Consider the following 72,089-nt stretch of genomic DNA (forward strand, 5'->3'; position numbering starts at 1 on the left):
CTGTATCTTCAGAAAGGTAAATGAAGATTCTTAAAAAACATGTATTTTATCTGAATTACTCGACTTAAATCATTTTATCTTACTGGTGTATCTTGTATTGCTGGCCTGTGCAATTAATTGGATAACTTAATTCCTAATCTCAGTTACTTACTACTAAATCTAAAATATAGTTTTTAACATCTCCATTAAATTTCAAACAAAACTTTCTTGATAATTCCATTATGTTTAGGATCCCCTAAAATTTAGTATAGTTTACTACCCTAAATGTTCATAAACTAAGTCCCATGTTTTTCTGCCTTACTGAGAGCTGAAGATAGCTAGTACTTTCAGTTCATAGAGGATTAAAATGTTGTGTACACATCATGCTTCTATCTGAAGAATGCCAGATTAAATATTGTAAAACTGATCATAGTAACTGACATTTTGCTAATCTTCCTGTTTTAAAACACGTAGATGAAATTGAAGTAATTCTGTACATGCTCCATAATGTATGAATAAATTATAAAAATACATAACTAATTTTGACTGCCAAATTTGCACTGCTGCAGACAGCAGCAGCATGCTCCAATAACCCATCTTTCTGGTCAGGTCTATTGCAATATAAATTGGTTACTTTTGTATAGTTTTGGATCAATAAAGTGATTAAAGTCAGCTGGGTTCACTTTTAAACTTTTATTCAGCCAGTAACATCTAATCAACGGTGTTCTGGCTGACAAAATCACTAAAGCTTTTAATAGAGAGAAGTCCCAACTGTAGCATATTTAGCTCTGAATGCCACAATTGGATTCTACAGATGATCTTTTTCTTCATGTCTTGACACACGTAATGCTAATTCTCACTGCTGGAGCAGCATAAATATTTTTTAGCTGGAATGATAATCAAGTCCTTAGCAATTTCTGTATTTGCTATTTAAAATTACTTGAAATACGAAATCAAGTCTGCATTCTGAATGTTGTTTTATTTCCATACACATGCAAGAAGTGTTTTTGTATATGCTGCAAAAATCGTTATCTCAAAGCATTGGTGCAGCTAAAGTTCTATAGATACATTGTAAGGAAATAAATCTTTTTCATATTTTTTCAATAACAGATGAGAGAACATTCTGTCACCTACTGCTGGAATGAGTAATAAATATTTTCATTTACATTAAAAGTACCTCTGCTTAAAAAAAAATTGTCCTGTGTGTAATGTCAAGCAAGACTTGAAAAAAAATTGAAAATATTTCCATATTTTCCATGTATTCTCAATCTGTCATTCCCATTCTTTTGTGCAGTGCTGCTATAATAGAAAATATCCAAGAAGTATTGCATAGATACACTGGATCCATTTGTTTCAAGTACACAAGTAAATGCTGGTATTTCTTTCATTTCTTTGCTAAAAGTCGCATATCCATTGCCGCTTACATCAGAGCCAACATTCACTTAAGATACCAGAAGAGGAAGTGGAAATCCTCTACTGTGAACTAGCTATCCGTTCCAAACTTTTAAAATCATAAGCAGTGTCACTCTGAAAGAGTCCTTACTTATAGTTTAGAGCCTTATTTTTCTGTTTAAATACTTTGCAAACTGCAATTTTACCTGTGTGCCTATTCATCAAACGGAAATAGGGCTTGTGCCTGACCCCCACTAACACACATTAGAAGACTTCTTGACGTGCCAGAACATATGGAGGTCAAACAGTGGCTGCACAGTGCTCAATTTATGGTCTCCTCTTGCATACGTACCCATGTCCTAAAGGAGCTCACGAGTTACACGATGAGGTGAAATAAGCCTTGCTGCTTGCAATTCTGCAGTTATTAAATTATTAATGCTTGGGCTGTGGCTCAGAAGGTTCATTTTCACAGTTCATGAGATTGCTGCATTTGTGAAATTACTCTTTGGTGTGCTACAGTGGCCATAACGGGGTGAAGTTAAAAAGTCATACAAGGCTTCCCCTCGTAAACACTTGTGTGTGGGGATGGGTGTAAGTGTAGTGAAGGGAGGGAGGGAGAGCTGTTCTGTTTCTCCCATACTCACATCTGTCTGCAAGGTGTGTAATTCCTCAGGGCGGAAGACCTGAGCCTGGCGATTGGTAAAAACTAAAGAAGCCACCCTAAGAGCAAGGAAAAAAATAGCTAGCAAGAAAACAGATGGTTGTACATGTGGGGCTTCTCCCAGAAGTCCTACTTAAGTCTTCTTTGTTTTGTTTTCACAGCAAAATGGAAAAATGTGAATGCATACAGAAAAAGCCACGGATTTATTTTCTGATTTTGGTCACAGTATTCTTATATAAATGAAAAACTTACAGATCTGGAAACAATCTTACTGTCACATAGCTAATTTCAAAAAAAGGAATATAGACTGTAAAATGAGCATGCAATTTCCCACAAATGCTTCTGTGTGCTCCAATAGTAAGATCTTATGGGAACTCTATTTACATGTGAGAGATTCTGTGGTTATCTAGTGGTACAAATTTCTGGGGGTAAAATAAAAATCACAACTTCTGAGCATAGACAGCAGTCACAGGGTAATACTCCGTGTGGATCAAAGTGTGACATGGAGCTTATAAATCAGTTCAGGAATAAAAGTAATAGTAATAATAATTAGCACTGATTTGCGGGGGAAAAAAAACAGCCCAGTCTTCTTTCATTGGTATGTAACTGTTTGACTTACTAAGCACAAGCTACATAGTATGCATGGATTAGGACAACTACTTAAATAATGTATTAGTCCTATATTGGTTTGTCCATCTTCAGCCCAATATCCTTGCACTGACTGACATACAGCAAACACAGCATGCGACAACTGCACTGAGCTGGGGGAAGAGAGCAAGAAGTGAGTGTAAAGCTGACATGATTAATAGAGTTGCCACAATTTGTTTACCAGAATGACTTTGATGAACATGCACTTTTTCAAGACTGTTAGTTCACTGCCATTTCTCTTTTGATTCACAGTAAGGGTAAAATCAGGCCATCAAACTGTCTGGAAAAAATCCTGCCAGAAGCTGGCTGAAACAACTGAAGGTATCACAGGAATGTTCAGATTCTTAGTGGTGACTGCACATTGTCTTTGTGTAATCTTTGTATGCATGAATACAGGCTGATGTGGATGATGTGGGATGCCTTTCTCTATGATATTCCATGTACATTCACAAATAATGTTTCTATTTGATAAAAATTACATAGACACAAATCAGTTATTTGAAAAAATAGAAACTGCCATTTCCCAGTCATTAAAAATGTTAACGATCACATAAGTTTGAACAAGAGAAATCAGTCTCAGGAATCCTACATAGAGGCTGTACAATTCTAAACTAAGTTATATCCACTTATAGCTGTACTATTGCCTTTCTTGAAGTGAACGACTAGTTGAATTTAACATATTTACAGCTTTCAGCAATGGCAGAAAATTCTGCTTCTGTAGGGCGTTTCTCCTGTTTACTTACAGAGAACACCTCAAGTTCCCGAATAATTTGAAAAGGAGATGGTTGATTTCCCACAGAATCAAGCTTCTTTTTCAGACAAAAATTGAACCAAAAATTACATCTCAGCTTCTCTCAAGATCACACTGTTAGAGAACCTCTGTTCTTTGCTTGTGCGTAGCTGTCCTGTATCTACTGCTCTCTGCAACAAACTCTGATCTCACCATCACCTCTCCATTTGGACACAACTGATCTTACAGGAGATCTTTACATATAGTTCAGCTTACAAATGAAACCACACATACTAGATATACAGATAAAACAGCCAGCTCCATAGAGAGATTTGTTCTTTCTATCTGAATGAAAAACTATTGTTCCAAGAACACTTCTCCTGATCCTTTCATTACATTGTACTATATATGTTGTATTATTTTTATTTATTTATTTGTTTGTTCGTTTGTTTGTTTGTTTTAACTCCCATGTAACTATACAGTTGTATCAGATCCTCAGGTTTACAAAAGGGGGTAGGAGGGATTGTGTTAAGGGCTCTGTAAGCTGAATTTGTAACCGCATCCACTCCCATTTTCTCAACAGTGGCAGTTGCTTGGGTTTTTCAGTAAATCACTGACTAAGAGAAATGCATCTAAAGGACCAAGGTTTTTCAATTTTCTCGTGTTGGTTTTCCTTCAGTATCTCCCATCAAATCTGTGAAATTCATAGCGATCAAAGTGGCTCTTGTGTGGCCCACAGATGTTTATTGTCTCAGACTATGAATGTAAGAGCACAGAATAAAGCATCTCAACTGGGGAAGTTCTGGCTTCTGTTTCTCTTGATAACACAGTTGTGACTGTGTTCTCAACATTTGTAAATGCTCAAGTGAAGAAAAAATGAAGCAAAAGCCCCTAAACTGTTAAAATAGAAAATAGACAAAATCTGAATCAGTTGTGTTAAAGATCAAAGAGATTAGAAAAATTGTTAGAGACTGAAATTCGCTGTTTACAGCTTCAATCTTATGGCTCTCTGAGGTGTTACATGCACCTGGACCGGCGGAGGTGAACCTTTCTGTCCCTGGATCCTCCCATCCAGGCAAGATAGGCGTGCAACCGGTTCAATGGATTGATTCTTCATAAGAAGTGAGAGTGAAGCTTCATATTAGCTACTAAAAAATAACTCAGGAAATATTTTTAATTTAACACAGTCATTCAGTTGGATTCCAAATTCACATTTTATTTGGAAGATTTTTGATCAACGTGTTCGTCCATTTTGGGGAGACAATTCATTCAGAGATGCATATATTTCACTAAAAAATAAATTAAAACTTTAAGTAAAGGCAAAAACACAAATCACTGCCTAAATAACAGAAATAGCAATAAATAAGTAAATAAGCAATTGAACTAGATATGTTCATAACAAATTATTTTAACATATTAAATGAAGAGACCAGAATATAATACAGTGACAGAGATTATAGTCCATGATAACAAATTGCTCCTCTAATACAGTCTGACAGTCTGACTGATCCAGTAAAGACTGGATATTGTGTTGAGGGACATGGTTTAGTGGGAGCTATTGGTAATAGGTGAACGGTTGGACTGGATGATCTTTTAGGTCGTTTCCAACATTGGTGATTCTGTGATTCTGTGACTTAATTCCAAGTCAAGACATTGTCTCTCTAGCAGAATTACAGGATTCATTTTCTAATCATTAATTAGAATTAATCAATTCTAATTATTCACTTTTGGTAGCAAATTAGAAATCTGTTCATATATTATAAATGGATAATTATTTGAAGTTTGATTGGGGGAATACATTTGCTTTTCTTTTCAAAGAAAAGTAATTTTGATGTGATCTACTTGCCCTTTTTTTAGTGGTATCATCTTGGAGATCATACTGGAGATACACAAGTAGATTTGTGAATAGAAAAAAGGTATAAGCCTTTTCTCAAACTGTAGTTTAAGAGTGACAGATCATCCTATCAGACTAATATCTATAGTTAGCTAGCTGGTTTCATTTCTTCTGTGCAATGGTACATAAACCATTCTTCTACAGAGTCTTACAAAATGTGTATACAGATTTTTTTCCCATTTAGATGCCCAAAGGCTGCATGTTGCTCATTGAGATGTCAGAGCTTAATCTAGTAAGAAATATATGTTCTGTAAGCTATGAGAAAATACAATCACCACTGCATTTTAAAACCAGTTGTCCACATGTACCAACTATTTCTTCCCAGTTCAAGGTTAACAAACAGAAACTTTAGAGAGCACTTACATGAGATTTGTTGCTGTCTTCCAAATTCAAATACAGTGAATATTTGGGATAAAGGAACAATCTGATAGTAATGGAACTATCATACTACAATCACACTGAATATCTATGCACAAAATATCATCTATTAAAAAAATATATGGAAGGCCTTGGAGAACACTGTACTTTGAGGAATAACTAAACCCTTAAATGAAATAAGCGGAACTTTTTCCAGTATGAATTATGAGAGAAAAAATAATGAGTTGCTAGTCTTTATTCATGCAAATCTTCTTGCCTATTTCATGAAAAATAATCCCTACAAATAACCAGAGTATTTCATATGCACAGAAGCACTGTGAAAATGCAGCAGAACAATATATATAATCCAATGAATTTTTAAAAAATAAAGCTAAAAAATAAGAAAAAACATCAAACCATAATTTAAGTAAATATAAAATAAAAAAAAAATTCTTCAGGTATGAAGAATTTACAAAGTACTGTCTAAAACAAATATATATTACCAGGTTGTGTTATTAATTTTATTTTTAAAATTTTAATTTTTTTTCTCTGCTTTTTAAAGTAAATCATAAATGAGCTCTAAAGATAAGTCAAAAAGCCATATGTAATGAGTCTACAGATACACCAGGAGGAAGCCACTTACCAATACGTGTAATCTCTTCTTCTCAGCGCCTGTATGAAATGCAGTACCTTCCATCATTTAAGTGGATAATCACGTATTTTCTTGTAATAAATGCTGCATTGATATAACATATATCATCTGCAGATGATATAATTCTCATTATTTTGTACTCATTTGTTCTAATAACTTTTACTGTGATATCTAGCTTAAGTTCAGATATTTTCTGTCAGAGATTATACAAGTATTGTCATGAATGTTATGTCATTTGAAACTGTTATACTGAGACTATTCCTATGTTATTTAGTTGGCAGGATAGGGGTTAAGATATGCTTTGTGGTACTGGATGTCGATCCTGCCTGGATTAAAGGTCTGTTACTAGAGAGGCATGAATAAATCATTAGGCATTTTATTCAGCTTTGCAAAAAACTGTTTCTAGTTTTCAGGAATAGTAAATAACTGGATGATATAAAACTGCAAAATAGAAATCTCATTGCTGTAGCTAGTGATCTAATTGTTCTAATATCCCATGTCTTTCAAAAACTTTAGTAACCAATGGTAGAGAAGCCCAAATGAAACACATCTGCAGAACAGAGACAGTGTTACCCACATCCTTCTTCTCTATGAAGCAGAACTATAGTAGCTTTATTGCTTACTAAGTCTTCAAGAAACAGTAAGTCTGAATAACTTCTCCATTTTAATATATCTTTTTTAGAGCAGAGGTCTGAGGTTCAAATCAGGAACCATTTTCAAGCCATAATATTTAAAATTGTAGAGGTGGCTGAGGAACAAAAAAAAAAAAACTTAGAAAATTTTGTTCAGATTGATCAATCCAATTTTGTTTTAATTTTCATGTCTCCACTGGCAGATTTCTCAAGAAAAAATATATATTTTTTGTGTGAATATAAAAATATTCAAAAAATATTTCAGGAAAGAGAAAAAAATTGTCCATTAGTCTTTGGACTTTCTCTGTGACAAAAAGGAATACAGAAATGGTATTATAATAAGAGAACTGAGCGTACAAACCAAGTAGTGTAACTAACAACTCTATCAAATAACTAAGGTAAAGCTCAGTTTTTACATAAGCGTTAGAATGAAATGTATGCTAAGAAATTAATATTCCAACAAATTCAGATTAAACTATTTGCATTTTTTTCCAGTATTGGAGAGAACTTCACCTAGAAATAGCCAAAGTTAATCAAGAAAAACTGTTCCCATAGAAAAGATTAATTGCCTCAGACAGTATTAATAAGCAAAGAAGTGTCTTTGAAGTGGCATCCCTGCACCTGAAACGAAACATTAAGAACAAAGACTTTCTCTCAAAAAGTCATTTAAAAAATGTGTAAGAATCAAAACTTAGATTTGTGTTAGAAGACTGTATGCATTTGTCTTTGTAAGGTCAGTTTTATATGTACAACAGTATTGCAGAAATTATAAATATTTTATTCTGAACTTTCCTAGAAAGTAGCTGCAGTTATCATATACTCTAGTTCAGAGCATATGAGATTATCACCACAGGAACATCATTTTTTCCCTTTCAGTAATTACTGCAATGTATTTGTTATTATGAGTTATAAAAAGAAAAAATAAAATTGTTAATTATGAATGATTAAATTGACCAAAAGCACAACACTCTTTTCTCAAATCTGCCAATAACTCAATTCAGCTAGAGATTCAGTCACTCATAGGAGGACATACTTTGTTTAAAAGAAAGAAAGAAAAAGAATACAGGTGTGACTATTGATTAGACGTAAGTAGGACTGCAGCAGATTCCTTGAAACTCTCCTCATCACCAATTTTTCTCAAACTTATTTTTCTCTCTGTGATCAGCAACCTATATAAATTATCCTCAGAGCTTTCTTCCATCTCTGTGTCCAGTTTGAGTTCATTGGTTGGTGAAAGACTCCACTTTTCTTCAGTAATATTGCAAAAAACAGTTTTTATTTTATGCTATTATTCATCAGGAGATAGGAAAAAATGCTTCTGCAACATTGCATCCTAAGAATTGCAATTCTCATTTGTTTGTGTCACTGATTTCACAAATTCACATCCATCCAGTTTTACTGTGAATAAATGACAAGTCTTTAAAATTCAGAACCAAGGAAATTTGTGAATCTGTGGGAAATTAAATAGAAAATGATATTTCCCTTATTTGTTGACTTTCATATTTGTATAGTACATTTTTTTCAAGTTACAAATATTGTGCAAGGTATGATGTAGATCAGAGTGTCTCAGCTTTTTTCTTATTTCCATTTTTTAAATTTTAACTAAATTTCAAGACAGCAAAAGTCTTGTATTCATCTTCACAGCAGTGCTGTTGTATCTAAATTGTAAGTCGTCTTAGTTTTAAGAATTCTAGTAGCATGATGCATACTTCATACATTACTTCTATTTTCCTCTTGGCCTTTCCACCTTGTTTATAGTTTTGCATAATTTATAAACTGCCCAGGAGGGTGAGATAATTGCCTGGTTAAAGTGGAGAATATTGAGGCAGGGCTTGAGTCTGAAAATCCTTTCTTGGGTAAGCAGTCCTTACTCAAATAGGTATTAGCTAAAGGATTCAATAGGAGAGTTTACATAAATGCTGTTTGTAAGTGTCTGGTCTGGGAGGATACTGAATACCATGTTTGCAGTTTGCCAGTAGAAATAGGTATTGGCTATGTTCTCATTTTCCACTGTTTAAAATAACTGGAAAAAGACTAGTTCATTAGACTATCATGGATTTCTGGCACACACTTAACTTTTTAAGTTACTACAAATTTTAAGATGAGATAAACCCAGTGCTTCCCCAGAGACTTCAGTAGAATTCTACTGTTATTCATGAACAAACTCTCACTCCCATTTTATTAAAAATCTTATTATAATTTACAAGTAATATGTTTTTGTTTTGTTTTGGTTTGGTTTTTTTCAGAAAAGATGGGAACAGAAAGATGCATAACAGAGTTTTACAAATCACTGCAAAGACCCAGGTGTTCAAAATGAAAGAACAGACTGACAAACTACAATAATACCTAGTAATTTTGACGTCTTACATAAATTGGGAAAATATAAATATATATAGAACAGATATTTCTTAAGTTTTCTTAACTCTTACAGGCTTTCATACAATCTTAGAAAAAGACAAGGAAATGTCTAGCAAATTGCAATGTGAATAGGCTAAATTAGCTACATGCCACTTTTTTTTTTTTTTGAGTCAATGGAAAATGTTTCTATTTCATTTCCAAAGGGAAAGGATTAAAGAGGCTTTAATTAGTATTCCATAAACAACTCCAATACTTTCATTAGAGAACAATAAAGAAATGACAAAGAATGTCTATCTTCAGAAGTGACAAAATATTTGGAGAAAATCTGTGGAAGCAGTGGGAACAAAAATAAAAAAGAGCCTAATAGATGAGATATAATCTCTGCAAGAAGGACAAGATGCTCAGAGGACAGGCAAGAGCATAGGTTAGTTGGGGTTGCTGGGACTGACACATCTAATCCAAAAAGTAAACTAACACAGAACCTTTGTATTTCAAAACCATCTTAGGTATCAGACTTTTGTGTGCCTTCTACCTTTTTAGCTTAGAAAAGAAAGTTAAAAAAACCCACAAACCTTTTCATGGAGAGTAAATGGCATACTTTAGACTCTCACTAAATCACAATTCCTTTGCTGTTTGATTAGGAATGCATTTGAGAGTCTGGACATTTTCTTTCAAACTTGTTTGCTTTTTCCCCCTCCTCTTCTCTTTACTCAACATTGTCTGTCTGTGGTGCCTAGATTTCAAAACTCTCTTTACCCTTTAAACTGTTGCTGTCAAAGACTACAATAAAAAGGAGAATCGTTAGAAGAGCATTCTGCCAAGATGCTTCTTCAATATATATAGCCATTATGTATCTTGGCAGATCTATGTGATTAATATCATCATTCTAAGCCAATGAAATTGATCCTGTCATCACCTTTAGAAGAAAAGGCATCCAAAAGAAAAAGTTCATTTCAGGGTCTTACATGGGAGATGAAATAAACTTTTAAATAATCATCATGCAAGCGGCAAATTCTTTTCATGTATATGCTCATCCTAGACGGTTGCCAGCCATATCTTCTACTAGAGGACTTTATCCCTATCTGAATCTAGTATCCCTGGTGCACTTTCATTAGCTGCATTCTCCAGCAGCACAGAGTATTTTCACACAACTGCACACAGCCATATGTTGTTTGTCATTTATCATCCTTGTCTTAAATTCTTCTGCTTCTATAGATACAGTAAAATTCTCAGGCCAAATAAAAACTGTCAGGGAACACCACAAATCAATCTTAAGAGCAGGTAATGAACTAATTTAATTGATCAAAAAACATTTTAAACAACAAAAGCAATAAAGAAATAAACACTGCAGCTTTATCAAACTCCTTTTTGGTTTCTCTATCTCACTTTTTTTTTTTTTTTTTTTTCCTTCTTTCTGCTGACAGTACATAAATGTCCACAGAAACTATATCTTCTTTGGACAAGGGTGATCTTTTTGATAATAACTGGCTGCTTCCTTCCTCTTTCCTTTTTGCTACATGAATGAAAAATTCCTCTGCAAAACTGCATTTTTGACTGAATTGATTGCCTGAACCTTTAATTCTAATGTTTCAATAGATTGGCTCCTGGGGATTATGTATGTGTCTTGTATTTCATAGACTTTTAGTTGTGATAATTTAGGCTTAGATTGCTGATAATGTTAGACCATTAGAGAATATATAGTATGACAGCAGTCATAAAACAGGCATTTGTTACTGCATTGTGTTTTATGTTGGTTAATGTTGTGTCCACAAATGTTTGCAAAACATAAAAGATACCAATATTTTAATGATGCAATAAGACTGAATCAAATAAAATGCCATATCTTTGTGACAAGAAAATTTATTCCAAAACAATGGCACCAGAATTTAAATGAAAAGTTTTATAGAAAAGAGTAGCGTGCTTGTCAGAGTTTTATATACGTGTGTATTTATTGGTGCGCTAAATTGATTATATACAGTAAATGGCATTGCTGCTATCACACCATATTCTGATCATTTCCATATGCTCTCAGCTTTTATTTTGACTTGGCAATTATGAATGTATAATCACAGTTATATGAGTAGGTTACGTTCTGATGGGCGAAAAAGTGATTGAGTAACAAAATAACACAGGAACAGAGGAAAGTTTAGGCACCATTCTGGTCAGTCAGAAAACCAAATTCCTGAATACTTGCAGGATTGAGAATATATGCTGTTTTTCACACACAAAAAAAGGTTCCTGACCTGAATTTTATCCAGAGTCACAGCCAGATATGGAGAATATGGTAACAAATGTGAAGCTGCTCAGATTTGAAATTAGCACAGTGATATTTTGGCAGTGATGTTTTTTGGTTACATCAGCATTTCAAAGATAAAATAAATGAGACAGGTGAGAGATTAAGCTACTTGTGCAGACCAAAGAATTTCACACTTAAATTCTGTCAGATTACTATTAGCAGACTACTAATGGTCTTTACAATGAGTAACACAGCTCTTCTTTTCTAAAATAGATGGATGTAGAAGAATAAACAAAGAACATCTGAATTCCACCATAGAAGAAATTGTGAATCTGTGCTGGATAAAATCATACTCTTAATCTCTTTCTGGCTTTTCCCCTTGTGTTAGCCCTGGGGATGTAGGCCTTCAGCGGGGAGCTCGTTACCTCACCAGGGGGTACCCCACCACAGAGCAGTTCTGAGAGACACTCTGAGCCCCAGCAGGCGCTCTTGCAAACTCAGACATGAAACAGGAGGCAGCAGTACAGAGAGGAGTGCTGGTGAAGAGAAATACATAAAAATTGTTCCCATTTCACAGAAGTTATCCTCAATATTACTCATCCTACAATGCCCTTTACTTCCTCTCTTGCAAGAAGAAATGCTGCAATGAAGTTACATAATTTGAGCCCATGAGGACTCACATGCAGCATTCCATGGGGTGAGTAGGAACCTTCTGCAAGCATAGAAGAGGTTTGAGACACAGTTGTACCAGTGCTGTACCACAGGATCTAAGAAGAAGGGTTGAGAAAGGTGCAGAGAGCAAAATATAAAATGAAGTTAGAAATTCTATGGTTCAATGATTCTAGGAAGTATGAAATGGGGCTGCTTACTTTCTACCTAAATCACTTTTTCCAGATATTTTTTCCTAAGTCAACCTACTTTTGCCTGTTCAAAATATCAGCATTCACCACTTATGCCAGAACTTTAGCCTGTGGTAAAATTGGCTTAGCTGGTTATAAAATAATTGCAAGAATTTTAGAACAATAACTCCTTCAGTATTTGCCATATCTATATATGAAATCACTGTGTTGTATTATCAGCTACAACTCCTCGGAGAATCTTAATTGGATACAGTTTATTGAGGATTTTGCCCAAGGTGATACACCGCCACGTTTTGATCTTCACATGAAAGAATGAATAGCATATTAATGTATACTGTTTATAAAGTGGAACTATTTCTGGTGAGCCCTTTAAAAAAAAAGTTTTATGGACAATTGTCTTTTTTTTTATATTCAGATTGTTTTAAGTGGCAAAAGTGACTGTGATTTCTTTATTTTGCAACATATTTTTCCCAAAACGTTATTGATTGCTATGCACATTGTATTGTGGTTGTAGAAGGTCAACAAGATCACAAGGAAGAGTTTGCTTGGTGCAGTAAGTTTTCAGGCAGCATAGATCACCTGCAAAGGTGTGAACAAACTCCAGAGATTTTGGTGGCTGGTATTTCCTTAAGTCAAAAGTATGCAACAGTGAGAGGGATGTACATGATACATGGAAATCAGATGCTTTAAAGTATTATGAGAATATTATGTCCAATCTGTGGAAGAGTTCAAGGCCAGTTTGAATGGGGCAGCCTCATCTAGCAGGTGGCCTGCCTGTGGCAAGGGGTTGGAACTGGGTGATTTTTAAGGTCTCTTCCAACCTAAGCCATTCTACGACTTTTTGATTCTATGACGTTAAAAACATAGGCAACCAACTTCATACTCAGGTCGCATATGCATAAAGCTGGAAAACAGCACTGTATTTCTAACTAGCATTATCTGAAGAGCAACAGGATTTGGCATAATAAAAAGCAAAAATACCTAAGAAATTCAAATTTTAATTATCACAAAAAAAAAATCTTTTTGTACCAGAATGCATTGTTAACCCATTTTAAATAAAGGGAAGTGAAAATAGAAATTTCTATAAATACAACAAAGGTTTTTGTCTGACCTGGGGATGGGAAGGCACATCCTTGGCTCATGGATTAGTAATAGTAAGTTACTGAAAGAAGAGAGAAAACAAGGTCTTAGACTCTATTTTATGCCTCTGTGCCTCATAAGTGATGGAAATAAGACAAAGCCATGCAAATGATTTTGTATTATAAGCCTCTTATGATTTTAGAAGAAACAGGAATGTTGATAGAATAGAGCCTTGACAGAAGGTTGGTGAGTTCAGCAGTTGGCATGGCTTATATCACATCCTTGAGAAGGATTTTGAGAAGAGAATTCTGCTTTGTCTACTTCAGAGATCCAGAAGTTAACAGAAAATTGCTTTTGCTTTTAATACTACTGTCCATCACAATATAGCAACGAGTATGGAATAAATAGTTCAAGATGAAAAGGTTGCAGATTAAAAATGATTTAAATAGAGCAGATACCACAAAACTATACTGCAGAGCAAGCCAGATCTGACCACAGCCAAATTAAAAAGAAAATTTCATGTTTTTGTTTTTTATTCAAGAGCCTACAGTCTTCACTCACGTAGGTTTGTAACAGCTATTTGCAGGTTGTTTTCCAGTCTGTGGCAGTCTCAAGTGAAAGCTGGTAAACATCTTTTTAAAGCATGTTAAAGGGGGTATATTTTTTCCACTTGCACTAAATTTAACCTCACATAGGGAAATTGTGCAGTATGTAGTAGGGCCCTCAGGTACAGTAAAGTGGTTGGGTAACTGCTAAACCAGCAGCCATCAGGCACCTCCTCCCTTTCTAAGACAACTACAAGGGTAGTTGGCTGGGCTGTCAAACAGCAACAACCCACAAAGGCACAGATACGGCCCCACATATACTTCAAAAAATGTACAGTTTAATTTTAACATCATCCTTTCTTTTCAGCAGCAGTTCTCCTCTTTCCTTGCTTGAAAATGCAGCTGTGGTGTCAACAGGCACTTTATGTAAAAATAAACCATTTGATAAGTGGATGAAGAGGGACACTCTTTGATCAGCAGAATATACAGACGTTCGCTAGTGCAATGGGGCACCAGAGGAATTCCTAAGAAGTAAGTTCCAGCAAGAGTGAATTTGTTGGAAGGCTAATTGTGTGAGAATCTGCCAGGCAGCTAGAAAGAGCTGTAAGATCCCAAACCATATGATCCAAACCAAAGGGGAAAAAAAGAAAAAAAAAGACTTTTGCTTTCAAAAGTATTCCAAAGGCCTAAAAATAGATCGTAGGGAGATGAATCAAATAATAATTTATTCAGAAAACTAACTTGCAGACAGAATACACAATCCTTTGATGTTTGAAAACTATTGAAGAAAGTCAATATATTTCAAAATATTGCTGTTTGAATTTTCTTCCTTCCTTTTCATTTCATTGAAGATTACTGTGCGAGTATACTTTGCTGCTGCTACTATGTTTTCAGACATCAATAAAAGCAGAAGACAAGTCCACAGAATGTAGATAATTTCTGTGTGCTTGAAAAAGTAACAATAAATACTGCTCCAGCAGAATACACACATGGTTGAACAATCATGTTTAGGACTCTGGGATAAGATTATATTATGTTCAATATCTGGGCAACATTTAGTTCTTTTAAGTCACTATTTTTCCTTTTTTTATTGTCTCCAATTAATAAGTTACTTAGTGCAATTCTGGAGAAAAACAGCACACAATATTTTATTCTGTTCATCCTACTTGTGATGAAATATGAAAACGTTAAAAGGTATTCCTTTGTATCAGCTCCTCCTATTTGTGGAGGCAAACTCTACTTAGCAGATTTAAATAGTATGATCTATATTTTCTATAATAATTTGAAAATAGACTCTTGGACAGACCAGTTGTACTTACTGACACAAACCTGGTAACTGACAGAATGCTTCAGTCCCACGTTGTTATAATTCCTGATAATTTCCTTTTGCATTTTAGGACTTGAATTGTCAAGTTGATTTAGCCAACCAAGCAGAAAAATAATTTAGTGAGCTGTTTTCCCCTCTTAAATTTTTGAATATATTTTCTGCCTGTAATAAGAATACAAACAGTTTATCAATAGGTAACTTTCTGGGGAAATTCCCAGTTGCTGGTTTTGGAGATTAACAACAATTACTGAGGATTCCAGAGTTCATGAGATGGCAAATCCAACACCTGCAGAACGATAACAGAGGAACCCAGCACTGTTTCAGAAACACCAGTGGTATCTCAGTCACAGCTAGATAAATATCACGTGACAAGAAGTGATAACAAACATACTACCATAACTGGGAAGATCTCCATTTGCAAAGATTAAGGAGGAAAACACAAGGAAATGCAGTTAAACAAAGAGCCTAAATGATACTTCTACTTTACACAGGTTGTAGAAAAATCAATAGAAAAATACAAAGAATGAACTCAGTGTGTTGGGATCCTTACAAAGATAACTCAGGGCAAATGCAAGCAAGCTGTTAAATCAGAGCTATGCTGGTGGTTGCTGAAGTGCTATCAGGAGGATTTAAGCTCTGCTTTGAGTTGGCTTTCAAAAGCATGCAGTTTAGTTTATAGAAATTGTGTGTGTTGCAGTGGAACATACCAGCTTCTATTAGCTGGTGATAAAATGCAAGGCACACATGGAGCTGTTCAGGTAGAACTGGTGGATTCATACAACTGAAAATGACATCACACCCTGCCCCTAATTCCATAACCAAATACTGAAATAAAATGCTTCCACTGATGAATTGAGCTGCCTTAGCTCTTCAGAAACCAGTCTCTACATTAACACTATCATTTCTTTTTCATTGATTTGTCCCACATTTTATGTTATTGATATATTAAATTCAAATTATTCTTCTGGTGCTTATTTGAAAACAATACTATCATAATATATAATGAAAATTATATATTATCATAACATATAATGAAAAACAAAAATATCTTTCTTAATTTGTTGGGTTACACGACTAGAAAAATTAATGACTGCCAAAATTTTAAAGTCCTTGAAGTATAACTTCATGGACTTCATGAGTATAACTTCATTTTTTTTTTTACCGAGTTCTCGTCTGTGTTTGGCTTTTACATTATTTTAAGGCTTAATTATATGTCTTACCCAAAAATAGTTCCAGCTTAGGGGTCATAGTTCTTTCTAACATTACTGGATGAAATGTTATGGTTCATTCGTTACACATAATGAAAATATCTAGAGATGGGACATCCTTCTTAAAATAATGGAATTTTATTTTAGACTGTATACAACTAAAATAGGAAAAAAAAGCAACAGCTGCTGTTTTATTTTGCTTAACAAATATAAACCTCTAAATCTATTGACCGCATAAAACTACATTCATTTATTTGAGACAACACAATGTTTTATGAATTATTACACTTGTTAACACATGAGAAACCTGGAAGGTCTTTGAGACATTTCCTGTTTTGTTCCAAACATCAGGTTTTTGAATGAAGACTCTTCCACAGCTACAGCCTCTGGCATATCACACAGTAGACTGACAGGAGAATGCTTCCTTCTCACCTATGTTCAACTGAACAAACATGGAATTTTCTACCTGTCTCTAACATGAATAAAGTGTTCTCTCCTCATAGTGCTACTGCCTGCCTGGGCTTCATCCTTTGCACAGAACTGAATACATGTTTTCAGCATTTCCTATTGTCCCTTTACAGACAAAGGATGCACAATACAGGCCAAGTAAAGACTGCTGTATACTTGTTCTAGCAGATGAGACATCAGGAAGTTTTTGTTTTTGATTTTTTTTTTAAGTGTTTTATTAACACTTTTCAAACTACTTAGAGCTGCTTGATATCAACCGTAACACTTGGGACTGTTTACTGACAGAGAGGATTCATTAAAAAGCTTTAGATCACAGAATGGCCAGGACTGGACTGGACCCCAAGGATTCTGAATCTCCAAACCCCCTGCCACAGGCAGGGCCACTAACCTCCACATTTAATACTAGACCAGGCTACCCAGGGCCCCATCCATTCTGGCCTTGAACACCTTTAGGGATGGGGCATCCACAACCTCTCTGGGCAGATCATTTTCTTATAAAAGTTCTCAGTTGTGTGAGTTAACTAAGTACTAAATGCCTACTCACTAATTAGGTCAAGGCAGGGAAAATATTGTGTACTGTTCCACTAGCCTGATGTTTGCTTTATAAACTTTCTGAAGCTTATCATTAAAAAAGGCTTCGGTGTCACTGAGATGCTAACAGTTAACAGTGCCAAGAGATGATGGGATAAACAACATATTGAAGCATTTTTATTGTCTTATTGATGAAGCTGTTTTGTTCTATTTTCTTATGTGTTCACACATACTGTGTCCTAATCCTCTGATGCCCATTGCCCCCTAAATCGTTGAAGTACTCAGAAATTTTATGACCGGTCTTCCGGCAGGAAGTTGTACACGAACTGAACTTCAGGCATGTGAACCATCCCATTGAAGTTTCGCATTTCAAGTTCATACCCATGTGTCTGTAGGATGATAGTATCTCAGCATCTTCATGCTTCTCAATTAAAGGCTGGTAATTGGAGCCAGCTTCCAGTAGTATGGGCAACATTTCCTTCTGCAGCACTGAGGTCTCAGGATAGGAGCTCCTGTAATAAAAAGAGATAAAAAGGATAGCCCAGGGGAAGTCAGATTTACTGTTTCTGGATGGGCCTATCTCACGTAGCTCAAATCCCAGTGGCCTTACCAGGACTATAGCTTGTGCAAAGTGACGGCAGTGGGCTCTTCTTCTCAGCTTATCTTACTGCAGCAGTAACTACTAATTGTTCCTGTACCCGGAGCTGGCTACAGTCACCATCATTCTTGGCACTGCCATAGTCCAGAAACATAAGTAAGGAGACCAGAGATAAACTGACACCAATGCACAACAAAAAGATCCCGGGTATACCAAACCTCTCAGTGAAGAAACTCATTTCTCCCTTTTGTTCTGGAGCCAAAGAGTACTTGACATCTTTGAGGCCTTTTGAGAGTCTAGTCTTCATGGCCTTTTTCACATATCTGAAGTATAACCACTGGCTTATTTTCATCTCAAAGCAAAACTGAAAATCTATCAGAAGGGAAAACCAATGAAGAAAAAGTAGATGAAAACTCCTGACTACTTGGAAGACGAAATCAGAAAAGTTCCAGGTATTTATGATAAATGAGCTGTTCAAACTATAAGCTATCTCTATGAAGGGAAATGTCTTTGCTCCATTCTCTGTAGTGAGGACATTTGGACTGCATTAAACCACAGAGTGGGAGGGGATTTCAGAAAATTTTCCCTGCCAAAATTGCATGTAAGGCAGTTTAAAAAAAAAAAAAAAAAAAAAAGTCTGATTGTTATAAAGCTTAATGTTATGATGTTTTCAATTAGTTTAAAAGCTTTTTTTATTGATCATTTTTATTATGGTTGTTCAGTAATTTTGTAACTCTTATTTGGAATAAGTCACAGTTTATTTAAAGCATCTTGAACTACATTGCTTTTTTAAGTGTTATCAAGCACAAGTACTGTGCTGGGTCAGTCTATACACTTTTAAGTTCTAGCATTTTTAAATTACTATTTCAGTGTAAATTTTATGTTTGGTTTTTTTTTCATCCATTGGCCATATTTTGTGAGATCTTGTGTAAGGCTTAGCTTCAGTTTATTTGAGGGTGCTATCCTTGTTCATTTGCATTTAAATATTTCACTTCTGGTTAAACATTTTTTGTACTGCCTTGAGCCTAGTTTCTGCATGTTTTCTTTATTTTTCCTATTAAAGATTTTAAAATTCTGAAAACCAGCTGGTGTGCCAAGAAGTTTAGTGCTGTTTGAATGATATCCATGCCACATAAACTTTTAATACACAAGCACAACAGATGAGTTGCAATGGAATACCTATGCTGAAGATCAGCCACAGCTGAAGATTTATATTAATTGAATATAAAATGCTATAACATAATTACCCTAAGTACTTTAAGCTATTAAATATAAGTAACTTGATCTATTTCTAAACTAATTATAAGCTGCAGGGAATGTGAAGGGGAGGGAGGAGGATGTGAAGGAAAACTGGAGAAAGAGAAAGGAAATGGAGAAAAGAATAAATTAAAGATCAAGTGATTTGTATGAAGGGAAACATAACTAGAAAATTACCTGTGAGAACATGAGAGATTGTCTGCTAATTTTCAAATAATAATGGATGTAAATACAATTGTAAATTTTTCTATGTGATACATTTAAGAAAATGAAAGAAACACTTAAAGAATTACCGTAGTGATTAGGGATATCTGTGCTTCACAAAGAAATAGGAAGAGGTAATAAATAGAAGAATGGAATATTTCATTCCTAAAGCTAACACCATATTCTTTTTTCCCTTCTGTCACAAAAATCCTCTCTCTTCTTAACCAGTCCCGAACTCTGACTGACATGTTCCACAGCTATAAAAAAGGACCACACTGTAAGAGAACTGCATCACTAAACAACCTCAGCGTGCATCTGATGTTGTTATGTTGTCCTTAATCAATCCAGAAGAGAGACAACACCAGGAGCCTGAGATCAGTTTACAGTGGTGTCCAATAATTTAGTAGTTATTCAGGTGCATGTCTTTTCCTCTATAAAATCCTTCTTTTCCTTTCTCTCTCTCCTTTTTTTTTTTTTTTTTTTTTTTTTTCTCCTTCCCTTTTTCCCCTTTTCCATAAACCTATCTGATGTTGGCTTCTTGATGCTATTTGTGTTTACAATGTTTTGACAGATGGTGGGCTCAGGGCATATTGCCCTTTCCACACAGAATGCAGGGGGAAAAAAAAAAAAAAAAGAAAAAAAGAAAAAAGCTTTGGATAGCCTTTCTGAACAAACAGGCTTAGCTCAAGTCATTAGAAGTGTAACAACAACAACAACAACAAAAAAAAAAAAAAAAAAAAAAAAAAGGAGAAATAGGACTGTGACTGGAAATGAGGGCCAACCATAAGTTTGTTTTACACTTTAAACTTTTTTAAACTTTAAAAAAGGCAGTTTTACTATGAATCTGTTTCTGAAATTCAGCATAGGAGCAGAAAGGAGACAAAACTGAAGTGAGAACGGATGAACTGCTTAATGCACATTATCTGGCATCATTCCAATAATGTGAAAATCTTGCAATAAAACAAGATATTTGATAACGTAAAAACTCAAATAAGGGACTTAAAACATTTGTGCAGTCCTTGCCACAACTCAGTAATTCTTTGTGTGTGGCATAAGTAGAATAATAATAACAGCAATTTAAAAACGTGGAAATGTAATTCCACAAGAATTGGCTTAAAAATACAAGTTTCCAAAATTGGAAGATAAAGGTTTAAGCAGCACTCAGCTTGGAGAAAGAAAGCTAAGCTTTTAAATTCAGACACTCCTCATTTCTGATTAAATTCTTTAGCACTCTGATTTCCTTTCCCAGAATATGAAATCAGATCACAGAAAGGGGAAAAGGAAAAAAAAGATCCCAGAGAGGAGACCATTACTGACAGAAGCCATGTGTCATTAATTCAGTTATAAATTATTAGCTGAAAGCAGCCTCTCAGCATTTGTATTTGATGAACAAAAATTGATTGCTTCAAGGGCATTTCAATCCTTTTGATGTTACCATCTTTTAGTCCACCACAAATCTGAATCCTTAACAGAATGATTATAGCATTATAGTAATCCTAAGAGCCAATACTAAAGGATTTGGAAGAGCAACTGAGATCAATAGTTTGAAAAAAGCATGTCTTTTTGAGTTGACAGAGCTGTCTAGCCTGATAGTGAACCTGAAAAAAATAAGCGGGAACTAAGTACACAAGCAATCTGCAGACTGAGCTAAACTGTGATGATGAGCCATTTTTCTGAATTGCTGTATACACCAAGAAGCTCCAAATATTTCCATGGGATTTAAGCAAAACTAATGGCAACCAAGAGATATTTTACTAACAATAAAAAAGAAGTTTCTGAAATAAGTTTGAGAGTGTTTTCAGAGCTTTGTGAACTATTCTGGAGGTTGGGACATTCTGTGAGGTCAACATTTGTGTTTTGCATAGACTTTGAGATTATTTGAACTGGGATTTGAGGCAACATTGTCTTAATGATTGTCTTCCTTTTAGTTGCTTTGAAATCTAGAATTCGGGCCATATTCCAACATAGAGATGAAAGTTCAGTCCTCTCAGCAATTGAATTGTGAGATAGAGAGTAGACTGAAGGACCATGCATTCTTACTGTATAATCTCCACCAAATTTTAAAACTGCTTTAAGTATGGAAGAAAGAGGCAATATTTGTGCAAAGTTCAGGTTGTGCCAGGTTGTAAGTAAAGTTTCCCTAGGACAACAAGTGAGAAAAATTAGCTGAAAGCTAATGCCCTCTTCAACAGCTCAAGGATTAGCATAAAATTATAGTTTGAAGGAAGAAAAAGAATAGCATTGCAACAGTAGGGTATTGTTAAGGATCACTGGAATGGAGAGAGGGAAGAAAGAGAAGAAAAAAGCCCTTACGCCAAGACACTGCAAACTGGTATAATGTTTAGCAGATATTTAACAATTCTTTTGGTGTGCTAAACAACAGATTAACTTCATAGCACTCAAGTGAAAATTCAGACAAATTCAGATGCAACACATCTGGAGAGCATCCCATGGCAAATGGTGAATGGCTAAGTAATCTATTTCAATGGCAAGACATGTAGTGATAATTTATTGTTTGTAACAAGGGCTGTGAGCCTACCATTAATTCTAATGCAAAAACTTCTAAAAATTATCTATAGGATAAATGCAGGACTTCCAACAATAACATTTCTGCAGTGAGACTTATGTCATTGTTACATTCTATTGTTAAAAGTTAAAGACATGAAAGTCTTTTTCAAAAGTGTGTTTTTCAATGCTGTACAATCTTGCATATGAAGATTGGTGAAAAAAGTGCAGCACGTACCTTTTACGTTACCGCAGATGATTTTCTTTATGGGCCATAGCTTTTTAGCTTGGTTCATGTTTTCACGTTTCTTACATCTGAAAGAGTGGCACAAATTAAATGCACATTAGAGACACGATTTCAGAACATTGTGTTGAAGCAGGTTTAACCCATTATTTTGAAGCTGTGCATGATAACATGTGATCTTTAAGCTTAACCTTTATCTCAAGCTATTTAAAATGTTTTGTAGCTGTTCTTGTCTAAACGAATAAAGAGAATGATAAGCAGGAACTGGCATAAATAATAGCTGCTTAAAACGGGTAGAGAAATTGATAGCCTTACAAATGGTAGCCACCTGTATGGGGAAACTAAAGAGTGAGCATTCAGTAGAGAAGAATGGCTGGAAATCTGGCAGCAAATTATAGAAATGGAAAGGGTAGAGAGAATTCTTTTTACAATGCTCTGCTAATCATGCAGTGCCACATTCGAGCTGTGAATTTAGATTAAGTATCATTGGTGGTCTGCTGATTTTATCCAGGCAACATACTCCTTCAGTGAGTTACAAGAGTTCATCAAGCTGGCTTGTCTGATGAATACATCAGACTTCATTTTCCCTTTTTATGGGAACGTGAATTGGACTGTGGTCTATATCCTTCTACAACATCACACACTCTCTCTAACAGAACCAGATATTATAAGCATGAAAGAGGACAAGACTCTACTTTTGTCATGGTAAGATCTCATGGAAAAGCCTGCAAGCACTGATGAACTTTTAACAGAGGCTGACAGAGGTAAATGTAATTAGCAGTATACAACTAACCTATGAAAGGCAAGGATACAAGTCACAGCAGCAGATGAGCAAAAGAAAAGGAGACAATAGCTTAACTGTTGTAAATACATCATAGAATGATATGCACGTAGGTCTTGTAGGCAAACTGGAAAAAAAAAAAAAAAAGATGACTTTGTGAGGCCTGAGACAAAAATCTGAGAAAGTGCTTCCAGTAGGGAGAGACAAAAATCCAATGCTGTATCTTATGCCACACTAGTTTCTGGAAGATATCCCACTTACGAGGAAAATTTTCCGAAAATCTGTAGATCATCTTCCACCTGTGACTCACAATCACACAAACAAAGGCATCTTCTGCAACACAACCAGGGCTTTGAATGATGCAGAACTTCTTTCATTGGCTGCACGTCACAGGTCACAAAATTCTCATCATCCTCAAAGCAGATATTTTTTCTCTTAGCCCATAAAATTTTCTTGTGTTATGAAATTTATTAAAAGAAACTAGCACGAAGCTACTGTAGAACTGCTTATCCTAAGCAGTTTTTTATTTCTATCTAGCATCAACCAGAACAGGTAGAAAACATCTGTTACTAGGTTTACCCTAATGCTTAGGAAAAAATGTAGCATAGAACCATTACAGAAAAAATTCTACGCCTCTCCTTTTTAAGATCTGACACATTCATCTCATTCTATAATTCTGTAAGAAACTTGTGGACATATTTCTATAGATTACTGCTGGGCTGGATTTGAAATTTGCATGTACCTGTCTCAAATTATTGATATGGCTCTTCGCAGTTGCTTGGTCAAATATATATTCTGTAACAAGATTAGCATTTTAGCCAAAGTTGCTTTACTGCAAAATATAAAAATAGCAAAGCAATTTATATCCTTTCTATCTATCTACATGATTTTTCCTCTTTGTACAGAGGGTAGATTCCAAAGGTCTTAATAACACTGGTGGTAGTTTATACATATTTGTTCTACAACTGAATGAAAATAAACAACGAATAAGGAAATGTCATTGCAAATATATATTTTTAAAAGTTGTAGTAAATTAAAAAAAAATCATTAAGAAACTAGTTAGAGCTTGCACAGATGCATTGTAGATACACAATATCTGATTTTACAGCTATGGACCCTTAAAAAGATTTCATCTGGAAAGAACCTCAAGAGGTTATTTGATCCAAACCTGCCACTCTTTACACAAGGCAAGACTGTCTGTTATCAAGACCGGATTGATTGTGTCATCACCATAAATAACTCATTTGGGTTATGCTCTTCATCTGTGATAAGAAAAGGCTCAGATACCTTGTAGGTGAACTGTCAACTATTGCTTCTTCTAGCATCTAAAGGATTTTACTCCCTCAGGGTTTAAGAAGCATTCTCATTCTTGAAGTTGCACCATCAACTTCTCAGTCCTTTATAGCTCACTATAGCACTCTTCCTATGTTACAAGCTTTTACTTGTTCCTTACTTGCACACATAATGAGAGCACAAAACTTACTCTTGTTGCATTCAACAGCAATCAGATAACTGCTCACCTATGGATGAGGTTTGCTGGATAATACTAAGCATCTACTTTGCACAGGTATTTTACAGATGTTATTTGTACAGTGGTTTATTTATGAGGATTGTTAGACAAAAGACATCAGGTTTGTCTTTAAAAAATTAAACAGAATTGTAAAATTTTAATTCAACAGCAGTTAAAGCTGCATAACATGGGCTCCCAAAAGAGAATAATCTCATTTTAAGAACTATATATCAGATCTCCTGAAGGCTTCCCATTTTCTATCGGTGAATTCAAAGATAATCACAAATATATATTCGGTATGAGAAGGATGCTCTGCATAGTAGATACAGTGATTGAATTTGCCTTTTCAATTATTGTAATCCCACTTGTGGATTATAAACATTTATGATTAACAAATGCAAAAATCTTTCTCATCCTCTACTGATGATGTTTGGAATCAGTTATTAAACCCCAAAGGCATGAATTTGTAATTCTTTCTATTCAGTGTTATTTCACTGCAATTATTCAGGCTGGTTGTTCAAGATATTTATATCTGAATGCATTTAGTCCACACCTGCAGGAGTACCACTAGCATCTTCCTGACATTCTAATGCACTTTTAATAATCACTCAACGTAGTCTCTGCTTGAACCAGTTGTTCTGCCTATGCTAACCAGGAATTTCTCACAGAATGCAGTATCAGTTTACTTAAGATGTACTACTACATTTAACTTGTTAACTAAAAAAAAACAACAAACAAGAACAAGCATGCATTAGTTCTACAAAAATGTAGCACAAGTGCCACAAAATTGAAGCAAGAAATTAATTTAGTGGTGGAACAAACTTATCTATTCTGACGACTTCCAATTGAGAATAACCTCCCTTATTTTATTGATAAAACTAAAGAATCTTCCTGTCTTTTGATTATGAATTCCTTTGTGATGTGTAACTTGACTCTGCTTCTTCTATCTTGCAAGTTTTAACTGTTCTTTCTATACTTCATTAATTCTAGAATGTCATTTTCTTTGTTTAATAATCCTTTCCAGTGTTCTCTTACTTAAACTTTAAAATTCTATAACATTTCTCACATTTTGTCCTTATTTTGAAGACAGGTATTTTTTCAACCAGGATAAGAACATAACTTTCAACTTTGCATAGAATTCCAAGGACAATAAGATCTGGATCCCTTGACTTAAAGTAAATGCAAGCCTTGTCTGTATTCTGCCCTTTTATTTTCCTAGTCCAAATGATACAACTGATTAAATTCACTTAATTTAGTAAGTTCAATAAGGTTTCTAAGTTAAACAAGTAGAATTCAGAAGGTACTAGATATAAAGTTACTTAACCAATTTTAATTCAAAATCTTTCTGCATACACATTATGAGAGGGTCCTTATGAACCACATTATTACTTCATTCAGCATACAAGATGGATAGTATTTACTGGATACATAGTCAATCACAATCATTAATTTTAACCTATTGTTCATGTGAGTGCTCCCATCATTTGTTGGTGTTCACCATCTAAACCTTTCACTGAGTGAAGTCAAATTTCCCTGCAACTTTATTACTTCATTGTGCTCATCACCTAACTTACTGTGGATATCCACACTTTCAGTAATATGCCACAATTCCTTAGTAGTTCAGATTCTGATATCTTAAATTGAATCTACCCATAAACTGTTTAAGAAAGAAGTTATTTGTAATCAAACATACTAAGTGGGTTTAACTGATTGTCTATGGATTTGCTCACAGGAATTCTTTTATAAGGACATGCCAAGCATAGGTTTTCTAAGATAGTATTTAGCTCCTTCAATTAAAAAGGCAGTGATCCTACATGATTCTCTAGATTTTTTTTTTTACTTATTCTGCAAACATGAAGTTTAGTTTCTGTGGCCAGCTCCAGGAGCAAACTGGGTGTAAAATGGACTTAAAGCCAGATAGAAAAAAAGAGTGTTAATTATTGGAACAGGTGATTTTCAATTATTTATTTGGCCATGAAAATATTCCATCTTATGGAATATTTCCAGGTACCCAGTTTGAGGTTTCCACTGGGTAATGGAGTACCCAGGAGTTAGCTGTCACTCTAGTGAAGTGGAAAGTCCCATATGGTTCTATTCCATTGTTTTTAAGCAATGAACATCAGCTTATTCTAGCATGAAAGAATTAGAAATAATTAATTTACTTGTCCAAGATTTACTCTAAGTTGTACAGAGTTATGAGTTATGCAGGAATTTTCAGCAAGCCTAACCTCACTTATTTTTAAGTGGTAGAATCTGCAAATTTCCAATTGTAATGTTTCCAACAAATCGTGCTATTGTGAGGACTAAGTTAATAGTACTTGTCAACAGTATAGAAGGACAAAACAATGTGACCAAGTACTCCCAGAGGGAGAATAACAGTGACGTGTGATATACCAAGGCATAAGACAGCCCTGCAACTCCTAAGGCAGCTGGGGAATGATACCTATACAGACAGGATGACAACAGTTGGCACTGGGGAAACTGAAACTGTGGAGCAACAGAAACATGGAGAGATGAAGAATCTGCAAAAGTAAAGGCCAGCAATTGTTATGCTTTGTTCCAAAGCGCAGTTGGCAAAACTACACAGAGTAAAGATGTTGTGTCCAATTTGGCCTCACTTGCCCTTAACTAACCGCTGCCTTTAACTAACTTTGATGTGGAATAGTCTGAAATACAGCACAGGTTCCCTGCTTTGTAAAAGACATATCTTTATATCTTGTATCAAAAGCAAGGGAGAGTGATTTCTTGACAAGACATATAAAACATAAGCAGACATCTCAATGAAGCATTACAAAACTCAGAACAAAACCATATGCCCACCAAGCTTCTATGTTAATTGATGGCACTATTATTCTCTCCACAGGACAAAAAAGAATTTTTTGAATTTTCTTGTATTTTCTTATTAGTGTTTCCCTTTCCCTTGGGGGGAAGTGGGACTAAGACGATTCTATCTAGATTCTATCTAGATATCTGGAAAAGAAGATCCACATGTCAACTTTTATATATGCTTGAGATCATTCATTACTGACCAGTATAATGAAGTCATCAGCTATTTTGCATTTATGCTTGGATTCTAGTCTATCCAATTTTATTTCTATTTCAAGTATTGTCTCAGTAGAAAACTATGAAGATCTGATAAGAATTGAGCCAAATAAAGCTAGCCAATTCCACATAACACTAGGACAGCATACTGCAGTTTATTTCATTGGAAATTATGGCTCAGTCCCACAAATGGGAAGTGGTCGGGGAAAGATGTCATCACATAAATACAAGATCTTAGAAATACTGACCATGGACTATGAGAAAATTTGCTGTATAAAGCATAATAATGTACCGGAGGACACTTTAAAAAAAGTTTAAATGCAACAAAGAAACTCCAGTCAGAACAATAAAAAAAGGACCTCCTTAGACTTTCAATCTCTTATCTGTTACTTGGCACATGCCATGGGATATGGACTTCTTGCCACACCATTCATGAGGTTAAAATTCACTTCATGCTTACTCCACAGAGGAAGCACCCTTACAAGTTGCCTGTAGGGAACATCCATGTGACTGGCCCCCTTTCTCACTTTACGTAGTGCAAACACATCCCAAGATTTGCTCCCCAGGCTTGTGGCCAAGATAATTCTTTCAAAGCCCTACAGCCAGCTGATTTCAGCATTCTCTTTGTTTGTTGGGGCTCTCAGAGAGATGGAGGAGTAAGAATATGAAGACAGAACCTGGGTCTCCTGTTTTCTGAGTATTGTTTTAATCTATTTATGGGAGCTCAGAACTAATAGATCTCAAAGAACTATGTCTCATTAAAGAAGGTTTTCAAAGCACACTACTCAAAATAATTACAAAATTCAGCAAATCATCAAGAATACATCATACAGCAAGATAATAAAAACACACAAAATAAAATTGTTTTTTAGAAAAAATACATAGAAAATAAGAATAATTGAGAAGTTATTACAAGTTTTAGATGTTAGAAAACACTAACAGGTGGCCAGTCTGTTAGGGATAAATCTTGCCTAAGCCTTAGATGTTAAGCTGCAAAGAAATCGAGGTCTCATTGCATTTGCAGATGGGAACCTTGGCATGAATATCAGTTCAATGACAGATGAAAGCTGCCTCATGGCAGAGTCATCTTTTATTACCTACTCACCAACATTAAGCAGCACTTGTATAAATAAGGCAAACGAATGCACTTAAAGTCTCTGGGTGCACTAGATCTAACTTTTGATGCTTGCACTTCCTTGTTACCTAAATGAGTCTGTTATTATTCTGTGGTCAATTTCAGCTTTGTGACTTTGAAGAATTCAGTGACTACATCTTTGACTCTTGTTCCTTGAAATCTGTTTCTCACCCAAGATTGTCTGGAGGCCTTCACTTATAAATTTTAGACCTTTAGTATTCTAGGTGTACTCTTCCAGTTTATTCCTGGAACTAGTCTTTTTACTCTATAAGCAATATTCCCAACCTTAGTCCTGGAACTACTAAAAGATTTAGAGCTGAAAAAAAATAATAATAATAATAATCCAGGAGATTTAGTTAATCTAGTTCCATATTTTCAACTCTAACTACTTAAAGTTATCTTTTATCTGTGTTATGCAAAAGGAATGTAATTTGAGATAATTCACTTTGGCGAACAAAGAATATTTTTCCACAATATTTTGCTTTATCCACCCTACTGAAAAGAGAATAAACATTAGCACCCAACCCTGAGAACTGCTAGTATTTGCATCTACAAAAACCCTGCATACTAGGTGCTTCAAAACAGGGAATATTGGCAGATGTCCTTTAGGAAGGTAGAAGAAGCTGACAAAATCTGGGAACTGATGTCTCCATCAAAGGGTGTGAATAAACAAGTAAACAAGCTAGTGGACTCAAAAGAAATGTTTGCCAAAAATCTTCAGAGAGAACAAACACTGATGATGTATTCCCATTGATAGTATTAGTATTCTTACAAGAGAAGCAACCTTATTTACATTGCATTGAATATTTTGAAATTTTGCTTTCAAAGTTGTATCCTTTTGAATCAAACAAGGCCAGAATTCATTGTGGATGGAATCCTGACTTTCATTTTTTCCCCAGTGCTTTCCAACTATTCTAGTCAAAGAAGAATATCTTTCCTTATTTCTGATGACAATAAGTCAAACGAGATTGCATTAGATATAGTAACAACTTTATCATCAGCTACTTGTTTAAGTCACCAGGACGCAAATGCTTCTTGTAAGATCATCCTACACAATTATACTAGTAGTGAATGTGCTGCACTTTACTAAAAAAGTGGAAAGAGAAATCATTTTCCTGGATACTGTTATTTTAGAACCATACTTTAAAATTATTTAATTTGTTAAAAAAAAAAAAAAAAACAAAAAAAAAAAAACAGGGGTGCCCAGAAATGAACTGTACAAAATTAATATAAATTTAACAAAGTGTTCCTTCCATACGTTTGGTTTGAAACTCATTATTTATTACAAAAGTAGAAGTAGAACTAAGTAGTAAAAGGGAAACCTGGCCTTCCTTGAATGTACTAAAAGAGTAATTTAAGTTACAAAAGTAAAGTCACTTTTGAATTGAATATGGCTTAACATAAATAGCATAAAACAAACAGACAGAACTCTTGCCTTGATGCCCAGGGGTTTCAGAGAAGCATGAAGTTAAGCTTTTGACAAACCTAAAATATCTAGACAATTTATAAAACATAAATAGAATTTTAGACAACATTAAGGCTGTAATTGTATCTCTAGTTATGATCAACTTGCACTGAGTTGTCTCATTGCCCTTTTAAGAAAAATAAAAATCTGTTGTTATGATTTAATAAGAAACTATTCTTTCATACTAACATATTTTTAGGAAGTTTTTGTCACAGAGAAAAACTTAACTTTTCATTAGATCTGAAAGCAATTTATGTTCCTCAAACAATCTTTTTAATTCCTTCAAAGGAATTATCTACATAAGAAACTCATTGAAATTCAAGGCTCTGCCAGCTAATTCTGTTCAGCCCAAATTCATTAACTCCCCCCCAGATAATTTTTTTTTCGTCTCACATAAAACCTAAATGCACCTGTCGGTATCACAGAGATGGTGAAAGGAAGTATGTCAGTTTGTGGGTGCAGTAAGAGGCTTCATCCTGAAGCAGACAGGTGCAGAACCATGCACTTTAGCATCACTGCTCCCCTAATAGCACTGCTGATGGTGTCAACCTCTGTCCAAGGTGCTTGCTCCTTGCACCACTGCCACCTCTCCTCCCTGGCACTGTAGCTCTAGGTCTTTGCACAGTCAACCAGATTAAGGACCAGATCCAGGATAATATAGCACTAGAAGGCTGGCCAATCAGAGCACTGGTCTGCTTACCCTCTGGGGAGCTGACAGGTGCTTATCATTATTCTTAATAACATCAGCCTTGTGACTGGTTGAGGATGCAAATGATCAAGACACAAAGGGGAAAACCCCTTCCTAATTAGATTAATTGCTGACATTTGAGATAGGAGCATTTGAGATAAGAGCAAAGGTGAAAAAAATAACCTTGTTTTTCATTTTGTTTATGAAAAAATTCTGCTAATCCTAATTTCTTCATTGAGGTCATTACCAAGTGATAAGAACAAAACAAATTTTAAGAAAAAAGTGCAGTTCCAATTTAGATTTTCCACTCCCTTGCATGTGAGGAGCTTTTTGAATTGAAACTAAAAATCTCCAATAGCACAAGGAGATAAAAGCCAGACACAAATCATGGTATGAATAAATTTTCAACATTTTTTTTTTTTTTACAAGTATAGACACAACATGTGAAAAATTATCTTGAGATGTAAAATAATAATTGGTCTACATAAAAACACAGTGATAAGAAACAGATGTTCAATCAATGAACCAATCTTGAAGCATTCTATACAAAAATTATATTGTCAATTTAAAAATTTAAATTTTTGCTTTTCTTTAAGTTCTGAGGGCTCTAGAATATTTGAGGAAGGATAAGTTGTTTTCAGAAGTCCTTTATCAGATTATCCACTGCTTAATATTTAGGCTGTTCTTAAGAGAATAAACTATAAAAAGTAGCTGTGGAGCCATGGTGAGGTTTATGGCCTTATTCAAAAGGCTGGACTAGATCATTACTTGGTCCATAGCCTTACAAGGGGGAAAAAAAAATGTGTTAGAATCTCAGCCAAGCTGTTGGAATTCCCTTTTCAAACAGATGAGTTTAATACCCATGCACTGATTCTCAAAACTATTATTCCTTACTTCAAGGACACAGGGAAATTTGAAACAAATGTAGAAACAATAATTACAGAAACTATCTACTAGCCAGCTGGAAAGGAAATGTGAAGCACTCCTATATGCAGAACATGCTGCTACTACTTCTTTTCCCAAAATTAAAAGGAAAGCCAATAGAAAGCATATTAGCAAAGCCAAACCTTCATTACCAAGTCCATAAGTGACAACATGTCTGAAAGGAAAACAGATCTTGGCAAGGGGGCTGACATAAGACCATTTTGAGTATTATTACTTAAAATATTTAATGCAAAATAAACAAAAGAAAAAAAGGGTTTATTACAAGCTTCAGTTTGTATGTGTAGCCCTTTTTCTGGCTATCTACACCTATGAAATTCCTGAAAACTAGTTTAAAAGGATTGCAGTACTTTGGACTGGAAATGTGAAATATTATTAATAGACTAGTTTCCATAACAAAGATTTAATGGATGTTCAAGATCAATTACATATACAGTATGGGCTTCTTTTTTTTATTAGCTACTGTACAGAAGAAGCTAGAGAGGGACATTTCATCTTTTCTGTTTACCTAAATGGAACTTCCTCTTATGCATGTCAGAAAATGACACCATACATTTTAGAAAACACCTTGCAACATGCAAGATCTTCCATCAGCATCATATTCTGAGTATGGCAGTTAGAGATCTGGTGTAATTCAACCAAAGAAATGCAGAAGTTTGCGCTGATATTTAGAAATACGATACTTACCTCACTTATGCTGACATATTTGTTTTGATAGGAAAACTGTAGGGGAGGGAGGCTCTTTAATGGTTATAAACTAGAGTTAATTAATTTAGGAGCACGAGCAAAGTGCCCCAAGCTAAGCTACTCTGCAAACACCGATCTCAGCCCACAGGAAAAATAATAATAATAATAAAAATGTCATTCAAAGCAACTCACATCCATAGACAGGATGTCCTTTGTAACTAGCCTTTAACATTGCCAATCTGAGTGTTTGGTTCAGGGATCCTCTCTTGTAAGGTCTACTGTACAACTGCAATAGTTTATCAGAGATGATAAATCACTTCAAAAGATGTTGATTTTTTTTAACTCAAGAAGGAAGCAAAAAAGCAAACATTGCACTCTGCAAATTGGGTTCTGCAAGAAATTCTTGTGCTTTGAAACCCAAGGAATGTGTTCCATTTCAAAAACAGGAAATGTATACTTTGTTCTGGGCTTGAGTCTGAGGACCACAGAACTTAAAGGTGCTAAGAACATTCTACGCTAAGAGCTGTCAAGGGAGAATGTTCTAGTTACAATACAGCTTTTGGAGAAAATCAGGCTAGTTCTGTCCTGCATTTTCTTTACACATTAAGCACTTAAAAGGGGGTTTCCTCTTGCTTTCTACCAGTGAGAATTTTTTTCAGAAGTGACACCAGGCCATCACACCACATGGTGTGGAGAATCGGTTTGGGGAGTGTGAATGCTGCTGTTGCCAGCAGTCCATGGTGCTGATGGAGAGATTTATATTTGAATATGGACAGTGTCCTCAGCCTGCAGCTGGAATGGATTATTTCCAACATTTTTTGAAAGGTCACTTGGTGCATTTCTGTGTCAGCATTGTCAAGGATTTATGGACAGCAAGAAAAGGTCAATAATGCACACAGAACGGCCTGCCAAAATGAGTTGTGATCTACTAGTGGGTTGTTGTTCTACAAAGTTCTACTAAACTAGAGTTAACGTATAGAAAAATCACGTGTTATTTTACCATGCTGTGTGGCAATTGCTCAGCAAAGCTCCGGTCTCCCACAGAGCTATGAAGAAAAAAGGTGATATTAAAAGTCACAGTAGGGAAAGATTTAGCGTACATCATCTTCATAGTCTATTTTTTTCTCCTGTGCTTCTCCATGCTAATGTAAGATTCACTGGATTTTCATGGTTGTCCAGGGTACACATACTAAACTGAGCTAATCAGGTATATTTGTCATTTTATGTTTTTGTACTTTGGGATGCTTAACTGTGCAATATTTTCATTTAGAAAGAGGATGCCACCTATCTTTCAGCACATTAAAAAAAGTGTTATGGGTTGCCATCATGAGATTTTTTTTTAAAACTCAGTACATCCCATTTTACAACAGTAACTGACAATGGCTGCACATGAGAAACAGTGCACAGATAACCTTCCCACCATACAGATTGCATCCAGACCATCAAATATATTAGCAATTGACTGACCTACCCTTCATTTATTTGGACCCATTTAGCTTTTGGCTCACAGTCAGAATCTACAGCTCTAGTAAGTACAGAAGAGGAGGATCTTCAGAGTCATCTGTCAACACCCAGAGTAACCCACAGAGCACAGACCCAGAACAGCAACATTCATGAGACATTGCTATTGCTGCCATGCTAGTGGTAGCACCATTCTCACAAGTGCTGTAAAAAAAAAAAAAAAAAAAAAAAAAGGAAACATCAGCCCCCAAAGCAAAGACATGTGATGAGCACATAGCTACTCCCAACACACGGTCCCTTCATGTCTTGGCACAACTACCTCCTCCTAAGTTGTCATTTCCCCCTGTGAGTAGAGACAAAACCCAGATTCCTCTGTAACCCAGCCAAAAGATCCCATGGAAAACAACCAAGTATTGTTCTTTGTAGAATCCTTCACTCTTTCTTCAGGCATTTGACTGTCTTCCTCTTCAGACTTTTCCTGCTTCTCCCCACACCATCATGAAGAGCGCTCTGCCCTTTTCTTCAAAGTAACAAGCTGATTTCAGCATCCTTATAATGTTTTGTGTCAGACGAAGACCTCTCCCTTGGTCTGCTTCTATTTTATTCTGTTACTACATAGATAACAGAAATACACCAAAACAGAAATACTAATAGAATCACTGAATAGCTTATTTTGGAAGGAACCTTAAAGATCGTCTAAGCATAGGCAGCCTGATCTAGTGAGTGTCAACCCTTCCCATGGCAGGGGGTTGGAACTGGATGATCTTTAATGTCTTAAGATTAAAGATGGGTTTTTTCATTCCATATCCTCAATGACTTATTTTTACCCATTTTTATATTCTACAGACTTATCAAGGAAGTGAAAATAAACTCTGGATGAGCAACGAGAAATATCCCACTTTGCTTTCATACTTCAGTTATCATCTGTACTGTCCCTCTAGCATATTACAAATGCCCCTCGAAATATTACAAACCACCTTGAAAAAGTCACAAAGTGAATATGCACTATATACCAAAAACAGACAGCCATGATTTCTTTAGATTTTGAGACAGTAAGTCTGAGTCTAGAGTGAGCATTTCTGTCTCAGAAGTGACTGAAGACATTGTTTTGAACGGTCAGAAAAGAAATCACCTGGGTCATGCTGTTCACTATGTCCAATTAGGTATGTTTTACCTAACATTAGCGTATAATCAGTGAATATTAAGATGTTATAATTACAAAATAAACAAGAGAGTTGGGCAAAGCAGATTATAATAACCCAAAGAGAATAGATAGGATGCTTACCCATATCCCGGGCTCACATATAAAACTCCAGCAGAGAGGATCTCTAGAAGAAATCCTTCCCCACTGGCAGTCAGCTCTTAAATGGCTCTAGGAGAGATGGAGCCAGGCTCCAGCCCTTCCAGCAGCACAGGTGAATTGCCTTCACCTATGCTACTGTGGTTGACTCATTGCTCGTCTCAGGTGATCAATCAGAGGTTCAGGCCATGATTCAGCAGTTCCCATACACTTACAAGTACAGTAAGGAGACTCACTGTGGTATTGCTGTGGTTGTGCATCAAGCAACAGCAAAACAAAGAAAATAACCATAGAGGAAACAGTTTACTTTAAATCTCAACATAGTACTTCATTTTTAGTTCTTGTTCATCACTGGGATTCATTCCACTTTTAATGAAACAGAATTTCTCAGTCATATCTCCACATTACATTTCCATTTTTCATTAAAGTTGAGCCAGAAAAGCACTTAAGCACATGCTTAAAACTTCAAAATACATTCTGAATGTATTGCCTAATTCCAGTGGTATTTTTGTTCGCTGGGGGTCTTCACAAGTTCAGACTAATACTAGAAATTGGCTTTGATTTAGATAAAAGCATTCTTGTCCTAAATGAGGTCAAATACAATGAGGCCAAAATGCGAAACCTTCACATATGCTGGAGAAGACAGACACTATCATTCTTCCCTACACTCATGCAATTAAAACGTTGACCGGTTAGAAACAATATGAAGAAAAATAACTGTATCCTCTAGATTTCAAGCTGCAGACAGCTGTCTCACTTGCTGGGCAATGGGCAAAGACAAATCAGATGTTACCACCAAGGGCAATAACTACTTTCAGCAGGGTAAGTTTGCTTTCCAAAATAAGCCTATTAGACCCTGAAATAGGCAGTCTAGCAGTCCTCTTATCCATTTTCTTAGAACAGCTCTGAGTCTATATTGTCATTACTGGCTTTCTTTAACCAAAGAATGAGCATTCTAAACTGCAGGATGCCCTATGCCTTGACACAAAACTGCAGGATTTTCCAAGCATTTCACAAAACACTGATCCAATTCTTAATCCAGTTTCAAAATAGTATTTTCTTCAGTAGTCTTTATAGGAAAACAGGAGCAGTCTATTTTAATACAAAGTAACTCAGACCTTTAAAGGGATTCAAGCTGCTCTTTATGTCTTCCAGAAAGCCCTGCTCTGAATCACATGCTCCCTCGTCTGCTCCTTATTCTCACCTATTCTCCTTCTTTCACCTGGGGAGTTAGGTAATGTCTGGCTCAAATACAGTAGGGCCTCCTCCTCTTTTAAAGGGCCATCCTATTCTAGAACAACATTGTTTATGGATTCCATATGGTCTATCATTAGTGTTATCCTAGATTCTCTGTCTCTCACTTTCCTCTTGTGCAATAAAAGAGATGAAGTAATACACTGTAAAAGAATGTGTTTGCAAGATAGAATGGACATCTGCCTCTCTCCTTTGGAGACTGCTGTGAGAATACAGTTGCTACCTATTTTGCCAATTTGACCCCAACATGTCGAGGGCCTCTCTAGAGCAATTGTGCATGAACACATCAAACTGTTCATGAGCAATAGCTTCGCATCTGAGATGGCCATTGATTTTAGGTTTTTGTACTGTTACTGGCACACTATGTCTTAAAGCTCAGCCAATTATTGCATTGCAACAAAAGATATTAAGCACCTTATACGGAAGCTGTGACCTGATCTTTCTGGAACTGCTTTTTTGTTTTTTTTTTCCCCCATTCTTCCTGTGTGCCAGCAAGTCCTGCACATGTGGGCAGGGCAAGGAATAAGTCATGTTTCTGCTTATAGAATTGAAGACAAAATTTTCATACATCTATAAGGAAAATAAAATAAAATAAATAATAAATAAAATAAATAATAAACTCAACCACCTAACTTGCTTCAGATCTGTCTTTCACTGCTTAAAAATTAGTAAGAATAATTTCATACTTAAAATCACCTGCTATTTATGACAACTTTACAACATATTAAGAATCAGTGACTGCAGTAGATATAATTTAATTGTTGAAAAAGTTAATTTTGCTGTTTCTTTTGTTTTTACACCACCTTATATCAGGAATTTCTTTGTTTGATTTTCTTCACTCAGTTTGCTGTAATAACATGCAGAGGTGGATGGCTTTTGATTATAATGGAGGCAGCCTCCCATCTACGCTGGTGCAACTAAGAATTGGGAACAAGGGCTGCAAAACTGGTCTTTAACTTGTTCCTTTTCAATCTTAACAGTATTTGGAAGTCTGTTCATTTGTTTCATTTTGTCATCTTCTAGTTGTAAGGTCATTGTTAAAAAAATGGACAGTATGTCATCATCACAAAGGAAGTTATGTATAAAATATAAATAATTATAGAATCGTGGTTTGGAAAGGTTTGGGTTTGGAAGGGATCTTTGGCATCACCTAGTTCCAAGCCCCCTGCTATAGGCAGGGACATCTCCCACTAGATCAAATTGCTCAAAGCCTTATCCAGCCTGGCCTTGAATGTCTCCAGGGTGGGGGCATTCACAGTGTCTTAGGGCAACCTATTCCAGAGTCTTAACACCCACAAAGTAAAGAATTTCTGCCTAATATCTAGTCTAAACCTATCTTCTTCCAGTTTAAAGCCAGTTCCCCTCATCTTGTTGTTACCTGCACTAATAAAAAGTCCCTCTCCAGCTTTCCTGTAGGTCCTCTTCAGATACTGCCTTGTGGTCCCCCTGGTTCCTTTTCTTTTGCAGGCCAAAGAGTCCCAGCTCTCTCAGCCTATCCTTATAGGGGAGGTGACTTAAACCCTCTAATCATATCTGTGGCTCTCCTCTGGGCCTTCTCCAACATCTCAATGTCCTTCTCATGTTATGGGGTTCAGAATTAGACACAGTATTCCAGGTGGAGTCTCACAAGAGCGGAGTAGAGGGGCAGAATCACTTCTTTTGACTTACTGGTCATGCTTCTCTTGATGCAACGACCCAGGATATGGTTGGCCTTCTGGACTGCTAGCACACACTGCTGAATAATGTTGAGTCTTTCATGAACCAGCATTCTTAAATTCTTCTCCTCAGGGATGCTCTCAAGCCATCCTCTGCACAGCCTGTATTTGTGCTTGAGATTTTCCCAACTCAGGTGCAGGACCCTGAATCACAGAATGGCCTGGGTTGGAAGGGACCTCAAGGATCATGAATCTCCAACCCCCTGTCACAGGCAGGGCCACCAACCTCCACAGCTAATACTAGACCAGGCAGCCCAGGGCCCCATCCAGTCTGGCCTTGAACACCACTAGGGATGGGACATCTGCAACCTCTCTGGGCAGCCTGTTCCACCATCTCACCACTCTCTCTCTAAAGAACTTCCTCCTGACATCCAACTGAAATCTTCCCTCCCTCAACTTAAAACCACTTCCCCTTGTCCTGCTGTTATCTACCCTTTTCAGAGAGTTGACTCCCCTCCTGTTTATATGTTCCCTTTAGGTACTGAAAGGCTGCAATTAGGTCCCCTGCGGCCTTCTTTTCTCCAGGCTGAACAAGCCCAGCTCCCTCAGCCTGTCCTCATAGGGGAAGTGCTCCAGTCTTCTGATCATCTTTGTGGCTCTCCTCTGGACCCTCTCCAACAGCTCCCTGTCTTTTTTGTATTCAGGCTCCAGACCTGGACACGGTACTCCATATGGGGCCTTACAAGAGCAGAGTAGACAGGAACAATCATCTCCCTGTCTCTGCTGCCCACCCCTCTTCTGATGGAGCCCAGGATATCATTTGCTTTCCAAGCTGCAAGAGCACACTGCTGGCTCATGTTAAGTTTTTCATCCATCAGGACACCCAGGTTCTTCTCTGCAGGGCTGCCATCAAGGTCTGCTCCTTCCAATCTGTATAGATACCTGGGATTTCTCTGGCCCAAGTGCAAAATCTTGCAAAATTTTCAAAAGTTATCATTAACGCATTCCAGAAATCTCTTTTATTGCTGTAGCTCTGTTTTGTCCTTCCAACAGACATCAAGGTAGTTGAAGTTCTCCATGAGGACCATATTCAGTGAACAAGAAGCTGTTTCTGTCTCTTTATAAAGGGCCTTATCCACTCAGTCTTCCTGATGGGGTAGCCTGCAGCAGACCCTCCCTATGATATCTCCCTCCCCTACCTTCTCTTTAAGCCAATCCATAAGCTTTCTGTCAGCTCCTCATCCATCCACAGGTGCAGCTCTATGGACTCCAGCTGATTGCTAATGTAGAGGTCAACACAGTCTCCCTTTTCCCTGCCTGTCTTTCATGAAGAGTTTATACCCATCTACTCCTACATTCCATACACGAGAGCCATCCTACAATGTTCCACCAGCCATGAGAGACATCCCATCACCTCTCAATAATCCAAAGCATCTATCTCTCTGGATTATTTGAGAATAGCCTTTTATTAATAAAGAGATAAACAATATGCCTTAACAGAACCTGCAGCATAGGCTCTGACTGAAAGAGAAATTATTATTTATCTTCTCTTTATTTCATAAGTAATCAGACTTGAATGCTGGTCTCCTTTTGCTACTTCCCAGACATGAAACAAAGATGATAAAAATGCTGAATCTGTTATTTCTTCCTTTCTGAAGACCTGGTGTTTCACTTGTTGCTCAGAGAAACACAATTGGTAGAGTCAGTGAAATATTTTGGGAGTGAAGCATGGAGTGGTGTGTACAGGTGTTACAGCACTAAAATTACTTATCCCGTGCAAGAGATAGCCAATCAGCCAATACAAATAGACAAAAGCATACAAAGTACCAGCAAGCCCACTAAATCTTTCTTTTTAAAGTTAAAGGAAGACAGGTATCTGCCTTGCTTCCAACTTCACTTCATGATCTTGTGTCTATCCTTCTACACACAGTCTTCAGCTAGAAATATACTTATTTTGTAATTCTTCATGCCACATTTTTAATTACAAGGTCCATTTATTTTCCCTCTGACTTTTGAAATCTTACAATCTGTATTTAACTACAGGGTCAGAAAAAAAAATCATAAATTAAAATCCATGCAATACATGGCAGAACCATCAAGCTGCTTCAAACTAGCCAACACAGTGACAAATACGGCAGCCAAAGAACCCATACCCATTCTGCAAGAGTTGGAGGTGCAAAAGAGGCAAAGCAGGAAGCCCTTAAGCCCTAAAGAAAAAGCACAAGAGCTGTATGTAGAATACAGTGCATTGGAATAAACACTGAAGATCTTAACTCAGACACACTCACATAATCATTGCAAAACTTTGGGTCACCTCAGGTGCTTGTTATTATTTTGATATTATTGTCTCTGACAGAAGTGAATGCAAAATGTTTGAAAACCCACGTGTATAATGTACATACACTGAAATATAGCTGAACATCTATGCTTGCAAGGATCTGCTCATCATTACTTTGGGACTGATTTTTGGACACTCCTTTATACACGGCTTCATTTAAGCTAGATACTGGTAAGCATCTCTTTTCTCTAGTGTACACAGTGCAGTGTAATTTATAGTATCATGCAGATGTTGGATCATTTGAATCTCCATTCTGTTGCACATAATTTATATTGTCTGTGGCAAATAAAATGATAAGTACAAACCATATTGAATTCATCACTGTGAATTTGCATGCTTTCTCCTTGTTCTTCTTCACCTCACGGTATTTGTGCTTGCTCTTTTTTGGTAGTAACGCCTGATATCACAGTGAATATCCTCTACAGTTTTGTTTAGATATTAAAACTAGATGTTCCATTCAAATTATGTTTCTACATACACTATTACCCCAAACAACACTGAAATAATCTGCTGATCTGAAAGAGTATAGTAAAAGTAAGGGAAGTGATAATAAGGCACATAAAATATTTTCTCTTGTTCGCAGTCCTGACACAGATGATTTCTTTTAAAAAGATGAATCAATTTAAAATTCATATTAATCCTTTTTGTTTGTTTGTTTGTTTGTTTTTGTCTGCAACACTTTTATTTGGATCTTCTTTGAAAACATTTTCACATGAGCTCTGGTACAAGGTAAAGGACAGCTTAGCATATGCACAGAGCCAGATTCTTATCCTTTGGGGTTCTTAGAACAAAAGATCCTCAAAATGTTTCATCATGTTGACAAATTATTCTCTGGCATTTAAAAATGGAAATACAGTAGATATTTATTTATTTTCTAATCACTTTTTCATTACTTTCTGATCAAACATCGGGAAATGTTTAAAGTAATTTCTAATGTTATATGGATATCTGCATTTTGCTACTGTTAGTGAAGCCATTATCTATTCATGCACAGTCTAATAAAATAAATAAACAACTACCGAGACAGAATTCAGTGTTACTGCTTGAAAAAAACGAAAACATTAACAAGATCATAATGAAAAACTTCTTTTGCTAGATTACAGCTTATGAAAAAGTCAGGTGAAGAAATGTCTGTTTAAAGAACAGAAGAAAAGAGAACCTCAAACCTTTTTAAATTCTGATCAGAAAAAAAAAATTGATACAGTATGTTAATCAAACATTATTTATTAATATGCAGGATCTGTGATGCACTAACATGGGAGTTGAGGCAGTTGTTCAAGCAACTGAAGTCTCTACAAATCTCCCTTTCCCAGAAGGATGAGGCCAGGCAGGAGTGTTAAATGTGTGCTCAGCTGCCATCTCCAAGAAGTCTCTAAAGCAAACACCAAAACTCCTTGGTGAAGGCAATTGCAGCCTCAATACTATCAACTGACACTTGTGTGCAGTGACCCTCTCAGGTCTCAGAAATGGTCTTTTCAGATTCCAGGTCTTGTGGTATTGATTTCAATCAACAGCTTTTCCTAAGAGCCCCATTTCAAAACAGTTCTGTCAGAATTTCTGTTGTCTATGCCAAGTTTTATCTCAGGGTTTTCATTCATATTTGATATCACTCAGCTATATAACAGGAGAGTGTTTTCTGTGTGCACTTGTTTCCCTACACGTTTTTTTTTAATTGTGTTTGTTTCAGGAGTAAATCTCCCTGTTTACTTACACTTTCTCTTACCTATTGATGGAGGCATGTAGAGCCTCTTCAAGCATTCTTTTAAAAATGATTTTACATTTTTGTTCATGCTTTAGTGAGAAGAAAGTACTGGCTTCATTAGAGCCAGCATTTTACCCCTTGCCTTTGCACACTGGAGGTAGCCCTCAATAGGCCATCTTATTGTTCCAGGGCCCCTGCTCCCCTTGCATCTACCTCAGCATCAGCAACTGCAGGAGTGCATGGGGTAGAAAGCAAGAAGCCATGCAGCAGGTTGCACCTCACCCCTTGTCTCCACGGCACAGCATAAAGCCTGTGCAGAGAGAGGCAGCAGGCCAAGTCACCTCAGGCGTCTGCACTGCCTAATCCCTGTAGCTCTTGGCATAAATGAGAGCAGTCAAAAGGGTTTTTTGATGGTTAAGAAGGGGGAAAGGGTGGTTTCAGACAGTAAAATGTTTCAACGTTTTTCTTTTTTCTGTTGTGTTTTGTTGTTTCTTTTTTTAAATGAAGAAAGCTATCAGGAAATCCTCAGCAGAAACTGAGAATGGGTTCCTGATGGCTGGATGGATTTTGCCAAAATCCATTTTAAGGTTTACTTTGAGTAAGCTCAAATCAGGTTGCCATATGGAATTACTCCATGCAGCAGCCTGACCCAGAGCAAGGCTGAACAAAGCTTAGATTATTTACTAAACTCCTAAACCACTGGCTGTTTTGCATCTCTCCCACACTGAATCTAATTCCATAAGTAAATAAGCATGCATTAAGTTAAAAAAACACATTAACAAATAGGCCAAATAGTCCTACACAAGGTAGGCTATTGATGATACACAAAGCACAACAAAGCGCAACCGTGGGTCAGCATTCATGCCTCAGACTGTCTCAAAGCTTTCTGGCACCTGCACTTCAGCATGTTTACTGCTGTAGCCAGGAAGATTGATCACAGGAAGCCAAAGCTGTTCAGTTATAAAAATAAGAATCAGCTGTTTTCTATGAGCAGACTGTCAGATAACCAGCCTAATGAAACCGTGGGCATTTCTCTTGAGCTCAAGAAATATTCATGTTGGAGAGGATACTGGAGCCATTCTAATACTTTGCAGTTGTTCTGGAGGTTAAATAGAAAGCGGCACAGAAGAAAGGATCTGCCTTTGTGATTAAAGAAAAGGCAGAAACATAACATCAAAATGCACAGCTTTGCCCTTGACTAAAATAGTCATAACACTAATGCTGTATTTTTCACCTCGCTGATGCATTCCAAATTAAAAACACATAGGATACCTCTCACAGGCATTTGTAAAAAAAAATAAAAAATGCCACAACTGTCTTGCAGAGAACCCAGACAGACGAGACATGGTCCTGCTTTTGTAAAAATAATTCATAACTTGATGAAATGTCTTGTGCCAGAATCAGATATAGGAAGCTTCAAATGAAAAATAGATTTGATTCGTGTAATGACTACATAAGAAGTTTTCAGTTTCAGCCCTCCCTGCCCTGGGCACCAAATGGACATGAAGGTGAAAGGAAAGCAGCAAAAGGCTCAGCACACACAAATACTGCTGTCCTTCTATAGGGCACATTGCCAACCAGGAAAACACTGGCCCTCATGGATAGGATTTTGGCTGGCTTGTACACTCAAACATGGTGCCACCAGTTGCCCCACTGTCAGTGCCCAAGCACACTTTGGTACAAAACTCACCTTGTCTGTCTGCATACAAGCAGGACTCCACTGGACAAGCATTCACTCTGTTATGATGAAAATAGTCCATTGGACCTTCACTCCATTTTCCAGACAAAAAGTGTCAAAGTGCCATTGTGGGAGACAAAGCATAGTGTCACATCTTCTGCTGCCTCCTTCCTTATATTTATCATTTGCAAAAATAATAGTGCAGGAGAAAGGCAGCAGCCTGACCTGCTATACTCTGCTGTACCTCACAGAATCAACCATGCTAATGTAAATAAATGACTTTGAATTGCAGTGAGATGCTCACCACTGTTCCAGACCCTTTGCATTGCTCTCTGCATGCCAGGAGGGCAACCGGTTTATAACCACCTCAAGCTTCAAAGGAGATAAAAGAAGTCACAGAAACATTCCAGTCTGCCCTTTGAAACTGAATTAAATGATCTCTGGTACTGCCCCTCAAGGGAAAAGAGGAAGTGTTGAACTTAAAAAAGAACCTTCAGCTTGCTTTGCTGTTTCATCATGTTTCTCATTTTCGGAAACAAAACAAAGCCAAACATAACTAAAAATAAGCAAATGTAACTCATTTAATAATGTACAAATTTATTTGGTATAATTTCCAGCTTTGGTATAGTTACCAAGCATGTCATACTGATAATACTAGAAATATTGCTGGGAGTGAAATATGGCTGCTATATGAGGTACACTGCCTGATACACTGGGTACCAAATAATGGGGCTGTATCCTGTTGAAAGATTAGAGTAGGCTGATCCTGTTTGGTTTTTATTTGCCACATCCAAGTTTCTGATATCAGATATATTAATATTATTTTAATGTAGACTTTTTTTTTAATTTAATTTATAGATGAAAAAGAGTAACAAATGTTGATAATGATAAAATGGACAAAGCCGATGATGTCTCATGATAATAATAAGGAACAAATGAATAATAATGAGACAAATATTAAGAATGAATATTTAAGTGTTTGTATATAATTTAGTACACATAAAAATGAGATTTTTAAGTTTTTGCTGTTATTTTTCAATTCAGACATAGATCTTCTTGTTTCAGTGTTCATCTTTATTTTCTATTTGTAAACCAAGAGTGACTACATTTTGCACTGCAGCAAAAGTAACATGTACTTTATATGCTGAAGGCATCTATCATCTTTTGTCTGTTGCTTTTCTGAAAAGTTCATCACCTCTATTACCACAACCAATAGCATTCTCATAGCAGAACTAATGCTTGTGAGAAAGAGCTTGCACAGTCCTCAGTGCTGTGTTTACACCAGCTGCATAAAGAAGAGAAAGGGAAGGAACAGTGCCAGTGATGGAAACTGTTGCCAAATAACAATTTTCATCATGAAAAGGGAACTTGATTTTCAAGATCAACAGAGGAAGCTTGCTGGGCAAGCTGGATCACAGGATTTGAGAAGTCATACATCAGGCCAGGGTTTGGGCAGGAGGAAGAAGAGTGAAATGGGGAAGATACTGCCTCAGGGAGCCAAAATGAGAGGACGGTCAGAGAAAGGCCACAACAGACTACAGGCAGAATGAGAGAGTGGCTGCGAGGGTGAGCACTGCTTGATGCTGGTCACACCCAGCTGTCATCATGTATGCATACCATTGCACCTGTCTTCTGACCACACTGGCACATGTGCCCTGAAGACCGCATTTGGGGAGCCAAGATCATTCGATGCAGTGTCTAGAAGCTAGGATTCAGGCAGCCCTGAATTTCTTTCTCATCCTGTTCTACTGATTAAGTGGCTTCCCATCAGATTTTTGGAGATGGTGAAGCATGCAGCAAGCTCCAATAGGGAGCATGCTGTTCAGGGCACTCTCCTTTAGCTCCAGTCAAAAGTCCATGGTGCTTCAGAAAGACAGTACTAGCCTTTGCCTGTGGAACTAGGCAGACTATTAGAACATGCAAATCTTGTGTGCATGCCTAGTGAAATTTCTACTAACATTAACATCCATGAAGAGAGCATGCAGTCTTTTGGGCTTTATGCTGGAGTGGATAGCCCTTTTTAATTCACACAGTCATAGCGTCACTGGGCTGCAGAGCAGCAGGCTATTTGTGACCTCCTGAAAGTCAAAGATGTATCAAATGAAACTGCTGATGCTGAAGCCTCTGATGGCCACCATATGGGGATAGAGGAAGTTCCTGATGGTATCACACACTTTTATTACAATGGCTATGACAGCAGATTTCCTCAATGTGAAGCAATTTGCCAATGAATATCAGAGCTGAGACTGAACAAAGGCTAGTGGGTAATGAGAAAATTTATGCCCTAAAAGAGTGACTGAAGAGCAACTATAGATGTTGATGGACTTTCAACACACAAGTACACACAAGGGAGGGGAGGCAAGGTGGAGGGAAGGAAAGGTGAAAAGGAAAGGGGAAGAGGAAGGGGAAGAGGAAGGGGAAGGGGGAAGGGGAAGGGGAAGGGGAAGGGGAAGGGGAAGGGGAAGGGGAAGGGAAAGGGAAAGGGAAAGGGAAAGGGAAAGGGAAAGGGAAAGGGAAAGGGAAAGGGAAAGGGAAAGGAACACGTGTTTTGCATTGTTTGGGAAAAGCTGATACCATTTCCTGCCTGCACAAAGAATCAAGGCCAAATTCAGGCCAAAGAGAGGGAAGCTGCCTAAACTATCCGATAGGAAATACTTAAAGCATGAAAGCAGTTAAACATCTAACACTACACTGTAAAATACTACCAAATCTGAGGAGCATCTCTGAGAACTGAATGCTTGTGTACTTGCAGTGACACCTGTGACAGTGACACAGTGTGACTTGACACAGTGACAGTACTTGCATCTTCTCTTTTTGAAATTAATTTACCTTAGACTACAAACTGCTTCTTCTATGTACCTCATCCCTATCCCCATTGCTTTTAGTTTTCAACCTGAGTCTTGTGAATAGAAAATATGCGATCAAGTACTTCCTCACCTAGAAAGCTGCTTTCTAACTCAGCTGCAGAACCAGGCTTTCACTGCCCCCTGGCACCATCAATCTCATATTTGCTCACCACCAGGAATGAGTTTCAGTGAGAGAGACTGAAAGGATAGGGAGTGATGGCTCAGAGACCGGCTTAGAAAGCGAACAGCAGATTACGTTACTGTGACTTGATTGAGGTGTACAGATATGTGAAGCCAAGAAGTAGCCAACTAGGGCTTGAATGCAATTTTGTGTAACTTCTCCTCCATTCCTTTGTCACAACACAGCAAACTGAGGCATGGTGGTAGTGTGAGGCTTCAAGTAGCGGAGTAGAGTGTTCAAGGAGGAGACAGTTAGTTAATCTTGATATAGCCCTTGTGAGTTGGCTTTTCCAGACAGAGTAATACCTGAGCAGATTCAGATATCTTTCCTAAATAAGTTAGCAGTATATTATCTGTATTCCTTCGTACCTTCATAAACTGCATTCAAGATTCAAAGTTTACATTAGGACTGACAGGTATAAAAAAAATGACTTTTCCCACACACCCTCCCAAGTCTGAAAAATAGTCTCATTAATTAAAACTAATGCCTGAATATTTATCCTCTATGAGACAATTATTAATTTAAAAATGCAGAAAAACAGACAAAAATTGCATATTGGCAGCTATATTTTAAACCAAAAAAATCTTCACATAATAAATACATCTTATGCACATTAACTTCAAATTTACTTCAGAAAGTTATTTACAATATAAATAATTATAAATGGGAACACTTTGCAAGATATTGTTGACAAAGCTAAATTGTGTTTCCTACATTACATTCCAAAGGAAATCTTCCAATTACAGATGTTATGCTACAATGTCACTAGACCCTATACATTGCAAGGCATGGTATTTAAAATGCTGGCAGTCTGTGTTTTTTTTCCAAAAGTATAACTCATTGGTTTAAAGCAAACATGAAATATTTCAGTATGTCTCAAGTGCTTTTTTTTTTCTTTTTGTTAGATTAGCATATTTTATGCATTGAAATATTTACCTTGGGAAAAAGTTTCAGTGCCTTAAAAGAACATTTCCTAATAGATTTTATTTCCTTTAAATGCAAAAGTGCATATGTTTTAAATGGTGTAAGCAAGACTGTTTCTTGCGTTTCCAAACTTCCCAGTATATTGGCGTCTGGAAAAAAAAAATCACATGCAATTCAAATTGCAATAAATAAACATCTTTAAAAGCTGCATTTTGAATCCTAGAACAACAGGAAATCTTTATAATTCCATATGAGAAGGGAGTTACTGAATCTGATCAGAAGAAAGCTTTGCTTCTGCCTGTATTTGATCTTTCTTTTCAAATGCAGTTTCATAGATGGAGTCATAAATTACCTCTTTTCAGAAAAGGATGCATTCCTAGCAACTTGGAGCCAGATTTATCCACAGGACTCTTGTACAAATATGCTAAATGCCACTGTGAAGTTAACCTCACATAATTTCTTCATTAATAAATGCTCCAAGGAAACGTGAAATGGAGTCACACTAGTGCTCGCATCATTCCAAACAGAAGACTGTATCAGCTTTTAGCCTTCAGAATAACAGCTTGGTAAAAACACTTTGCTAAACACTCAGCTACTCCTCTAGCAGGCTATATCAACATCGTACCATTGGATTACAGAAAAAAATGTGGGTTTTTTTGCTTCAGGTTTGGCTTGGCTTTTTCGTTGTTTTGCTTTGTTTTTGCTTCTCAGTGCATATGGCCAGAATATTTAACCACCAATATTACCTGCATATAAAAGAGGTCCTCTTTCACATTGTGAAGGTGTCTGAAGCTAATCCAGTATACCTACAGAAAAGGTTGTTCATCCGCCATTGATCCTGACAACAGTGCCTGCACTGCCTTTAGCCCCTTAGGTGTTTCAACTAAATTTGCAACTCATGGAAATACCAGAACCTGAATTGTTGGTATTAACTACAGCCACATTAGGACAGACATAGGTAGGTCTCATTGCAAGACATGATTCTGCAGAAGGTCTAAAACTCAAGCATACACCTCAGATTTGTTCCTCAACAGAAAGGCTAACTGGCCTTCACAACACCCAGTCTGGTTTTCTGGAGTGCCTGCTCCTTTTCCGAAAATACTTTTTTTCCCCCCAGTTCACTCAGGATGTTCACATAATTGAACATATGGTAGTTAATATATTTAGGAACATTAATGAATAAATGCTGCAAGTCCAGAAATAAAAATAAGATTCAGATAAAAGTGATTAAGAATGTTAGAAAGAAAAGAGTTTCAGTGTGGCAGTACTGTGTGGATACATCAGCAAAGCCTTATGAATCTTAAGGAAATACATTTGAGCCTCTTCCATGCAGAGATGCGCTTGTTTTCAAAGCACATACAAATAAACTCTATCACAGAACCATAGCCATTACAGCCATCACCTTTCATTGTTTCCATACTCATATTTTGAGATTCAAAACAAACAAACAAAGACACAAACCTGTTGCCAGCTCACAGGAAGTCAACATTTTTGGCCCTTACACATTTTAAGTAGTACCTTACTCCACAGATATTCCCATTACAGTCAATGGGACAAGTTGCTGAGTAAGGTTCGTTTTCTAACTAAAGAATTGTTGTGCAAATTTGTTCACAGTTGCATTCTGGCAGTGTAATTTTAAAGAATAAAATTAGGGAGGTTTTTTCCACTTTAAAAAAGATACACCAAAGTCATAATGCACCATCCACTGATGTCAATAAGAAATTATTTAAGAGAGCTGTCGTCACTTCACGGAGTAGCTACAAAATGTTAATTTGCTGTAAATAGCAAAGCACTTTTATGTTAGAGAAATGACACAGCACATCAATTTTTATTTTTTCTTTTTCAATTCACAACCTACATATCTGCTTTAAAGTGATAACCTTTAGTTAATGTGATAGATTTTATGTATTTGGTACAAAAACTGCATTTTTCAATTTTCTGAAATATTCCATTTGATTTAGAAAAGAAAGGGGGGAAAAAAAGCTATATCTCTAAAGGATACTAATGAAAATTCAAATTAAATAAATACACTGTGGAAAAGGTAAGCTTTATACCATATTTAAAAGTATATGTTATATGAGCTGCAGTGATATTATATGCTATAATTAAGGTTGCAAATTTGCACAAGTAGCATGTAGCATGCAGAGTCTATGTTTACAACATTCAGTGCTTTCTGTCAATTCAGAAGAAATTTCTGGCTATCTAAAGCAGCAGAATAGCAAAGTAGCTAACAAAAGGCATCTACTGAAGTGCTGAGGAGCAACAGCTGCTGAAACTCCAGGAGGGAACTGAGCATCAGCCTATGCCTGTAGCAGAACATAGCTGCAGAAACAGACTCTTCTACCTCTCTACTGATATATCAGGTATCCTAGTTACTACAGTGCATTATGTTGCATTTATCACTGTAGTGGACTGGTACTGTTGAAAATAGGAGAAGTAACAACAGTTTTGAAGTTTTTATTTTGAACTTAAATGGCAATGGGGATTTCTTTTATTGCACAGCACACTGGCTTTTTCCTAGATGAAATTGTACAGATAGAAATATTCTATATTGTGCCTGCCTGCTGTATAAGTCTTCTGTTTTTCCAAAGTGCCTATCAGAATGCCCAAACTATCTTCTCCTGACTACTTGTGGCCATTAGACCATTAGACAAGCTGATCTCAAAAACCCTATTGCCTTCTAATTAAAAGTTTGATAACAAGGGTGCTTGATGACCCTAAAATCCTTTAGTGCTGACAGAATCCCACTCATCTAAACAGAAATTCCTCAGTAATACAAAATAATATTGATAGTTAGACTTCTTTTTTGTATGTATTAGTAAGGATAATACGATACCATGTACCTCTACTCCGCTTTGCAAATTGTATTTTAATACTGTACAAGGAGACTCCAAATACAAGTTCATCCATATTATTCTTATGAACAAGTGAAATAAAGTTTTATCCAGAGCTGGATTTATCAAAAATACTTTGTTGTTACTATGCTTTTGGAAGATATACAATTGTTGGGCTGAAAGAAGTCCATTTTGATCCATTCCTACCTCTGAGTTACGGGTTGTCGGTGTTTTTCTCCCCTTCAATTATTTGCTTTGCTTTTATCTTAAAACAAACAAACAAACAAAAATCTCTAGACCTTCTATTCATTTGGCAGTTAGTCAAATACATTTCTTGCCAAATAATTTTGTTCTCATTTTACTTTGGCTAACATTCAATGCCCTCTCTCATTTCTGTCACTAGTTCAAATAGTTTTAGAGCATTATTTATCTCTCTTCTGTGCAGAGCTTGGTAAACACCAGTGACATTACCCCATACTTTTTTTCCGTTACAAAGATGACAGACCCAGTTTATTTAAAGTTTTTATTAGATCTTTCAGTCTCTTTATCTTTTTGCTGAGCTCTGCTCCACCTTTTCTATTATGGGCTTTAGATAATAAAAAACAGACTGTTGCTCTTCCTTGTGTTCAACGTACATTTCACCAGGAGTGATCACACTGCAGTCAATAGAGATTGCTTATGGAGTAAGGTACTACTCAATTCAAGATTCACAATCTGCCTTGGAGTGATCAGAACTATACACAATATTCCACATTCAGAGAGTTAATTTCCTCTACTTTCAAGTACATCTATACTTACGCGGCTTACAATGTTATTATTTAGCTTTTGCTTCTCATTAATTTTATTTGAAAATAGATATTTTTAACCCACCCATAGCATGCTGCTTTATATTTAGTTCCACTGATGACTCAATCCCATATGTTGAAATTCTTCATGGGTACAAATGAAGCTTGACTTAGTGCTAATCTCATTTTTGTAACCACCTCAAGTCCTCTTACCTTCATTTTGATATAATAAGGAGTGCTGGTCCTGTTCCTGTTGCAGTCAACTTTGAGATGTCTTGTAAATGCCATAAAAAGAAGCACAGGTCTAATATTCTTGCCTACAAATAACTTAGTTTACTTTTTTAGCATATTTTTTTTATTGAATCTTTTCTAATCAGTTAGTGACTCTTTGTTCATGAGATTATTAAAAATCACAGAAATTTTTTCTGCCTCTTTTGATATCTTCTATAACACCAGGACAGGCAATGATAATATCAATATTTGTAATGCAGTTGAAATTTTTGGAACCCCAGTTTCCCTCAGTAATTTTTTTCCTTATATATGACTGATTTTGGTATTCCTAATACGTTCATATATCCTTTTTTTTCTTTTTTTTTTCTTTTTTCTTTTTTGCTGTAATGAAGAAAACAATGTATATTACTTTTTCAAAGCCATACCAATTACTCCTCTTTATGTCAGAATACTTATAACCTTCTATGCTTTCTTAATTTGCTACAACACTTGTACAAAATTAGGACAAACCTCCATGATGTTTTTATCTATTCCTGCCATGTTCTTATAGCGGTGCAGTTGCTTTTGTATTTTACAGAAAAATTTCTTATTCTATTGAGTTCTTTTGTGTTTTGATTTGATTCTTCATTATTTGGCAATTTATAAGCACTTTTTCTTATGCTGTAAATATTACTGAATGTCATACATAGCCATAGGGTTAAATGTGTGTATCTTTGACCACTCCTACATCCAGTCTATTCTCTCTGTTTCTCTCAAGGATTTTTTTCCATTTCACACCACTTCCCCCTTTTTGCAACCTTTCAAAAATGAGGGCAATCTCCCATCTCTCCATCAAGACAGACATTTCTCAAAACTACACTGAGAAAGACCCTCTTTCTTTCTTTTAAATACACTCATAGTATTTGATTATTCTAATTATGAGGATACTGCTCATTTGACTCCTTTCAAATCAAGTGTATGTAAATAACTATGCATGTGAGTACACAAGAAAATAACAAATCTGAGTTCTTTCTCCCCTTTTTGATTTTGTATTGGTTGGCCATGGATGCTTTATACCATGGAGCAGCATAACACCCTTGGCCTTTAGGGAATAAAAAGATAGCCAGAAATACACATTTTGATGTGTATTTTACAGGATCACATTCCAACTTTCTGTGATAGTGCATAGCAGTTTTGTTACCTGGGATGTGTGGAACAGACACGGTTCAGAAGGTCTGCTCTGGGCAGCAATTCCAAAACAACCCCTCTTGTACAGTGCATGTAAATGGCTCTGCTAGCCTGCCCAGGTTCTCCCTACCTAGATCTCTTCCATCTTTTACACCTCAAATGGCACCAACTTTGAGTTTAGCTCCATTCCCTCTAACCCTGCATGCCAGTGCATTTTTATGTTTTAAAAGTAACATTTGTTAACTAACTCGTCTTCCCAAACCTTAGGTTAGTCTCTCTAGTGCACTGTGATATATCAAATGCTGGTAATGACAAGGGCATGAAAACATATTATATCTTCCAATTAGATCTCTAAGGTTACTTTTTAAAGCACAAAAGTTTTTAGAAAAAAGTGTCAGCTTCCATTGGTTATTATAACAGATGTCCCTTTGTGTCCTGCAGCTGTATCTTGCTGCATCCTTAAGTGAGAAGTCACATCAAAGTGTGATCCATTGCAGCCTAGTGAATAGTTTCTAATGGTTTCAGTGTCATATAGATGCTCCAGGGCATACCCAGTTAATGTGTAAGCATGTTTATCAAAGTACTGCCTGTGGGAGTTGTAATAATTTGGAGAAGCTGCTGGATGATCACCTGGCGTTTGATGAGGGGACATGTCTGTATTCAGGTAGTCTTTAGCCAGAACCAAGCTAGGTTTTGATATTCGGTCAGAACTGGGACTGCTTATCCTAGACAGTGCTGTGGGGCTGTTGTCATAGTCATTTTCATGAGGGCTCATAATCTTTCCATCCCGTTGCTGGATGTGTTCGCAGGGAGGAGTGTTGGCAACTGTCGGGACGCGGCAGATATCCCCTGCCAACTGTTGCTGCGGGTAGTTTGCAAAACAAATTGTATGTTTCTTCCCTGTGCCGTTAATGGAGATTAGTGGATCAGGGGTTGTTTTCCGTAACTGTAGCCTGTTTTCTTCCTCTTTGATCATTTGCTGGGTGGCTCTTATTAGAGTTTCAATTTTGCTGGGCTCATGTGGGCTGCTCTGATACTGTTCAGCACGGTATCGGTCACCAGATTCACTGGCAGAGCCAGGATCAGGTGAGCTAACAACACTGTCCTCATCCCAGTGTCCTCTTCCTAGGAAAGAGAGAAATACAACAAAAATTGGGGTTGAAGGAAACAAGCAGTCTTTAAAAACATGCACTCTGAACATTGTTTTGCAGACAGAAAACTACACAGAGGCAAGTGAACTGTGGTGAAGTCATCAGGAATGTCCATGGTAGACTCCTTGCTTTCCAGGACAATTTACCTCAGATTACAGTAAAATAGAACCGTTCTTCTCTATCTCCAAAGGGCTTATTCTGCAAGTCAATGGAACTGTGCTAATTAGCTCTTACAAATTCTTTAGATACAACCTGTGTTTGATAGATTATTTTAATAGAAAAGCAGCACTTTACGATACATCTGCCCTTACAACCTTAAACTCTGATTTTGGTGTCAGCTGCAATCTTTCATCTCTCAGACTGCCTTTTAAACCTAAGGGCCTTTGGATTTATCAAAACACAAAATCAGCCTTTCCTTGACGTTTTGATCAGTTTCACTTTCTGAAACTGTGCTAATACACTGAGGGTGCAACCCAACAGATACCTAATGGTGGGTTACTGTGTTGAAAAATAGTATTTTGAAGCTGAGAATTTGCTCTAACAAATACTGTTACCACACTACTCTTAGCTGCTGCAGTTTCCGTGGAAATAAATAGGAGGCATTACTTTTGGAGCAACCTACGTATATTTTGCTGCATGCTAAGCAGTCTGTTAAACAACTTGAATTATAAGTATTTCTCATATCTATACCCATGACCTCTGAGTTAGGAACATGCGTTATTTCCTCTATCTTGCATAGAGTTGCCCACTTGTGTCATGACTTTGAAACTGTTGCTTCATTTGAGAAAGTACCACTTCTGAAAATCCCGTTATCTCTTACCATGAATCCTGTGCACTGAAGTTATGTGGGGCATACTGTTTTCATACGCTTCTCTGCTTTCAGGGGAAGACTTAGTCAGGGGTAAGGCTGATCGGGAGCCCCACCAGCCTTCCCTTCCTGGCTGCGGTGTGCCAAGGAAGTATCTGCCAGCTTCACATCTGCCTCCCTCACAGGCCTGAGTATGGAAATGTCTGTCATCGCCTAGCCTTGAGTGATCTAGTGCAAAACCATAGCAGAGAGCACTGCGGTCCGAATACTGTCTGTAGGCACAGGAGACATCGTGATGTTGGGAGCTTGGCCTGTCCACAGGCTCCAACAGCTGGGGAGAGGCTGTGTCGGTGAGGGGGCTCCCACCCCACTGGCTCTCATGGTCGGATTCAGATCTCTCGGTGTGAAATCCAGAGTACTGAAAAACAGGAGAAACAGCAGGGAATTTACTGAGAATCAATGAAATCTGAAGTATCGGCACTGGAAATATAGAGAGTATGCATTGAATAGAGCGTTTTTCATTAGCATGCCCACACGTCTTCACCTTCTGATGGGACTCCTCATCCTTTCCTGCATTACATCCTTAATGAGCTCACAGATGACAGGACAGACATCATGAACGTCTAAAACATCCCATGTCAGCCCTTAATAGCCATCTCTTTTATGATGTGTGATATTAGGATCACCAACAACAGTGTGGCAAGTCAATATTTTTTTAATATGTCCAGGTTTTTCTCATTGCCTTGAAAGCTGCTGCTTATGTGCAACAATGGTGCTCCAAGGCTCTTCTGCAAAAGTATTTTTTTTATAACACCACTCCTAGAGCATTCTCTCATGTCAAATTGAAACTGAATGTGTTTGCAAGTTCTTTTTCCCAAAGTCCCTTCTCTTTTCCATTTTTTTTCTTACCTTGGATATTCTGAAACTTATTTTCTGCTATTATTTGGGACAAGAAACTTTCCTGTAGATACTGGGACTCCCCAAACTACTAAAGAGAAAAGCTCAAAAGTAATAGTAGGTTAGTAGGAGATTAGAAATCACAGATCTGCTGTGAAGTGGGTATAAGAAAAACCCAGCAATTTTTTGCCAGAAAAAAAAAAAAACAACAACAACAAAAAAAAACCTGATTGCTAAAGCATATAGAGCAAACATTTTGTCACCCTCATTTAAGCAGAGCCATCCCAAGACAAAAAAAAAAAGAACTAGCCAGCAGTTTGAAAAGCACAGACAGAGTAGGAGAATGAATGTTATTATGGCAGAAATAAGGATTAAGTAAAATTCCATAAATTTCTAGATATTCTTAGTAAGTGTTTGAAACTTTTGGATACTTTCCTGGGAGAGAAAAAAAAAAAGAATTTTTGTTTAACCTCCTAGGATTTAGCTATCTCATTTTTTAATCTTTTTATTTATTGGAAATGTCAAACTGCGTGGAACATCTTTAAATCAATTTCACCCATGATTACAGTCTGGGATGAGACCAAAGCCATACATGCTCACCTCTTCAATACTGCATACTCATGTCACAAATCAATGTATTACAGCATGAAACCTTGGAATTCTCCCATTCCATCATTCACCTTCCAGATGCCCACTCTGTTTTTTTCTTTTAATAGGCATTAGGCCTCTCTCCTGAAAACATAAACTTACCTTCCTTTTCATTAGATTGAGTTGCTATGAAACTCCTCATTATCAGCCAGGATCAAGGTTTTATGCACTTACCAACTGAAAGTATTGACCAGATGTTTGACTTTCAGAAACTTAAACCATCTGTGCAACATCAGTAGTGAAACTACTTCAGTTTTGGCATTTAATTGGGTACTGCTTCACTATTCCAGTTCATATTTGTGAATACTGTTTGTAAACAAGATAGGCTATTTAAAGGCAAGAAAGAAAGGGTCATGGCTTTGAAGTAGTAAATTATATTTTGTTAGTATTTGATAGAATACCTGTAGGCAGAAAACTTTCTGGTAGACATGGAGGAGGCCAGCAAGCTAGTATCACCATACTCACTGCTACGTTTTAATAATGAAAGAATACATCTAACTTTGAATGAAAGTAATATAGTTAGATAGCCACAAAAGAACTCTTTTAAATTTCAGCAGCTCAAGATAATTAGGAATTCTATTCAGCCATCATATTTTTAAGTAATCAACTGGTACACTTAACTTTTCTGCTATCCTTTCAAATCTAACATTTTCAAACCGCTTAGTCACAAATATGTCTTCATAAATAATAACTAAATTACTGTAAATGTTTTAAGAAAATATATGGACAAAATGAAGTTACAATTAAAAAAAAAAGAAAATAATAACTATGCAATTTTTGCTAGGATAGAAATTCACAAAACAAAAAACTGCTTTTGTACCTGTTCTTACCTTTGGTATTATTTATAGGTGGGTTCTTTTTCTATTTTTTTTTTAATTATTTTTTATAAACTAGATTTTTTGTAATTGAAAAAGTTTCAAACAGAAATGTAAGACGATATAAATATAAATCTTAAGTATAAAAATATTGAAAGTTGATTTATCTTCTTATTAAAAACAAAACCAGGACTCCTTTCATGAGAAGGACAAGAAAATATATTTCTCAATAATTTTATCATGAATTTTCATATTTTTTGACAACTTATGATGGTAATAAATGAGTACTAATTGCCAAAGATCTTTCAAATTGAAAATTCTGAAATTCATTTGGCTCTACTGTATATTCTTCCATCTATTCTCTGCTTTTAAGGATGCAGCAGGGCCCAGCTTGGCTTCTTTCGAGGAAGCTAATTTAACTGAAAAAATGATGTTTTTTTTCTTTTTAAATCTTGGTCCTAACCAGAAGGGATTCAGTTGCACAGACTTTTACAAGAATGAGAAACCATATCAAACAGTCTATGTTCAGCATGTCAGAAATGCACCATGTAATGTCATATAACCATGTAGACAAGACCAACAATGCTTCATGCATTTTCTTTGTACTTGATGTAAATGATGATTATTTGAGATCTGACCCTTGGCAGCTGCTAGGCCATGCACAGAATTAAAATAACACTGTGAACTGCTTGTGGCCAGTGTTGTCCACCGATGTTTGGTATGACTGCTTATATTCTTAAGGTAGAACAGAAGCAGACGTAGGCCAAAAATATGTCAAATTCCTTTCAAAGTTAATTACATCTCAATTTGGCATCATTAGACTGCCTCTACTGCTGCAGTCCTTAGACTGCCTCTCCTGGGAATTTGATGTTGACAGGTGGAGTCTCCAAATAAAGGCATGCGTGACAAGTTGATGGGGGGAGAAATGAAAGGATGATCAAAGATACTGCTTTACTGAGATGGCAGTGGAAACACTATCTCTCATGTCAGAATTAGGCTCCCATATGCCAAGTGATGAAAGACCATAGAAAACACAATTTGATTTAATGAAAATTCTGGCCAAATAAAACTAATGAAAACATTTTTTTCTTAATCTCAGTCCTGCCTCACCAAAAATGTTTTCCTTTCTGCCATTTTTGCCCTTTGTCTTCTCTCAGTAGAATTTATTAGCTTTGTTCTTTGTTGAAGTCTAATCAGAAGAGAACTTAAACATCATGAAGAACTTCTTCAGACAGGCAATAACTTCAGATGTTTTCTAAATTGTCTTCTAGCATAAAGAACAAAATAAATAAATCAAATGGTCCTCCAGCTGTTCCAAATACTAGAAATCACAGAATTGTAGAATCCTCAGATTGGAAAAGACCTCCTAGATCATCTAGTCCAGCCTTCAACTACCACCAGTATTTCCCCACTAAACCATGTCCCTTAGTACAACATTTAAACATTTCTTGTACACTTCCAAGTACAGTGTTCAACCACCTCTCTGGGCAGCCTGTTCTAACCCCTAACCGCTCTTTTGAAGAAATTTTTCCTGATATCCAACCGGAATCTCCCCTGGTGCAGCTTAAGGCCATTCCCTCTAGTCCTTTCACTAGTTATATGGGAGAGGAGGTCATCCTTTGCCTCTCCACCACTTCCTTTCAAGTAGCTGTAGAGAACATAAGGTCTCTTCTGAGCCTCCTCTTCTCCAGACTAGACAATCCCAGTTGTCTCAGAAATGGAGATTTGCAAATCTTTTTCTTAATCTTTCTCTCTGGAACTGTCTTCCAGAGTGTTATTTCAGTGTACAAAAGCAGTGAGGCCACACCAGCAGGATTAGCACTGACACAGAAAGGAGCTATTGGCCATCACAGATGCTCCTTTTACTTGAAGAAAGACTTCAGAAGAGCTGAAGGGGCAAGGGAACAGGAAAATACCAATTTGATGTTTGAGACAAGCTTACTTTAAGGGAACCCATGGAAGTGAATTAGGCCAGTAGATGATTTTAATATTTCTTGAGTCATATTCTTTTGCCTGATCTCTCATTCTTACAGGTATCTGAATGGCTTAAGCACTTATTCTGTCACATGCAGCAACATCAGCCTTCTCCACACACACTGTCAAATGTTCAAACAGTAGATGTTATAGTTATCTAATTTTCTGTCAGCCTGCTCAGATTTTTATTGTTATGAACACAAAATATACAGTGAAACTCTCTGAGAGTTCGTTTTTCCATGAAAAACTTTCACTACATTAGCATTAACAGCTTTCCTCTTGATTTTTGTCTTAACCATGAGAAAAAAAACATCACAGATGCGGGCAGCATTGTACTAAGAACATATGCATGCTTTTAAATCACTTTTATCTTACTTTTTACTAATGTAATCCTGAAATGTAAAATATGTTCTTTTTGCATTCACTATTATAGACAACACAGATGGTGAAAGGCTTAGATTAAAGTAATACAGCATGTCCATTAAAATAACCCCCACTGCTGGTGACTCTTCACCAGATCAGGAGTTATGTTTACTATAAAAAGAGGGCTTTGCTTTGCTTTTGAATATGCTAAAAGTTACCACAGCCTTAGGCTACAGAAAGAAATGATAAATGAAAGGCTGACTAGAATTCAACCTGTTTCCAATGTCTCTACCTAGTTCTTTAAAGGAGGAGGGGATATGTCCAGTAGTGGTGGATTGCAGAATTAACCTAGATTATTTGTCTAAAGTAGTCATAAAGTTAGCTTACCTCCACTATCAGTTGTGGCGGTGAGTTAGCAATAACTAATATACACTACTGGAGAAATCTATTACTTCCAAAAATTTGTGAATGCTGTAACGCAGACCAAAGTCCCCATCCAACTGTTAATAGGCACATCCCTATGTGTGCTTTCTCATTACATATACACTAAATATATATATATTATATGTATTTATATGATCTTTATCCAAGAACCAAGATAAGATACGAAGCAATAAAACTTTATCCAGATTGACCATAAAACATTCTCATTAGAGACAGACAACAGACAATTTTAAATATTTTCTTAAAATAATCATCATTAATGGGAGACTAAACTCCAAAGCAACTGTTCAGATGATCACAATTAAAATGCTTTTCCATTCTTGTTGCTTCTTCCTGTTTACAGAATAAATGAAGTCCAGGGCTAGCTTTTAATAACACAAAATAAATGAGGTCCAGGACTAGATTTTGAAAGTCCATGGCTATTATTATTACTATTATTATTATTATGGGCAATGATGGGTAGATAACTGTTAACCAACTCACAGTTTCCTTTTCCTGCATACCTCTATCAAGTCTTCATCTCCAGTTTTTCCACCTCCTCTATCAGCTCCCTTCCACTCTAGTTGGACAGAACTGTAAGAGAACTGTTCATAGTGCTTTGGCAAATCCTTGTGCTGTGCCATGAATTTTGAGTTAGTTTCCTCTCTGCTCACCCTATCCCTGCCTGGGACAGGTTTCACAGTGTCTGCATGACCACTAAGTATGTATCAACCAGTGTTAATCAGATGATGACCAGTGCCTTCAATGTAATGAACTCACTGAAAAGCACCATATTGCAATATGCCTGTTTTTGCATTAGGTTTGAGGGGATAAAAAAAACCCACACGTTATCATTTTGTTAGGTGACCAAAACACTCCCTTTTTGCCCTAGAACTGAATATTCATCTGAAACTTATTAACATGGTTTTCTTACAGTTCACATCTCATGTAGCTTTCCTAGGGCACACAGCTGGCAAGGGAGTGGATTCTTAGTCATCACCCAAAAAAGCATGTGATTCCCTTTTCTCATCAAGAGTGAAGTACCAAATTAAAAGCTGTGAAGAAAGGGAAAAAAAAAAAAACCCAGCAACTTATATTTAAAATTTCTTAGATGGCCTTAACATTGAGAGATTACTTTCCTCTCTGCTGTTATTTTAGTAATAGATTGCTTGCTTCCTTTCTCCACAAAAACAAACAAACAAACAAAAAAAACCAAACAGGCTCCTTTGCACAACAAAACCCATGTACTCACTTTCCAGACATGGCTTTCAAGTCACATTTTAATTCTTCACTACTGGCAAATTACATGGGCTGGAGATGAGGGACACGGACCATACCACCTGCTGTATGATCCTTGCAAAAGCTTTTCTTAATATTTCAACAGTTTATTCAGTGGTTAAGGAGGACAAGAGGGATACAAAGCCAAGCTACCAGCATTGCTTGTGGTGATGCGCTGTAATGAATAGTATGACCACTTTTCAAGATACTGGCAACTTGTGCTGCTGCTTGCTTATGAATGATGAAATCTGTGACTTTACTACCAGTCAGCTGATTACAAGGATGCAAAGTGAAACTGAAGACTAAATACCCTCAGCTTTCAGACAGCAATCCCTGATAAACCAACAGTCTCAGCATTGCACTGCTAGTTCTAGAATTATTCTGGAGTCAGAGAGAATGAAGTGGTGCTGGTGAATGTTATACTGCCAAAAGCAAACTTTGCTGCGAGGATGATAGGTCTTCATTTGCAATTGTCCCACTAGTAAAGGATGACTTCTGAAAGGGTCTTACAAGGTGAAACAAAGGGTAATTTCAATAAATCATAGATAATCCTCTTTAACAATATAATTTGGAATTAATTGTTCTGATTCTGATTCTTTAAATCATTTTTATTACAATCATTTGCTGTAGAGCACTCAAGTGAGAATGCTACTCTTTAGTAACTCATAGAAATGTTTGTGAACAAATGTTTGAACAACAGTCAGAACAATGTCTGGCAAATTTAGATTCTTAAAATTGAGCTTCCAAGTTTCTGTCATTCTTCTAAAACTCTTACCCTTGGTACTTTTGAGGAGAAAAGGAAAGAAAGCAAAAAATGATGTAGACATGTGGGCTGACATTGTACACTCATGGGAGCAAGTTTAGAACAGAGAAACTACAGTCCTCAGTTTCACTGTTGGATAAATATTGATCTGGACATTTTGAAAATATATAGCTATGCAACGTTATATCGTGAATGCAATCATTTCTTCTATACATCGCGTAGTGGAATAAGAGCTGAAGTTGTGCAACATTTTTAGGAAACATAATGGTTAGTTCAACAAACCAGATTTATTTGCGATAAATGGCTGGCAATGTAATAGTGCAAACGCAATGGCACTGTCTGTGGAACAGCCACACAGATCTGTTAGGCAAGCTGCAGGTCAGAGACTCAATAGAGTCTGGCCCATTCTATAAGCAGGGGCATGTGTCTAAAACATGAAGCATGAAAATGAAATCTGGGAAATTAAAGTCTGATAGTAGTCACCTATAAGTTCTTTCTCTCTTCCAAAGCTGTCCTGTTCCAATTCAACTAGGTCACTCGTTTCTATCCCTACCCAAAATTCAGTCCTTTTGATTAACATTTCAGTGTTAAACTGCTGTCAAACATCTGTCAAGTTTCTAGATATGTTGGAATTGTCAAAAAGGAAGGTAAAGCAAGTTTCCTCAGACTGCAATACTCCCAGTCCTCTCAAACCAAGTATTTCAAAAGCAACATTTTCACTCATCCTTTCGTTCACTCGTTATTAACTCAGAGCGCTGTGCTCTTACTGTTGTTGGTTATGATTTACCGTGCATGCTGAAGCATAACTGCTTCTAGCTTTTTAGAAACATTCTGAAGAAATGTATCCCTGTCTCAACATCTTATAACCTGTTGTGTTTTACTCCCTTTGAGTAACGCACTCTTTGGCCCATTCTAATTGCGTGGGTTAAAAAAGCAGTCAAAATCAAGATATTCAAAAAGATTTAATTTTGTTTTCCAAAGACAACTACCTGTGGGTACGGTGATGTCCTTGATTTTGACTTTGTGCTCGAGAGGCGAGATTTGCTTCCCTTTCTATTATCCGTTATGGTCAGAGTTGAATTTGCGTATGAGAATGCCGGCTTGGTAGCTGTGACCTGATCCAGGGAGAGCTGTAGTCCTTTATATTCAGTATCCCTATGTAAAAGGCAAAAGTGAAAAACAAATTCACTTCATATCTTAATGGGAAACATACCTTCCTTAGCAGGAGTGGAAAAGAAAGATATTTTTAAGGAAAAAAAATAAAACCATGCAGTTTACTGCCCTTATATATCTATGTAGTATAGCTTACTAACCAATAGCGCTATTTTCATACTGAAAATATGATTGCTTTTTGTGTCCAACTATTATCAAACTGATCTACATTTTCAGTAATAAAAAATTGAATGGGATGGAAATTTCAGAGACTTTCACTACAGTTCTGCATTGGTCACAGAGCTCAGCAATAGGACACATTTTCCTCAAACTTTTAACTGTACAGCTACAAACTTACCACATGTGTATATGTGGACACTATTGCACATAGATAGGGATAACAGCCTTCATATGCAGATGGTTAAATAAATTAACATTTTTATAAGTGGAAAACATTTATAAACTATGTTTATACTTTTTATTATTGATGAATTGATGCAAATTTGTGAATCTTTTTTTCTGTGCATCCTGTGAGCTGTTATTCCTCTATTTGAAGAGTCTTTTACACTGGAAGTGCTTTCCAGACAGATGAAACAGTTAATTAAATAAAGATCTTGTAATTTAAATGGTATGCCACACACTCACAAAGTACTAGAGATTTTCTATGAGTTAGGTATAATGGCAACTCATTACGTTCAGTATTAGTTTCTTCAAATTTTCTAATGAATACATAAAATAAAGGAAAATTGGCACTACTGATGATGTCTTTCTAACCATAATGAGGGCATATGCTTTAAACTGTGCCCCTCTGAAAACATCTGTGTTTCTGCTGGTACCCAGGGGAGTAAGAAAAGAGCTCTCCAGCTTTCATGTAGTCATACGGAACCTATTCTGACAATGATTCATTTAAACAGAGCAGAGAAGGAGCTTCTCCTTCACCTACCTACCTGGAAGAAAAGAGGAAGGATTCATGGTTTTCTCTTCCTTTGTGTTAATCAGCAGAGAAGGAGAGCAAGGAAAGAATAATGCTTCACTTATGCAGTCAAAGAGGCAGCATGTTCATTCAGACATTACCCCATGCTCCGTCTGAATCTAAAGATTCATTCTCATAACAGTAAACTGTTTGCCCTGCTTCAGCAACAATATCTTGTTCTAGAATCACATGTATTTTGATGCAAGCCATGACAGTTTTGTTTTTTTTTTTTAGAAAAGAACTTCGCCACAATCTGAGCACATCACAGCTTAGTACACTGAAATCCTTTCACTTAAAAAACAGCTGTAGAAGGATAAACTTGGTAAGTCACTGACATAAATGAAACAGGATGAATATTTGGACAGCCAAAGATAAACCTGCAGAATAGATGATTTATCCAACCCAATTCTACACTAATTTTTTTTTTGCAAACAAACTTGATAGAACAGACTGTTTTTTGACAGTCTGTGTTTTTTTGCAGACTGTGTGTGTGTCTCCACGTATATATACATAACACATAGAAGCAAATCACTGCCATTAGAACTGTGCTGAGTGTACTTCTTCCAGACCATAATGTGCAGAGATTCGCTAAGCGTAACTACTGATGTAATGAAAATGTGTGTGATCATTGCTTCAAATTTTACCTTTAAAACTCTGCTATGTATTGGCTTTTCAAACACCATGCATGCAGCTATCATTCTGAATATAGAGATCGTGTCCAGATATTTTGAAACCTTAAATCTTTTCCATGCTTACCTCCAGAATTTTGATATGGACACTGACTCAACATTCAAATCTTCTGTCTCCATATCAAAAGCCTTATCAAATTACCTTCTTATTATACAAAATATCAGAAACAAAGGATGTCCTTTAATCTTCATATTTAACAACTACAGTAGCATGAGGTATTATCAATTGTCATAAAAATATCAATCTCACTGTGATATACACATTCTCCCTGGCAATTTGATTATAAGAAATTATGGAGGAAGGGTTCTGTGGTCTCAACGTCAGATGCAAAATCACACAAATCAGAAAAGATCAAAACCAAGATGTTTTGCTTTTTATAACCTACTAAATCTTTTGTTTCCCATTCTGCTGGAGAAGCCCTGCCATTATACACCCATCTCTGATGCATGCCAGTATCTGTTTCCTTCTCCTGTCAGAGTCTTTAAAAAATTGGAAGAAACCCACTTCAGTATTCAGACTATAGATTATCACTTCAACAGTACCTTCACGCTCTTTATTTCTGTATAAAGGCTGAGCATTGAAATATAAGAGACTACATGTATAATGAATGCTTCTAGGCCATAAGAATTTTAAAAAACGGGTATGTCAGATCTGTCCAAAAATCTTATGTGCTGTCATATATTTCCTTCCCAAATCCTTAGTATGTCTGGGGTGAGGAGCCACTTTCCCGGAACACCACAGATTGGAATAAACACCAAAAGCTAGTATTTGCTGCCAATTGCTTAGAACAAGTAGAGAACAATTTGAAATGCGTGTTGCTCAATGTAAAGTTTCTGGGTAGGAAAAGAACACATCTGTGCTCTCCTTTCAGATGAAACACCTGGAATTTTTTGCATCATCAAGACATGAATCAATGCCATCCCTGTCCTAGCATAGCTACCCTTCAGAAGATCCAAGATAGATACCAGAACACCACTAAAAACAGGTCAAGATAAATACCAGAAATTTAAAAAAAAAAAAAGGAAATATGGAAGATGGGCTCTCAGTGTCAGATGGAGGAGATGTTCCCTCAAGAAATGAAAATCTTTGAGTATATCCATATGTAGTGTGAAGCAACAGACTAGAGGAACCAGAGCTCCTAGTGGTGTACGAACAACAGATGGAATTTCTGACAACTTCCTGGAGGCATTCATAAAACTTCCGCCAACCACGGTACTGCAATCTCCAGATTCTTGTTTTCAGACCCCTGTATCTACTATTACACAGTCACATTAACACAGTAGTCTTGCAACTCATGTTCTACAAGTAATTAAAAAAAAAGTGGTGGATATGAACACCTTCTTCCAAGGTCCTCACCTTCAGGATCTATATAATCTACTTCTATCCATATGAGACTGCTGAGAGAGAGAGTGATATGGCATGTGTTCAATTGCTAGGAGTATGTTGCTGACAATCTACTATTTATCTCATTTTCTGATGCAACTATCATCACTATAAAACATCAGAATATCTACAGGAAATTAGCTCTTAAATGAAGAACATATGGATCAAACTGAATCCAGACAAGACCAAAGTAATGCTTCTTTGCAAAGGGAAACACATTGAAGACCTCCACCTTTTCATGATAGGAAACAGCCATTCCTTCCACAGTTGGATGGAAATTCTAGGTTCTCTTTGACTCCTAACCATATGCTTCCAAAGATGTATTATTTCTTCTCTTCCTTGTCCTTTCTCCCCCCAAAGAGAACTGGGCTGGTATGGTCAATGTATCAGGCACCTACAGACTGAATTACCATGCTCCTCTGTAAGTGAAAAGAAATTAAAAGAAAAAGCACAGCATCCATTTGATAAAATATGCTATTTCCCATTGTCTTCTTGGTTGTAACTCCCAGAAGCGTTTCTACTTTGCCTTGTCGCTGGTTCTTTCAATGCCCATTGTAAACTTTAATCCTAACTGTTGTTGTATTTGAGGTAACATCATGAAGAAAATAAGACCAAAGCCTACACCAACTGTACTTCTCTGAGAAGGACAAAAGCTGGAGGAGAAATGTGTTCGATGGAAGAAACCAATCTGTCTGCCCATGACTTCTGTGCCAGCTGGATCTGCAAGACTTGTGTAAAGAGTGCTCACAAATCAGCAACAGAAGATTTTTTCTGCCTACTATCACTGCCAAAATATACAGCACGAAGAAAGATGAAAAGTCTGGTTAACAATGTTTTGAAAAGGAGGTAATGGCTGATTAGCATGTAGACAAAAAGGAGCAGTGAATGAGCATCAGAATAACATAGCTCCTGAATTCCTGGCAAACAAAAGAGGCTTACACAATTGTGGCAACTGGAACTCACCATGAAATTGAAGAAAATCAGAGTTTTCTATATAGCCTTATTGGAGGGAGAAAAAAAAAAGAGAGAGAAAGAAAAGAGTATTGCTAGAAACAGTGTTGGGAAGTCTGGAATTAGTAACGGAGGCCCAAGACAAAACTGTAGAGAAAAACTGAGGTTTTCTATACTTGTGTTTCTTCAAGAAATAGGAGGATCTTTGGGACTACCTTAATAAAAAATCTAAAACAAATGAACAGACATTAACTTTAGAAAGCTAATGGCATATTAACTTTGAAAATATTGAGATTCATTAACTCAAGAGAAATTAAACCCAGAAAAAAATGTTTTCAAATAGCAAGAGCAGCTGACCAGAACTTTTCCAGAGGAAAGAACAAGATAACACCCATTAGTGTTATAAATATTAGATATTTATAAATATTCATAAATATTCAGACTGAACCGAATGAATTTAAGAAGGAGGACAAACACACTCAAGAATAAAAAAAAGTTCTAATGTATGTACTCTCATAAGCAGCATAACCTTCAAAACAAGATGGGAACTTTCAGAACAAGAGGAAAGAATACTCTGCCCATTGAAAAATCTGCAAAAGCCATAAGGAAGAGTGCCTGTTTACACTGATGTCTCAGCAGAGAGAAAGGAAGAATAAGCTATACATGCAGTAACTGAAAATACATCAATAATCAATGAAGAGACAAATATTTACAATGCATTTTTTCTATTAAAAGATGTTAGATGCTCCAAAGAAAATTTACAGAAATTCAGTCTTTATACATGAACTTATTGTATTAGAAGCATCTTTCAGTTCATACTTTCAAAACACCAATATACAGCTGGAAACAGATCTTACACTTATTCTCTCCATTGATAGCCTGAAAACTATGTTATGATCATGCTGTCAGTGGAAATCATACCAAATCATACCAAGGCATCAAGTGACCGTACAGTTCTGACAAACGTGGGATAACCTATATCTCTTCATTCCTAAAACACATTAGTGTAATAAACAAAATACAAGCTGCAAGTAAAAGCATAAGATAACGTAAATGGAGCAAATTACTGCATCTCGAGTACAATTGTTCACACCACTGAAGTAAAGAGGAAAGCACTGTTCATGCAAAACAATCAAGGTGTGATGTTAATTGGTTACACTATTATTTCTTGTGAGCACATTATACATTTTTATAATTTATTCTACTGCACAAAAAATATTTATTAAAAGAGAATATATGAATGCTGTCTGCATTTTCTTTTAAAAAACTGAGAAAACTAATTTTGTCCTGCCGATGTAACAGTATAAAAGTATGACTTAAAACTCATTAATGTTCAGTCTATTTTGCAGTTGCTGCAATCCAGTAAAAAACAGCCATGAAGGTGGTAAAAGCCCAGCACTTCCTCATCTGATCTGATGACAATACTGTAATATATTATTCTTCTACTCTTAAACAATGCTTGCAACTTTTAACATTTCTGCACTCCAGCTCATGCAATGCTTACAGCACCATTCAGCAGATGAGTGAAAAGAGAACAGATTCTGGCTGTTCGTCATGTTCATGGCTTTCTAAATCAGCAGATGGTGCAACAAAACAGACAGTTTCCTCATCTGCTGTGTTCTCTATTCGTGTACAATGTGCCTCAGAAATGTTTACAGAGGCCTCGATCTGTTCACGAGACTGTCGGGAGAAGAGTATGCAATTCCCTTATCGTATTCCTGAACCAATCACAATAGCAATGCATCTCTTCACTCATATAAGAAATCAAACTTCATGATGCTAGTCTGGAGTGGGAAAAAAATCTCTTGAACTTCGCTGCTATGAAGCTATGAAGCCACACTGTTGTTCAGTTGTGTGACCTCAGAGATACTCTGTGCCTCAGTTTTTCCATCAGCAATTGGTGATCCTCCTTAAAATTTACTGAGTGAAAAGCCCCATAAAGCTCACCAAGTTATTTGGAAAGACCCTCCAGAAATCTCTCAAGTGGTTGTTTATCACTAGGACATTAATGGTTAAGCACTGCATCTAGTTGGAGAAGTATCTGTATATTGGATCCCTTCACTGAGTGCCAACCACCTATTTATCCCCATAAATAGCATAAGCAACAGTAGCTGTTTACATCTTGTTGACTTAAAGTTTACAGCCTCTTCAGCCATGAGATTCACGTACATGATATCATGTTTCTGTATTTGCTCTTAAAGATAGAGCAATCCAAACCAGGAAGTTCAATTAGAGGATTTGATACGTTCGGGAAAATTGAAGCATGAAGTTTCCTATTCAGACCGTGTAACATAAATGCCTGAGGATATCTTCTAGAGAGCTACTGTCAGAGAAATTTTATATTTTCCCTGATTGGTTTTTCGTCTCAGAGTGCAGTCATTTAACTGTCAGTTGGAGTTAAATAAAATGTCCTGGCCTCTAGATAATCATGGTGTAGCAGTGTTTTCAGCGGTCTGAAGGTACAGTTTGTCATTCCCAACCACATGTCTAGCCATCTCTGGCTCCAAAAGGAGCTCTTTTTACATTGGTCTTTATTTACTAGATTTTCTAGATAAAAAAATATGCACCAGGGATTTATTATTGCTTGTGAATAAAATGCCTAAGATATCCTAGGATAATTACATAGAAAGATAATGATAATCTTTAGTTACATATAGCACTGAAAAAAAATGCTTTATATAAATAAATAAAATATGAAGAACTGATTTTAATTCTGTAACATTCATTTTTACCAGGAGTGCTTTCTTTCAAATGTGCCCAGGAACACAATCATCTAGAAGTCATGTTTGGTGTTTAGTAAATGTCATGCTAAATGGAGAAGTGTATTTGACAGGAGCTTACAAGGATTTGTATATGTTGTAATCTGCCTGATAATGAGCAATTGGAATTAAAGTGAATAGCTTGCAATACTTTCTTTTCTGAGTGGCCACAAAACAGTTAAGAACAGAGCCCAGTGCAGCATTTTATCTTGAGGCACGTTTAACCTTGCAGAACTCTGTGATTTATCTCTAGAAGTGTCAGCTTTGATTAAAACACTACAGTGACTTCTTTGTAAACATTTGGAGTTTTCCATTACATTCACCTGAACACTCAGGTAGTATTTCTGGATAAACCAAAGGCCATGTTAAATGAAACTTTAAATGGTCTTATTTTTTCTGCACATACAAGTACAGAGGATCCCCACAGGAATTCGTGCTACACAAATGTAAATTCTGGTATACTCATGTAAGACTATTTCTATTTCAGAGAAAACCAGACTGACAACAGTACAACAGACTGCTTTTACATAGGTAGACTCACATTTCCATCTTATTAATATTTTTGTGTGTTAGAAAAAAAAAATAATGGTACCTTGAATACCACTGACAACTTTAAGACACTGATCTAGTAGCCAGTTGCTCTGAATTGAACTCTCACCCTTCCATCGACTGCTGTGCAAATCCTGTATCACAGGGTTTTTGAAAGCACTTGGCACTTGCCTGAGCTTACCCTCAAGGAAGCCAATGGGACTCCTAATTTGGGTAAGGTCAAATTTAGCCCAGATCTTATCACTTCCGAGAATCTCTACCTTAATCTTTCTGAATTCCAACTGTAAAAATTAGGTAAAAAATACTTTCCTGTGGGAATCACTTCTTTTGCAGAGCATTTTTTGTCTGTCTCGCCTATTAAACCAGTTTTTTATTTGAAGGAATAATCTCCCATTAGCAATGCATATGGTAGCTAATGTTACTAAACTAAATCTCAGATGCTGCCTCTGGCTGCGTATCTACTACATGCAAGAGAAGAAAAAAAAAATAGAAAAGATAAAACACATTGTCTGAGAGCAGTACTCATGTCATTACTGAGGTAAAACATGTTTTTATTTTCAAAATTTTCATGTGTTCAGTACAAATGTTTTTACTATGTCCTATACAATTAATCCTTGATTGAACCTCTTCCAGATAGTTAATAATTAAAGATTTCTTTACAGTTGGTATGCCAACAGTTCATCCATGCCTATTACATACCAATTTTCACAGATGTGTTCTTTAATTGGAGTCATTTATTTCTAATCTGCTTAAGCCTTCACTAGTGTAACGCTTGACTAAATATACATTAAACTCACCTACTTAAACTGCTAAAATAAATTTGTATTCTATGAATAAAAGTACTTGACTGAACACATGTAATACTATTGTCATTGTGTACCCAACTGAGCAGAAATTATTTGAAATAGTATGACATATAGCTATATGATAGGCTTGGACAAAAGAATTTGAGAAAGACTGCTGATGACTTTTTGGCAGTAATTATAAAATAACAAATTTTTAAATCTTGAAATTTACTATAGTACAGTAATGCAAGCAATGTGACCACCAAAAGGAGGTCTTCATAATTTTCATTAAGGTTGTTAGGTGTTTTCACTTTAAAATCTATGTACTGTGTTAGAGATAAGAGCCTCAGACCAGCTCCAGGCTAGGAAAATGGCTGGTACAGAAAATAAACTTCAAAGAAAATTGACTACTCTGTATTTTGTAACAGTGACTGAAGTGATGGCACAAGATTGGATAAAAATATTGTATACTCTGATCACATCCTTTGAAAACCTCAGAGTGAGACAAGGACGATGATCTTGGAACAGCTTCTCTATGCAGAACAGATAAGGAGATTCCTTGGTAGGAAAAAGAGATAACAGAAGAACAAGAAAAGATGTGTAAACTGTGAGTGATACAGAGAAAATATGTAGGAAACAGGTGTTCACTTTTCCTTCTAATACAAGAAGTGTGGGGCTATCAATACAGGAAAACACTGACAACAAATACATTCAAAGGTATCAGCTCTGTGTAGGGTGTCCTTTGAACATTTTGA

General features: G+C 36.5%; 1 protein-coding gene and 1 long non-coding RNA gene across 2 annotated transcripts in view; both read right to left on the bottom strand.

Annotated features, from left to right (window-relative positions):
* Positions 1–17,510: 17,510 nt before the first annotated feature.
* On the bottom strand, positions 17,511–44,371 carry LOC122162948. Its single transcript, XR_006169753.1, has 3 exons — positions 44,017–44,371; positions 22,361–22,437; positions 17,511–18,070 (listed from the first exon to the last, which is right to left on the bottom strand). It is a non-coding gene; the product is annotated as an uncharacterized LOC122162948 (long non-coding RNA).
* Positions 44,372–53,366: 8,995 nt separating this feature from the next.
* The window catches only part of SIM1 (SIM bHLH transcription factor 1), a 39,434-nt gene continuing 20,711 nt past the window's right edge, over positions 53,367–72,089 (bottom strand). Inside the window, exons 9-11 of the mRNA XM_042821947.1 lie at positions 63,082–63,247; positions 54,944–55,349; positions 53,367–54,097 (exon numbers count right to left, since the gene is read on the bottom strand). Of these exons, the coding sequence (XP_042677881.1) occupies positions 53,367–54,097; positions 54,944–55,349; positions 63,082–63,247 (1,303 nt within the window). The remainder of the gene's footprint in view (positions 54,098–54,943; positions 55,350–63,081; positions 63,248–72,089) is intronic.

Source organism: Centrocercus urophasianus, unplaced genomic scaffold (genome assembly GCF_019232065.1).
Source record: "Centrocercus urophasianus isolate 14NV4802_14NV808 unplaced genomic scaffold, USGS_Curo_1.0 seq_10, whole genome shotgun sequence".
Taxonomy (NCBI): domain Eukaryota; kingdom Metazoa; phylum Chordata; class Aves; order Galliformes; family Phasianidae; genus Centrocercus; species Centrocercus urophasianus.